This window comes from Impatiens glandulifera, chromosome 3 (assembly GCF_907164915.1).
Source record: "Impatiens glandulifera chromosome 3, dImpGla2.1, whole genome shotgun sequence".
Classification (NCBI taxonomy): Eukaryota; Viridiplantae; Streptophyta; class Magnoliopsida; order Ericales; family Balsaminaceae; genus Impatiens; species Impatiens glandulifera.
The window spans coordinates 16,051,646-16,122,251 of NC_061864.1; the positions used below are offsets into that span (position 1 = coordinate 16,051,646).

The following is a 70,606-nucleotide window of genomic DNA, read 5'->3' on the forward strand; positions in this document are numbered from 1 at the left end:
TTTATTTATATTTTATTGGTAATTATTTTATTATTGTTAATTTTTATAAGCTAAGATGACGCGGAAAAATAAATGCTAATTAGCCTTCGGCGGGAAATAAATAAAAAACGCAAAACGCAAAACGCAAATCGCAACAATATATATATAAAAGCAGCGTATCTCCACCAGATTAACGTAATTTCATTTCAATATCCATTCGTAATATACTTGTGCATTTATTTTGCCGATCATCAAAAGCAAAGGTAGACGAAGAAGACGAAGCAGACGAAGGAAATCACATACAATCATCTCTCTCTCTCTTGTTTCTCGCACTAACTATTCTTCCATTTCCATCAACAGTTTGTTTTTCGTAGAGAGAGATCACCGACTTCTTTGCGGAGACGCAAAGTCTGCATCAGATCTAACTTCGCTTCAAGAGATTTTCTATCAGGTTTGTGTTCATATCAATCTATCATGCTTTTCCTCTGTTACGTCACTTTACGGATTTTGCATTCTTCGATTGAAGCGAAATTGATGACTCTGTTCAGTTTATTGTTGAATTTGATGTTATCATGTTATCCTTCAATTAATGTTAACGAGATTCATATCATATTCCTGTTTGCATTAGCGAAATTCCTTGTACTCGGTGTATTATGCTTCTAGTTCTAACCTAGCCATGGCGATGACGATGATGCTTCATCATTTTCGATCTTATGTAACATGTATTGCATATTTATTAGTGCACTGATATTGTTGCAGAATCAGCATCCGTCTTATCTATGATCATCGTTACGAGTTCAGTTTCCAATTTAAGCTGACAAAATCTAGCAGCGTAATGATTTCCAGAAAAGGAAACAATCAGACTTGATAATCGAATTATTAATGTTTTAGATTCGAATTCGTAAAGTAGTAAAACGTGATATTAGTTATAGTTATATACGATCAAAAGTTTAGTCAATGACTGTAATGTATGAACCAAATCTCAGGTTTGAATACGTGTGTTCATCTTCAGTTAGGTGAATTAGTTATACTAATCTTTCGTCTCTACTTGAATTTTCTCGTCCAATTACGACTCTACGGAGCGTTTAAACGTGATATTATAATCATTAGTTTGAGATGTTGACAGGTATAATTTGGTCAAATCAGGACGAATAGGGCGAGAATTCGTTTCAGAAAGGTCAATAAAACAATTTAGTAATGGACAAAGATTCAACCATACTCCAATGATCGTCAGATTACGCAGTTGATCCCATACGTTTTCAGATTAGGTCAGTAAGAACGAACCCCGCTTCCTTTCTCCTTTTACATATTCTACATATAAATATTATCAATGATTATTAGTCTTCTGTCTGCTTTCACTATGGGCCTACTTTTCTTTTTTTATTGTTCTTTCAATTGAATGTGATCAAACTTTATTTGATAAATAAAATTGTATGTCCATTATCATCCCAAAATTTTGTGAGATTCATAAATTATTGTTTTGGTAAAAAAAACAGTAGATTTACAAATTGTACCCACAAACAGTTCAAAATCCATAGAATAGATAGGCTTAGCCAGAAAGAGAAATAAAAAGACTACTTTCTCAAAGTTTCAGATAACATATAATTATTGACTTATATAGGTAGTGAATATTCAGTTTAAAATCTCTGGATTTTGTTTCATTGAGAAAAAGATTACTAAGTTTGGTACTCTCATTGTTTCAGATTACACATAGATATTATTTCAATAACATTTAAACATATTAGACCTGTTCAAACAGTATAAGTTTAATTTTAAGTTAGTTTAGTATAATATCATAATCTACATTGAAAAAAATCCCTAAGCTGATAATAGTTTTCCCTACCATATAAACAGCTAAATTCATGAGTCAGATCCTTGCTTTAATTTCACTGTTATGTTTTAAATAGTTAACAGAAACTTAATATTCATGTTTACTAAGCTTCGTTATATTTTCCATTAGCTCCCTGTTTCAAAATCATTTATTCTTTTTAGGTAGTTAATATAAGTGGAAGTTGAAAATGGAGGAAGGAACGTTAGACCAAAGAACCGAACGATACTCCAAGATCATAAAGGGTTCTTGGTGCAGTCAATTTAGATATGGCTCTAATCCCTGGATGGCCAGATATGTCTATGGATTTTTGTTTCTGATTGCATCTTTGATGGCATGGGGAATTCGGGATTATGGCCAAATTGGTCTGACAGTATTTAAGAGTAAGACTTACTTTTCATTTCCCCAATTGTCAATTCTAATGCCATATTTTCAAACTTGCACGATTTATTCAAACTGGTTTTGTTGACTTATCAGTTTCTCTTTCTCACTAAGATATTTTGTCAACTCACAATTTCATTGTTATTTCTTTTCGTTTGGTATAAGAGTTTTTTCAATAGAGTGTGATTTATGTTGTTTATTTGGTATACAAATTATTTTATAGTATACTTTTTTGCTTCATTTAGTATAAATTATTTTGTATGTTTAATCTTATTATATCATATATAGTTTCATTTTGTCTATTGCAGGACTGAATGGTTGTGAAGGTGGAGTAAATTGTATGGGTACAGAAGGAGTACTGCGAGTGAGCCTAGGATGCTTTGTATCCTTAAGTATACAACAATATAAATTTCTTTTAACAAAAATAATAATAAATATATGATGGAAGTGATTTATTTATTTATTATTTTCTTATAGTTCAGAGTGATCCTTGACAAGTCTTCAGTTATTCTATTCTGCAATGTTCTTTTCTACGATAGGAACATCAAAGTTGTATGAAGCAAAAGAATCTTGGCATTCAGGATGGTGGTCTGTCAAGTTGCTCTTGATGATTGGATTTACTGTTATACCCTTTCTTGTTCCTTCAAAAGTCATACAAATCTATGGTTAGTACCAATAACTTATTTGTTAAATAATTGAAAATATGATATTCCAAATTTATAGTCCATGCTGATAAAATCCTTTCCTACCATGTTTCCAGGGCAGATCTCACACTTTGGTGCAGGGTATCATTCTTTTCTTCCTTTTATGTTTCATTATGATATTAATATGAGAATAAAAAATTAATTTTCTTTCATGTTTTACAGGGTATTTTTAGTAATTCAGCTCATCAGCATCATCAGTTTCATTACATGGCTCAACGATTGTTGTCAATCAGAGAAATATGCAGAAAGATGGTATGCAGTAATTTTCAAATAATCCAGTATTGGTTTTTAGCTTGATAAAAAATACCAAGCTTGCGATTAATTTTGAAAAATGAAATGCTGCAGCCATATCCAGGTGATGTTATTAGCAACTACTGCATATATCATATGCATATTCGGGATCATATTGATGTACATATGGTATGCACCAGATTCATCTTGCATGCTTAACATATTCTTTATTAGCTGGACATTTGTACTACTACAACTAATGACCAGTGTTTCTCTCCATCAAAAAGTAAGAATGAATGATATTAGAGCTTTCAATAATCAACTGTTATGGAATTTTTACAAAGTGTCCTAAATAATTATTCATCTCAAACAGGTCAATGCTGGCTTCTTGACTCCAGGGTTTATGGGTCTTTATGTTGTCTTCCTCTGTTGGTCTGCTATAAGAAGGTATATATATATATGTCTAACAATGCTTAAAACCTTTACATAGACTCCGTGTATATGTTGACTAATAATCTTAAATGTGGAATAATTTTGAACTTTAACTTACACATTGTTGGGTTCTTGTCTTCTCAGCGAACCTCCAGAAGAAAAATGCCTCATAAAGTCAGCCGCTGTAAAAAGAAAAGATTGGCTTACCATCATAGTAATATTCATACTTGTCAAATTAATTATATTTATTAGAGAACTGGGCACATCATAACATATAATATGGTCTTAACAGAGTTTTGTTGTTGGGGTGCTTGCAATGGTCATAGCAACATTTTCGACAGGCATTGATTCAAAATGTTTTCAGGTTCGATATTTAATGGTAGTATCAGTATGTAACTTTGCAGACATTAATTAATCTTTATTTTTAAACGACAACAACAAATTAATGCAGTTTAGGAAGAAGGATACCGAATCAGAAGACGATAAAGTGCCATATGGATTTGGGTTCTTTCATTTTGTTTTTGCTACAGGAGCCATGTACTTTGCAATGTTATTGATTGGTTGGAACGCTGAGCATCCAATGCAAAGGTACGTTCACTCTTCTCAAAGATTACACAACTTAAATTTTCAAGTTCATTTATTACCTAAATTTAGTTTGAGTTGGCTAACTAATTAACCTAAATAATAATATCAACACCAACTAATAGATAGATGAATAACCGCATGAACCAAACCTATATTAAATGAAAGTGACTACAAGTTTCACACAATTCATTCACCCCTAAAACCTAACCAATCGACAATTGCATGCTAAAGACAAAAGTAGCAATTCAACTGCCTAAGCTCACCTATTTTTCTTCCTAACTCTGAATGGTATTTCTTTTGATTATCAAAAGATCTTATGTTTCTTTCAATCCATTTAAAGGTCTAAACAAATCATGGATTGACTTGGACCTTTGTTTGCAGATGGACACTTGATATCGGCTGGACCAGTACTTGGGTCAGAATAATCAACGAGTGGTTAGCAGTCTGCCTCTACAGTAAGTTTCCAATGAAGACCTATAGCAGACTCTCATCATCACAAGTTTATTAAAGTTTCCAAATTTCTTTTTTTGACGACTTAAAAGTAAAGATAGCTTGTATTATCATCATCTAGAATGTTAACATGGGAAGAAATACAATTTTATTTTGCAGTATGGATGCTTTTGGCCCCATTTATATGGAAGAACAGACAACCTGATGATTTAGTATAGGAGAAGTTGTACAATCTCCAAATTATTTGTTTTGGGGCCAATTTTAACCCATTTTTTACTTTACTATATTTGTTTTACATCATAGGGGCCTCATCATTTCTTGTAAATACTCTTTACTCGTCAATTAAAGGAATTGTTAGTGATTTATCACATTAGTTACTGTGAGTTAAAAAATAAGATCAGACAAGACTGTAATTCTATAGTTACCTGACATGTCAGCAAGAACTTGGAAGGAAACTGTAAAGATAATTTGAATCTGTGAGCAATAAAATGAATACATTCTTTAAGAAATCAGAACAGACCAAAAATAAATAAATTAACCAAAGGAGCTAAGTTGCTTTAAGTTAGTTACCTGGATACCGGCCTGGTATGTATATATATTACTGTCAGAGGAATCATCTTCAATTGGTGTCATTTGGAAATCATAATCAAAGAGTGTACTGAACACTACATAATTGTCATCCTTTTAAACATCCTACAATGAATCATATGAACCAAAAAGGCAAATATTTAGCCACAGATTTCAAGTGCCAAAACCAAACCCAACAAACTTACAGAATCCATATCATCTGACTTGAGTTCTTGACTTTATAAAAACATATCCATTTCAATAGCGAAAATGAGCATTATGAAGGTGTTTTCCTAATTACTTTTTCAAGAGGCAATAACATGGAAGAGTGAAGATAAACACCAAAGAAAAGGGATGCAACTAGCAAGTATGTGTGGAGGATGCTGTGGAATTTACAGTTTTTGGTCTTCACTCACAAAAATGACATTTCTTGGTCACTTAATAAGATTCTAAGTATCATATCTATTACTATGGTCATACTTATTTTGGCTTCATCCATAGCATCAAGAAACCTCGCTTATTTCCTAATCGAATTTTAGCAACATGGGTATTAATGTTTCTTGTCTTAATGCTAAAATCTCAGACAGCTAGTTGGAATGGAAGATGATATGGTTTCCTGAGGGAATCAAAGGATGAAGATTTATGCTTAATGTTGTGCTCAATATGCCTAGGAAATTTGATTCTTGTGATTGGTTAACTGAAGTAAACAACTCGTTCTCTTCTGTTAAGGCGGAGATCTCATTAGAAGTAGAGGTTCCAAGTTTCTTTGGTGGACAAACGTGGTTTCTAAGCATTAATTCATTCCATGGTCGGTTTTTCACGAAAGGCTAATGATGAAAGATACCTGTTGAGAAGATGAATGATGAGGAAACTATTGATCATCTTCTATTTGAATGTCCTAAATCTCTTTCCATTTGGAAGAATGATGCACATTTTCGGTCAATCTATATGTTAAATTCTTGAAAAAGAAGAGAAACTGAAAAATGGATTATTATTCAAGTTGTTTTTATCAAACAATTACATCTCTAATTATCAAAACTAACTAACAACTATTTAATAGGGCGAAAGATTCATCAGTGCCATCTTGATCCGATTCAGGAGACCCTAGTTTTCACTCTCATTCTGAGAATGAGAAAAAGCCTCCATATTGGGCCTTTTTCATTCGCTTATCAATGAAGGTGGAGATGTCAAATAATCCTCACTTATTGCCCCATGACATGACGACGATGTAAGCTTTTCGCCGCAGAATAACAATAGGCCTTTTCCATGTCTTCATGCATTAAGAAGCGACAGCGAATCAACCTCGTGGACACCATTGAGGAGCAGGATCAGTCAAGTCTTTCCAAATGTTTCTAAGTTATCAGAAGGGAAAAGAAGGTCATAATTGCAATTCCTGTTATCATAAGAGTCCGGCGTGGAACCAACCCTTGAAAGCCATTTAAGGTGGTGAAACTCTGATTGGAGGAAGTACTTCTTGGCCTGATATCTCGTCCTCTCAAATCATCGTATAGCTATAAATCCAAATCCGACAAAATGACAAACATTTTTTCAAAGAAGCCAATTTAGCAATTTTCCATTTTCAGAGATTGATGTTGACCATGATCAACTGTCTTCACTCCAACTGTTAGTTTGCAACAGATTTCCAGTTAGTGCTTTCTGAGCATATGCACGATTCTAATAAAGAATGTTCATCCAGTTAGAAGTCCGTGGACCAAGCACATGTTATAGGATCACACAGCATTTTTCAAACTTCTCAGTACTAAAGTTGTATCTCCTAGTAAGAAGAACCCATAAACAGTTACCCATTCTTCTTCATCAATATTTCCAACAACGGCCTTAATCCCACTTTCTCCTTGGCAAGATTCACAAAAGAATCTTGAATGAAGCTCTGCTTCTTCTTCGGCGCGAGAGCCTAACCAACCGAGAATCTCTTCCTCACAGGGTCGGCCATTGATAATCTCCTTCTACCGAACGAACGAACAGCTCCAAAATCTTCTTGAATAAAGCCCTCCGCCAGTGGCTTCTCCGGCCACCAACGGAGGCAGTAAAAACTCTCAGAGATATCTAAACTTAAAGCTTTGATCCTATGTTAAATTCTTCTTGAAAAAGAAAGAGAAACTGAAAAATTGATTATTATTATTGAAGTTGTTTTTATCAAACAACTAATCTCTCCTTTATATAAGAGTTTAACAAACTGAAATTATTAAAACTAACTAACCACTATTAAAACTAATTAACAGTTTGAATAAACTGTGTAAATTATTTTTACACTGTAAAATCTGGAATAAGAGAAATTCAAATTCTTCAGCACAGTGAGAAGAAACAACAATCAAGCTTTGAAGATAGGTCTCTATTATTTGTTGTCAATTACAAAGTATGAATTTGGGTAAGTTTCCCAACATTTATCCTCATTGGTTATAAATAGAATTGAGAAACAACTAAAACCAAGATACTAAAGTTGAACCTATATTATTTGACTAAATAATTATTTTAACATCAAAGCGCCTGTAGCTCAGTGGATAGAGCGTCTGTTTCCTAAGCAGAAGGTCGTAGGTTCGACCCCTACCTGGCGCGATTTATTTTGTATTTCACTTTTTCAAACAAAATGTCACCTCTTACTCACTCTTATCTCATACATCATCCCCTTAATCTTATTTATACACACAAAAAAATTAAATGGCTACATTGTCAATGCTCAATAATTAGTTTTTTTTAGGTTTCAACCTATTTTACTGTTCTTGTTTTGGTTCATTATGATATTTGTTTATGTTATTTCATACTTTGATGTTTCCTCCAAGCATGAGAGTAGCCTTTTGTGCTCTCATTATCTTTGATGTAAATAAGAGATTTACATGACTGCCAAGAATTCCTTGATTAACTTAGATGTGATTTGTGCATAATCATTTTCATCCCCTTTCATCTTAATTCTTAAGCATATGACTACAAATGGATTTTCTCTCCATTACTGGATAATCACTAAATGCATGCATGGTTGAGCACTATATAAGGAAAGGAAGCCTGCCTAAAATCTTATTAAATGGAACAATATTGACTAAGCATTTGTCATACCTTTGAGACTTGCGTTGAAGACATCTGGAATCTGGATGACTGCAAAAAAGCACAGATGGGCTGTTAAATGGATCATATCAACTAATGAGAAACATATAACATATAGATGATAAGTTAATTCCAAATGCGCAAAATAAATAAATTTATTACACTATTGCTCTCTTTGAAGTTCAATACACAATTGCAGTAGTACATTGCTTGAGATATTTCATTTACCAAACTGGTGGCTGGTGATGCTTGCAATTGAAGTGGCTAGGTTACCCATAAACAAGATCTGCAATAAAGTTAAAAGAATTATTGAGATAAGCCTATGAAACAAAGAAGGAAATTTATTTTCTTAAAGCGAGTTTGACTTCTTAGCATACTAGACAAAGGTTACAAGACTTAACATATGAAGGAATGTTGAACTCTTATTACTTTCTTTATTCAGCTATAAGTTGTGCAAACAAATGTCCATAAGGCAGTACACGGAACCAATTCAATGCATCATGATGGCTGAATTGTTCATTGTTAGTTGCAAACTTGTATTATCTCTAATTAAGAAAGTACAGAATAAGGGATTTTCTTAATCATTTGGTTTTAAGCACCATTAACCACAGAGGCAATAAAAAGAAAAGAACAAAAGAATGAGGAGTTTACTCACAATCAAACTAAAATAAGAACAAATGATGAAAAAAATCCTTAAAGCAGATCAATAGACTTGTTGCAGCAAGACTCAACCATGCAGAGCTTACAAGTGGATGTATGCAAGCATAAATTTGATCATGAGTCTCACGAAAGAAGATAGATCTCTTGTAATTCAATGGGCATAGTTTTGTTTGGATCATAAAACGCCTATTTGTTATCAAATTTTATGATTTAGAAAATCATATGGAAAATTTACATTTGTTATACTTCCTTTCTTTCCAAAGATAGTAATTTGTTAGGGCCAAAAATCACAATCATCTAAAAAATAATATAATATGGATCATGATCCATAAAATAATTTGATCTACATCATGATTCAGAAAATAATCTTATACCAAATGAAAAATAAATCACTTTCAATTTAAACTTTGGAGGTTTTTCAATGGGATCGTGATTGTGCAAAAGATTACAACAAAATACTATTTCCCAAATAAGCTCTTTATATTCTCAAATGAAACTCAACTGTATTTCTAGTTCTGACAGAAAATTTATTGTCTCCTTTAAGGTTCAGCAAGAGAAAACAAAGACAACCCTAATAATTTGTATATTATTGGAAAATGGATGAGATGAAAATTACGAAAAGATCTGCAGATATACTCTTGTACTTTAGCTCTACAACCTTATCAGATCATGTTTGAATCAAGATACTTTGTGGCTTATAAGCTAACATAAGGTACTACTTGTGTATCCAAGTCAGAGTAAACAATGGAACATTTGCCTCAAGAAGAGAAAATTGTAGTTGCACGGCCTGTTTGCCTATAGCTAAGAATTCTGTTTAATACTGTCAATTAGGTTAAACTACAGCATTTCTTAGTAGTCGTGTCGTTGTGAAGATATATTCTAATTATTCCGAAGAACATAAGAAATTTGAACAGTCTCCCCAAACCTACACTAGTATCCTAGAACTTCTCATTCCTTGTAAACAATTATCCAAGTTCTTATAGCCAAAAACAACTGAACTGCAACTTTCAAATGTAAAGACATCGAGCTGTAACGTAAGTAGTACGATCTTGAAACATCAGACTGCAAGAGCAACAAATCGGTAAAGCTTACGAAGCAACGAACAACTAGCATCAAAAGAATATCAACCTGAATCAAACACGATTTACCATAAACCGTAACTAAATCGATCAAAACGATCAGTGAAGCTAGTTCAAAATAATCCTTATCGCAACAAATGAAGACCGCAATTGAACAAATTCCTAATTACTAAAACAACAAATCGGAAAAGCTTACTAAAGCAACGTCAACTAGCATCTAAAGAATATCAACCTACATTAAACATGATTTATCATAAACCGTAACGAAATCGATCAAAACGAGCAGTGAAGCTAGTTCAAAATAATCATTCTCATCACGACAATTGAAGACCGCAATTGAACAAACTCCTGATTACTAATATAATATAGATCAGACGCTCAAATCGATACATAATGCAAGCAAAATGCAACTATGCGTTCTGTTCTGGCTAGTAAATATTAGTGAATCTAGCAGTTAAGCTGACCTGATCTTTATCACTAAGTAGAATCGGAAGAACGGAAGATCGTTCTGACGTCGAAGCTTTGCTGAACTTCTCCGATAATGGAGGGAAAATTGAGAGTTTAGCTTTGCTGAACTTCTCGTCTTAACCGCTCCTCGGTCTAGCTCCAGCGTAGAATTAAGAACTAATTACTGATTTTAATTTCCTTTTTTTGACATTTTGACTACAGATTATTCATAATCACCCACAAACTTATATGGAATGTTTAAATTCATCCTTGAAATTATCATAATGGAATTCTAATTTAAACAATCTGTCAATTTAACCCTTGAAGTTGAAGATATTGGCTAATTTCAGATAATTTGGTAGAATATGTGAATTGGAAATCAAACTAATACTTGTATTTTTGATAGATTATTTAAAATTCTCTCATATAACCGTAAATAATTTTAAAATAAACTATTATCTCTGATAAAGAAAATAAATAAATTCATTTTTTGTTAACTAATATAGAATGAGGATCGGCAAAATTCAAATAGAAAATGTTTAATTTTTCAATCACTATTTTTAGCTTAAAAAATATAAAACCAAATTCACTAATTTTTTTTTATTTAAATGGAAATAAGAAGATAACTAGAGTGGCAATTTGAGTCAATTTCAGGTAGGTAATTCGGATTAACATGTTAACGGGTTGAATGATACTTACCTAAACCTGACATGTATATTTGTGATTGACCCGAACCTAACTCGTTTGACCTGGTTTACCTAACTCAACTCAAACCAAACTCGATGTATTAATTCATATCTCTGTTTCAAATTAAAATCACATTAACACAAAACAAAAATAAAGTTAAATCACAAATTCGCTTATAGAAAATTTTAAAAAATAAAATGAGTGGGTTAATAGAAAATAGTAAAACAAAACTCAACAAAAGAAACTTGTAAACGGGTTATCAGGTCTACTTTAGGTCATTTCAGGTCGACCCAATTTTGACATGTTTTTTAATCCGGTTAAACAAGTCGACCCGATTTTAACTCGAACAAAAAAATACATGACTCTAACCTAATTTTTTCATGTTCAATCCAAGTCGTAGTTTTCTTGTCGTGTCCAAAATTATTAACCCTAACGATAAGTTAGGTTAAACTCCTGGAAAAAAAAAAATATAGTAAAAGGTAATTATTTTGAAATTGATATATTGTATATAAGAGCCCATTTAAATGGAAAGAAAAAATGGGCTATGATGATGCATGTTACTGAAAAGGCTGTATTATTGGTCTAGTGGATAAAAGTCCGGAATCTAACTTCAGATTTTATTGACCATAATTTAAGAAATGTACAAAACTGGAATAGCTCATATTCCCTTCATAAATAATTTCAGGACTATCTGGCTTGTCATCTTTTCTTGTCATGTCAATTTCCTTGTCTTTTTCACTCCAAAGATAACATATTTGTGGATCATTTCCAACCAATATCCACTTCTTTTATTATATTTTGTATATTTCAACTTCTTCTTGTTAATTGAAAATTGGATGGTTGAAGGTTTGCTTTACATTAATATGGGTTAGAACTGTCTTTTTATGCATTGGCCATTAGTAAAAAGAATTATAATATTGAAAAGTGATAATTCTTTATTTGTGATATGTAGTTTATTTTGGAGCGGTTAGCATGACTCTTGCAATTATCATGTGATGAGTTGAAAATTTGTACTTTTAATAGAAAAGTGGTAGTTGATGTGGATTTTATTACAATACTAAAAGTAACTTTCAAACTAATAACAATCGACCGTGAACTATTATAGTTTAATAGTGAGTTATGAGTGCACATCTACTATCAATAAACTATTTTTAAAACAAAAGTGAATCTGTGTTATTCCATAAACCTCACTTAGTAAGTGACAAATAATTTATTATTTAATTTTCACTTATAACGTTTTAAATAAAAATAAAAGTCATGATTGCTTCATATATAAAAAGAAAATCAAAATTCTTATAAATAAATATTAGTTTGGGCCTTGTTCGATAGAGGTTATTTAAATAATCTAGAGATAAAAATAATGATCGATGATAATTTTGAAGAGATGAAGATATTTTTTTTTGTTAAAAAAATAATTTAAAGGTATTGATATATATAAATATATAAATAAATAATAATAATTTAAAATAGTGAATATTTTAGTATTTTAATTAATAAATTGAATAATACGTAATAATATTTATTGTTTTTGAATTATTTGAATAACCCAAAATTGAATAAGTTATTATTATTATTATTATTATTATTATTATAATTTTCATGTATATAACATACATCAATCAAAGAATTAAAAATAATTGAATAATCCACTACTCTCTAAAGTAGATATATTATATTATTAAATATTAAATAAAAAAAATTATTTTGTGGTTTAGAAAAATTATATCCTCCAAAAGATAATTATTTCAGCATTGATATTATTAATGCCGCCAACCATGGGACTTGCCGGCGGCATATTCCATTACTATAAAATAATAATAAATTAAAAAATATATATATATATAAAAACAAGGGGGCATTGCCTCCAAAGTGCATTTGTCTAGTAAGACACATAAAAGACGATTATGGCCCTTCACATCAATGGAACATACAGCCTAACTAAATATTGCGCCATCCCACATTTTTTTTTTTTTTTCTTTTTTTTTTTGATTTGACGCATGCCAGAAAATATATTTCATTACTTCTTAGTTTGAATATTTCGAATTTAGGTTTGGTTATTTAGAAAAATAGTGATTTGTGATGGTTTTAAAGTGGTGAAAATAATTTTTAATAAAAGATTGATTAAAAAATATTTGTGTATTTTAATTAATTAATTAAATAGAATAAAATATAAGTAAAATTCAAAACATAACAAAATAAATTCATTTCATTTGAAAATAATTGTTTAAATCAAATAATAGCAAAAAAATCATACAATTGAACGTGAATTATATAGGTGTGATTTAAAAAAATTAAATAAAACTATTAAAGAAAAAAATATGTCACACATCCCCAAAATAGATCGAAACAAAGTATACTGAGTTATAAATATTTGAGAGACTTATATATATATGATCGATTTTTTTTAAAAAAAATTGTAAATTTTTAATAAACAGTGAGAAAGCAATATATACAAATAAAAGAGTACAAATAACAATACAGAAACATATCAAAATGAAAAACATGTGCCAAGAGACATTAAAGAGACAACCAACCTGTAAAATTAATTATATGCATCTTCATAAGTCCTAAAATTCAAACATGACCCATGATGTGAGTTTTATTTTCATACTTTACATTTTACCCTAATATCTAATTTAAAAAAAGTCATAAAACTAATTTATTGGATAGTGTTGATCATTGTTGTTGTTGACACATAATCCACTGTATTCCCGTCAACTTTCAAATCAAAGTGACAATTTATTAGATAATTTCAAATAAAACCAATTCGTGCATATTACTTATGTTTCTTTCTTTTTTTTCCCTTAGAACCCATCACCACATGGTCCAACCTGTATAGGAATAGACCCACTATACCTCTTATCAAAATTAATTTACTTATTCAACCAATAATATAATTATGGAGAACCGCCTCTTCCAATTCATAGCTAACTAACGCTGTATACTCAATAATTGATCCAATCTTGTCCCCTCAATATGTTATATTTTATTAATGGAGCTGCTTGATCAAGACAAGGTTCTCAACATCTTTGACCCCTCACCCCAATTCCCCACTTTTTCTGCCTAAATTTTTAAATTTAATTTATTCTCTTTCCATCGCACTAGAATTTGGATTGTGAACTTCATCATCAATTTGTTTGACAAAATATTGAATTTGTTAAATGGGTCTTGGGCGGTGATGTCAAATGACTAATTAGTTTCTCCACCATAGATTTCTAATCTTTTGTATATACAATATAGGATGAGGGCAAAACTGTACATTCATGTGCGTTGAGTGACATTTATTGTACTTTTAATTGGCTCATTAACTAATTATAAATCTAATAAAAAAACACTGATGTCATGTCATGTTGTAATTAAAATTTAAAATACAAATTGTACATTATTTGAGGCCTATCCGTATATATGGATCTATAAATATATATTAAAGAAAAAAGTATTTTAAAATTTGAATTGATTAAAGAAATATCACAAATAAAGCAATTTTGAACAAATTTGTATTTGCATTTGTGATGGATTATGCGGGTTTTGCATTTATGTCGCCGTTTTATTTATAGGATTAGTATAAATTTGGACAAAGATGAACAAATGTATTTTTTATGCAAGTAATAATCGTTTTTCTTTTAGTATTGTCTTAGTATAATTAAATGATTTCACACTTAAAAATAATCCTCTCAATCTTATAACTTTGGTTACATAAGTTCTAAGTTTTTGGAGTTATTTTTTTTCCTATTTAATATATATATTCAATTTTCATATAAACCCATTTATTATAAGAAAAATGATAAATTAAACGAAAATTTGAGAGAAAGGAAGTTAATGAATTGACGTGACATGCCAGGTGGGTAGGAGTGAGAAAATTTTAAAAATATTCTAAAATGCACTGTGGGTAGTAGAGAGAAAATTAAAAATGTCCCGAAACGCTCATTTCGGGACCCGAAATGCATATGAGTAGAAGAGAGAAAATTAAAAATGTCCCGAAACGGTCATTTCAGGACAAAAAAAAATTATTCTGAAATGAGCATTTTTAGAACCCGAAATGTGCGTTTCAGGACGTGAGGGCAACATGGCAGGCCACAGCGAATTCGTGGACTTGCTTTCGGTGAATTTTTTTTTTTGTTAAGTTTATCATTTCTCTTATTAAAATAAAATCTTTTTTATTTTTTTATCAATAATATTATAAAGGAAAATTACTTTAAAAATAAATAAATAAAAATTAACTTAAAACAAGGCATAATCTTAATCATACTATTTTCTTAGAAAATAATAATAAATAAAGATAAAAAGGACATTGTAACTAACAAAAATACAGACACAAAAAAAGCATTGAGACTTGTGATAAAGAGAAAAGGATGTATAAATATAAGATCGATGCATCATCCAACCAGTGTCTTATCTTCATTTCACCACTTTTTTTTAGATCACATGATTCACTAAATTCGATCTATTGTCACACACAATCACATGAACCCAGATCGATCAACAGCTAGCATTTTCACATGAATTCTCTCTCTTCTCATCTATAAACCCCTTTTCCAGTACAGTATCTTGCCGTTACTTGTTCATGATAAACTTTTTATCTATCTAGTCTCTGTCACTCTCTTCCTCATTAATCATTCATCTTCTCCCGTTTCTGCTAAAAGTATTCTTATCATTATTTGCATATATACATATGAATATTCATGATCAACTTTAGCTAGCTAGCTAGAGATCGATCGATCGACCGAAGAGAGGATGGGAAAGCTTAGGTTTGGCAAGATTCTGGATTCAATCTGTATGTCTGCTGGTTCGGGTTCTTCATATTTCTGTGGTAATAATAATAGTGTTTTGGAAGGAGATGATCAAGATGAGTTTGAAGCCAAACCTCTTGTTGATAATGAAGAGTTTATAAGATTGAAGGATGAGTTTGATAAACCAAAGACACTTGCTTTTCAGTTGAAACCCAAGGTTAGAAATATTGTTGTTCATCATAGAGAACAAATCATTATAGATGTTGTTTGATTATTATTGTTTGATCATGATGATGATGATGTAGACTGTGGTGCTGAGAGTGTCGATGCATTGCTATGGGTGTGCAAAGAAAGTTGAGAAACATATTTCCAAGATAGAAGGTAAGATTCAAATATATTATTTTACTTTTTATAAGCTTTATGGAAAAAAAATAATCACAAATTTTATTTATTTGTACAATTTAAGAAGATATATAATACTATAATACAAAGAATCTTACATCTAAACATGTTACGTGATAAGGCAAAATCATTTCATAAAAATGAAATTAGAAGGGTTTAATTAGTAGGATATTGAATGTGCACAATCACTAACCATTGATTTAGGAGTGTTTGTTTGGGATGTTTTATTATTATAGATAGTCTTGGTGTATGCTTACAAAAATATTAGCTTTTTATCTATGCTCTCTTTTCATTAATATATAATATGTGGTTGAACTTACAAGTTTTTATTTTCTTAAAGTAATAATCAAATTATTATATCTTAAAAAAAATACATCTAGATGGTCATTCAAATTATCTCAAATCCCATATTTATGTGATTTTGTAATTTTGACATCATAAATATTTAAATAATTAAAATTATTGGTGTTAAATGGTGATTTAGATTTTAGAGTAATTAACCATTTCTTAGTGATATTTCAAAATAGCAAGTATAATAAATTGACTCCATTTTCAATCTTAGACTTATAAAAATAATAATTTTCAATTGAGTTGTTTTAAACTTTGTGGGCGGCTCCAATTTAGTTAGCCTCACAAGTAAAAAATAGTTTTGTTTTCGTCACCAAGTGGTTTCTATTCGTCGCCAAGTAGTTTCTAGTTAAACATTATTATTATTATATGTGTTGCGCTAAGTTTTTCCGTGACACATGCAGTCATGTTACATTTACATAATAAATTAAGAGAAAAAGTGACATGGGTGAAATTGAACAGGAGTGACCTCGTACCAAGTGGATTTGGAAACCAAGATGGTTGTAGTAATTGGGGACATCATGCCGTTTGAAGTATTGGAGAGCATTTCAAAAGTCAAGAATGCCCAGCTCTGGACACTCTCCCCAGTTGATCGAGCTTAATTAATTATTTAAATACTTCTATTGTTCTATTAATATTACTTAGCTAGCTAGTAATTAGTTAGTTAGATTTAAACTTAATTTCAATTGCAAAGATCAAGAAATTATTGTTTATTATATATTATAAGTCATCTTTTGTACATATTATTGCATGTTTGTTTGTCTTGTGCTTCATTTTCAATTAATTAGCCTTGCTTGATCTAGGATTATTTCAAAATTGAATCTTTCTAAACAAAAATGTACCAAATTTAATATAAAATTAAGTTATTTAGGCCAAACAACCATATAAAATGTACTCACTAGTTATGTTTTTCAAACTTTTTTAATTAAAATTTGTGTTTGTGCACGAAACTCAGCGATAATGTGTTACAATACTAAAACAAAACTTTTCGAGCAGATGACTGATTGAAAGTTTGAAACCGATTCTACCAAAATGTGGACCTACATTGCAAAATCATGACATAAATAATATGGGATGTCCCATTGGAAAAAGGGAAATAAATAAATAATGGTCCACAAACATTGTATTGGCCCCTGTTCTTGTTTTGGGATAATTGAAAAGGGGGACCAAGTAAAGGCAAGAGAGGTGTAGTGTTATTTCAGAACTCAACAAGCTAGTGATCCTTTAATGGGGAATGCTTCCAAGATAGGAGCCCTTAAGTGGTCGAGCTTGTCTGATTCATTCAGGATGGACCCAACCCGATGCATTTGTTTCTTAGTTTCTAAATCATTGAATCCCGATAATTATTATTAACCTATTAAGAAATCTTAATGTATTTAATTTAAAATGTATCTAATTAATCAACTATGTTTGAATACTCTTGAGAGGTGCAATAGGTTTTTAGAATAGAACAACTACATACAATGTAAAAACTAATTAAATTGGGGATTACTTTGACACGTAACATTTTTAAACCGATAATGATGATTTAAGAGTAAAAAAATGAACGAAGCAAACAAACAACAACAGAACAATACAAGATTTTTTAGTGGTTAAGCAAAAATGACTATATCTAGTTATCAATATAGTCAAAGATTATTCACTATAATCAAATGATAAATATACAAAAAGATACACAAAGATTTACAAGAAACACCGAAAGTTGAAATGTTCTCTATGTAACCTTACTTGAAAAAGGAATATCACTCGACTCACTTCGAATTTCAGCTCCGTCTTTTAAGGGTTTTTTCAACTTTAATTAAATAGCAATCAAATAAGAGATATATAATTGTTACATAAATTGAAATTAACTTCTTCTCTTTTTATATATTTTCTCCCAAAGTATTTTTTATGTCATTTATAGGACATGGATTACTATTTGGATCAAAACTACATTTTCATTCTCTAATTAAAATCAATATTTTGGATTAATTCTTTCATTTCTTAGTTTTCTTTTTCAACATTCATTATTTAACAAATAATTAATTTTTAATTCTTTTGTCTTCAATTTAATTAGGATTTCTTATCAACATATTTATCATCAATCACAACAAAATCATTATGATATATATATTTTGTGTAACAATCAGTTAAAGTAATTTTAATTAATCAAATTTATTTTTCTATATAATTTTAAATTTAATTAAAATAAAAATAAAGAATAGATAATTTTAACTTTATTTTATTTTTCATCAATTTTTTTATTTTTTTTTCATTTCTCTCTATTTTCTTTTTTATATAATTTATTTAATCATTAATTAATTATATATTTATTAAATGAATTATATAAAATTTTATTTTGCTATAAATATACATATATATATATATATATATATATATATATATATATATATATATATATATATATTTATAGTAATATATAGATGTATTTTTTATAAAATAATTAAATATTTACATTATATGAGATATTTTTACTAATGAAGGTTATAATTATCTATTCTTTATTTTTATTTTAATTAAAAATTAAAATTATATATTAATAAAAGTTTATAAAAAATAATTTATTCATATACTTTATTTTAAAATAAATTATTTTTTTTAATTTAAAATAAATTATTAATATTTAATATTAAGTTAATAACAAATTTAAATTATTTTAAGTAGAAATGTTTAAATTATAAATATATAATTGAATAGTGAATTATTTATTATTGATAATTTATAAAATATTATTAAAAAAATAAAGTAGTTAATATTTAAAAACAAATTATATATCTAAATATTTATAACATGATATATAATATTAATTATTAAATATAAAATAAGTTAAAGCAAATAAAAAAATAAAAGTGAATATTTAAATATTCTTGCTATAAGAAATTTTTATCATTTTGGTTACGAGGGATTTGTTTTAGGATAATAAATTAATATTATTCGAGAAATTTATTAATTTATAGATTAATTAATAATTATTAATTTAAAGAGTTTTTAATCGATTTATATATAAAGTATATAAAGGAAATATAATTATTGAATCATATTTTAATATAGTGTAATATATATGTTTTCAGTTTTAATAATTATTATTTTATGATTTTTTTGAGACAGAAAAATTATAAAGAGATCCCCGAAAAATATTATCTTATTATTTTATCGAGTTTTTCAATTTTTTACATTAGCCTTAGTCAAATTTATTATTTTAGAGAGTTTAATTTAACAAATATTATTTAAGGAGTTTTTTTTACTGTAGGTACAATTGATATTTATATATATTTAATTAAGTTTGAATTATCTCTAAATATTTTATTTTGTTTAAAATTGTTCATTCTACCTTTATTTTTGTTTTATTTTTGTTTAAAATGAATTTTTTTACATTTATTTTTGTTTGAAATTGCTTATTATATATTTGTTTTTTTTGTTTAAATTTATATCTTAAATATCTAAAATCATTTAAAATTATAAAATCATTAATTTGTGTTGAAACAGATACAAATTACTTTTATAAGTTATATATCAATTTTTTATATTTTCTAAGTCCTTAGTTCTTACAAAAGTTACTTTCTTCTTGAGATTTCTTCTTCAATGCATTTACTCCCTTCCATTTCCAAAGTCAACAGTGTTCTTGATTAAGGCGGCAATGAGATTATTACTTATTCGTCTCTTTCATTCATATTTAAATATTGTTTAGTTGTATTGTGCCAAAAATCATCTCTAAACAATAAAGAATATTGATATTGAAAAAAAAATTATTTTTTTTATAATTATATAGTTAAAATATAAATAACATTATAAAGATTATAAAAATAAAATATGATATTGTAATACAAAATTCATAATGATTGAATCATCCGGTTAGATTATAAGACTTACACCAAAATTATTAATATCCCTTAGTGAGAATAAATGTATATTAATTTGAAGATAAATGAGTTTATTAGTCAAAATAAGTTTTTAATCAAAATTTGAGAAATACAACATATAGAAAGAATCTTAAACAATTGATAATTTAAATTAATTACTAAGATGGTTCAAATTTCTATTATAGAATAATACTTGTTTATATTTGAAGTTAGGTTTTCATTTTAGACTATTTTAAATAAATGTATAAAGAATAATTTGAAACAAAATTATATATATATATATATATATATATTTAAAATTTAGTTAAATGTACAGAAAGTATTATATTTTTTATTCATTTGTTTAATATATCTCTGCTCTATTCAACTTCAAATAATATTGGACATTATTTGACATTATTTATGCTATATTTTCTAACTAAATAAAAAAATTATTAATGAATGATAAAATTATATAGAATAATATGTGTATGGTAATATATTAAAATTTTATATTCTTATATAGAATAAATAAATTTAAAATTTTATAAAATATTAAAATTATATATTTAATTGTATTAGACGAAGTCCAAGCCCAGCATACAAATACTATTCCCAGTAGGACTGTTTTAATATTGAGTGTTTCAATGGACAAAAGAGTGACACGTGGATATTATTGAACACGTGTATGATATATTGCCATACAATACACTATTTACGGCAATAAATAATTAACCCGACGACTTTGGACCGGGCTTTCTCCTTCGAGACCAAGTAAAACCGGACTCCCCCGGCTTTCTCCCCTCGAAAATCCACGCGCAGTACAACAATGGGCAAGCAGAATCTCCCTGCTGCTGCTTTCGTCGTCTCCTTGTTCCTCTGTCTCCTCCTCCTTCCTAAATCCTTCTCTTCTTCATCGCTTCCGATAACCGCTCATACAGAGCTGAACAATCATGGCTTTCCGATCGGTCTCCTTCCTTCTAACGTCCTTGATTACACCGTCAATAACACCACCGGCGACTTTTCCGTCAACCTCAGCTACACCTGTAAAGTTACTCTACCTCCGGACAACTACCTAGCAACCTACTCTAAGCGAATCACCGGAAAAATCATCGCCGGTAAGATCGCCGAGCTTGACGGTATTAGGGTTAGGGCTCTGTTAAGCTGGTGGACCATCACTGGAATCAAAATTAGCGGCGATGATCTCGTCTTTGAGGTTGGTATGGTCAGTGCTAAGTATCCGTCGAAGAATTTCAAAGAGAGCCTTGAATGTGAAGGCAATCGATCGTCTTCTTGAACAAATCTCATTGAACAACAGGTTCGATCCTAATTCACTACTTTCATCTTCTTTAGTTTGTTTAACCTTCAATCTAGGATTTCGTTTTAGTTGATATTTCTTACAAGGTTTGTTTGTTTGTTTGCAAATTTAAAAGACAAGACTTTGTGTCTTGAAACTAAACCTAGTTCATACATTTTTACTTATGTATTTGAATCCAGATTCAGAAACATATTTAATCAGATTTTCCAAATTGAGCCAATTGGTTCCATTTGAAAATTGTCAAGAATTTTAAAACCTTGTCTAAAGATTACCTATAAATTCGAATTTACAATCTCTTTAAGGAGTATAAGTTTGGTTTCAATTAGAATTGGACATGAATTCCAAATTTAGATATAACTATAATTCTATGCTTTTTTTATATAATTTAGGAAGTTAGCACGATCTTCATAGTTATGTCCACACTTCAATCTAAGCATTCTTAGTGTGAAGAAAATCTTAGACATTTTCGAATAGAACTGATACATTTAAAAGACATTTTATTTAAGAAACTAGCACGAAATTGAAATTGGAATAGGAATAGGAATAGATCGTAAAACATAATCTTTCCAAATATGTTGGTGCATCGACGTTTTTGCTTTTTTTTTTCTTTTTCTTTCTGTTGTTTCTTTTGGGTCAGGATTATTAAGTACCTATATACAATTTGATTGTTTGTTAATTTCTTGTTTGAATATGTATCTAAATTAGATTATGGATTCAGATAATTATTTGATTAATCAACTCGAATTTCAATTGATACTTTTATCTACTTCCTCCTTTTTTTCATTTTTCTTGCAGCGTGACTCTAGCTGGAGTATATGCTAATAAGAATACCTATTATATATGTTGAAGGGACTTGTTGGATTGTATTAAATATGCATTTTCTTGTTTTATGTTAAGTGTTAAGATTTCTCTAAACTATATTAATTAATGTTCCATGAAATCTTGTCTAAACATATCAATAATTGTTCCGTGAAATCTTGTCTAAACATATCATAATTGTTGTGTAAAGGGTTGCTTTGTAACTTCCACTACCTTATCTGGATCAAAATATTACAATTAAACTTGTTCTAAGGTTAAATGGTCATTTATGTGTGTAGCAGTAACAACTTTTTGACACTTAATTATTAGCCCCAACACCTACAAATCTTGTGTATTTTTGAAATGTATTTATGTGGGTTATTGTTTTCGTTAAAATAATTATGAGAGTTTAAAATGTCTTTAAAATTCTGTTATTTGGTTTGAGTGTTTTGCCTGAAAAATGAATGTAATTGTTGTGAGAGCATCTAGCTTGAAGTCTCTTCAAAATATGATGGTATAGTGGATGATGTCTGATTATGTTGGTAGTTATTGTATGGTTTATTGTTGAATAACTATGGTGGTTTGATTATGGTTGACTATTTAGCTAAAATTGAATCAATGAAAATCATTGATTGTATATTATTATGAGTCTATGACCTATTTTATAAAATCTTGAAAGTAAGTTTGGCTTGTTTTTTCTATTTATATTTTAGATATCTTAATTATATTTTTTTATATCATTTTTTTCATAATAATAGGATAATTAAAAATACTACTAATAATAAAAAATTGTTAGCACTGTCAAATAATGTGTTATTTGACTCGAAGATCTACAACAAGATTTTCACACGAATTTACAGGTTTTTTTTTTATTATCTAATTTTCGACAGTTTCCTTTTTATACATATGGCTTCCTTTTTATACATATGGCTGATGCCGTGTTGTCTTATCCAAACGAGCAACTTACTGATGGCAAAGACAACGAGCAACTTACTGATGGCAAAAATCAAGTCATTCGTGCTTTCTCTTCTCAGCAACTTAATGATATTGTGAATAATTTTTAAGGATCTACTTTCGTTGTTAAAAGTTCTTCGATTTTTTGATTTTATTTTAACTAAATAGTCCACCAAAAAATTATAGGAATAGAGAATTCCAGTCATATTTAAAAAAAAAAAATTATACTCTATCACATAAGTATCATTTTAATCATCAAATTACTTTTTTTAATTAATTAAAATACTAAAATATTTTTACTTTATTTTTATTAAAGTTAAATTTTAAATATAAATATAAATAATATTTTAGTAATTAAAAGTTCAGAGTTTGTAATTGAGTATTTTGGAATTTTTTTGAGTTTTATAAAGAAAATTATTTGATAAAAAAATTGAATTATTAAAAATAATATATTCAAAATTAAAATTAAATAAAATTATAATAATAAATCAATATTTTAATTTATAAATGAAATAATTAATGAAAAAAATCCCATACATCAAACTAGTTCTTACTATCAAATATCCATATTTTAGGTGTTTGCATTAGAAAGGGAAATAGCATTGAATTGATCCAAAATCACACGCATCTTTACTGATTCTGAATCTAGACTTCCAATCAATTAATTAATAATGCCAATTTAGGTTGATTACTAATTTTATTTTTCTGGATAAAAAAAAAAAAGTCTCCCTAATCCCCTATTGGTCCGTCGGTTATTTTAATTTCTATTTTGTCTGGACCAAACAGCCTCTTGATAGATAATATAAACAAATATTATAAATTCAATTTTTAAAAAACCACTAATGATGGAGGTATATTATATTACTATCACTTAGAGGTTTTAAGATTAATTCATTAATATAGACTAATTTAGAAAACAATCTTTGTTTTATTTAATTATACCAAGATTATTTTCTAAATTTGTCTATATTAATTAATAGATTATTGTAATCTTGACCCACAATACAATATAACTTTTGTTTCAGTTTTATAAAATATGATAATAAATATTTAAATAGTCTAATTAAGGCTTGTTTGATCTAAGATTATTTGAAAAAAATAAATAGTTTATTGTAAAAAATATTATCTGATGTAGTTTATTTATATTTTATTTTTGCCAAACTAATATATGTTTATCAATTTTAAAATGAAGTAAAACTATTTTTGTATTTTAATGGATGATAATTTGAATAATAAAATGTAGTGGTAAATGATAGAATTGTGATTTTTTTGGAAAAATAAAATAAAATGAGAAATATTGAGATATTTAGAAAAACACTAAATTTTAATTAAATCGTTAAAATTTTATAAAAAAAAAAGTCACAAAAACATATTTTGAAAATTTTAATTAATAAATTAAATAATATATATATATAATTAAATAATCAAATAAGTCAAGATCTTAACAAACTTTAAATCGCATCATAAAAAGCTCTGAATAAAGCATCAACCTTTTTATTATTTTTATTATTATTATTTTTTTTATCATAAAAGAAGAAATCTTTATAAACACTCATTAAACAAAAAAAGAAACCTTATATTCACGCTTTTGAATAGCCATGTTATTGAAATTTATAAAAATAAAATAAAATTGGTAGTTAGAATGTGCCATAATCACAGTTTTTTGGGACGGAATTAAGTTGCGACGGTTCCTAAAACATTTTAAGTCAGAATTAAACTCGTAAAATTTAACTCCAAATCACTCTTCCTTTTACCTACCTTATTAGAGTCATGTTATTAAATTTGTAATTTATACTATTAAAGCTTATTATGTAATTTTTTTAAAAACAAACTTTAGTTCCTTACAAAAATGTTATTGGGTAATAATATTAAAAAGGTGAATATTTTTTTTTATAGGAAGATTTTTAAAGATATTAATATATAATAATAAAATATATTTTTTAAATAAATGATATTTTAATATTTATATTAATGAATTAATTGATAAACGATGATTTATTTTTTAATAAATTTAAATAAAACAAAAAAAAAAATATGATTTTCACAACTTAAAAAATAAATAAATAAACTAAATTTGTTTTCTGTGCCCTGTTTGGAAACCCATATCATGAGAATCGTGATAACTCCCTAAAGAGGCAACCTCTATAATAAACTTTGTAAATGAGTTAGGTCTTCTTTGTTTTTTCTCATGATGTTTCTTTATAATTATTTATTTATTTATTTGATAAATTAATAAAACATGAACTTTATTTATTATTAACAAATAAAAAATGTCCGCGTTTATTGTGATTTAGTAGAATAGTAGTTGTTGTTTATCGAACGAGCGAATCACATACACACAACTACCATTGACGAAAGAAACTCATTGCTCCCGAACAAGGGATTTCTTTCCAGTTTTAGAAATCCAATAAAAACCCAACTCATAATTTCTCTTCAAAACCCTAATCTCTTATCCTCTCCCCCTTCCCCTCCCCTCTCTCTTGCATTTCCTCCCGTCTGGTACGCACTCCTCTTCGATTTCTTCATAAACATGTTTTTTTCACGTCTTCATTCATGGGAATCCTAGATCTGTATGTTTCAATTGTCTGCGAGACCCCCTTCTGTTTGCATCATGTTATCATTTGCGTAATTGCTTTCTGAAAATTCATGTCGATGCGTTTTACTATGTCCTGTCTCTTTCCCTATGTTTATGGCAGCTGATAAGTAGATTAGGAGCAGCTGGGTAATAATAGTATGAACAGATCCATTTTATTGATTATGTATTTGTAACGTTTAGGGTGCAGAGTGCACTTCTGTATGTTACTTAACAATGAAAAGAAGTCTCTTTCTTTTGTTATATAGGTGAATTCATTGTGCAATGCAGATTGTATCATGTACCCATCTTTCAATGTTTATGGCTTTTGCCTTTTTAGATGAGAACTCTTTATGGGAGATTTACAATCATGAAAGTATTTCTATCTATTCCAAAATGATATTGGAAGGTTGATGGATCATAAATCATGTAGTTTTAAAAGAAACAAAGGATATCTTGTTTTTCATTTGATGTCTGTCACATGGAGACTGGTCCTGTTGAGATGTTTCTCACTTGTTGTTGATATTTGTATCTGAATCTGTCTGTTCCTTCTAGCTGGATTTGAAAGGAAATTTGTTTTTAAGGTTAATTATGGTTACCGCTAGCTGAGTTTGATAAACTGCATACGACAACTTGATTGATCTAGGGTTATTGTTTCCAAATAGCGTTGATTGATTTAGGCTATTGAAAATCAGCTTATTTGGGTACAAAAGACGGTATAAATATATAATAAACAATAATAATTTTTAGGGTATAGGTATTTTCAATAATGTGGCCTAGTATTTATAGGGTTGATAAAAAAATTGTTCTTTTTTCGGGAACAACAGTAGATTGAAATTGAATTCTGTATTATGTATTGCTAGCGAAGATGCTAATTTTGAACTTGAACAGGAATGATGGAAAACCTGCGTTGTCCTGCAATGTGATAGGGACGAACATCAGAATTTTTGCTACAAATACTTTCGATTTGGTTGCACTGAATTTGGAATGTGCTCCAAATTTGAAATATTCTATAGCATATAAAGAAGTAACTATTTCAATTCTATTGGTGAACGAAAAAATGACAGAACTATCTCAAAAGGCAAGCAAGAAGACTAAGAAAAGTACAGAGTTAAGGAAGGTTTCTTCAAAGCCAAAGGATCAGCCTCTTTCTCGTAAACATCCAAGGAAGGCAGAAAACCCTCTTCGACTTCAAATTCCCAAAGATCAATCTCCAGACTTTGAACATCCAAATAAATGGGTGTGTAAAAATTCTTCATGTAAATCTACTTTATCCATATTTGATTCGTATTGCAAGAAGTGCTCTTGCTGCATCTGTCATTCATTTGACGATAACAAGGATTCTAGTCTTTGGTTGAAATGTTCATCTAAATATGATAAGAGGGAATCCTGCGGTTTGTCTTGTCACGTAGAATGTGCATTCATTTACAAAAAGGTTGGGGTGATTAATTTGGGACGACTGATGCAACTGGATGGGAACTATTGCTGTGCAAATTGTGGACTAGTTTCAGGAGTAATTGGGTAAGTGGGTCCCATCAAACAATAGGTCCATTTGAAACATTTTCTTATATATAAGTAAATTATGCATTTTCAAATCCTGACTCTTTGGTAATTCATGCAGATATTGGAAGGAGCAAATGAATTTAGCAAAAGATGCTCGTCGTGTGGATATTTTATGTTATAGATTATTCTTGAGTTACAGGCTACTGAAAGGGACGTCTAAGTATAAGGAGGTGCATGAAATTGTTAAAGAGGCTAAGGCCAAATTAGAAACAGAGGTCGGGCCAGTGGATGGAGTATCGACTATGATTATACGAGGGCATGTTAGCAGGCTTTCGGTTGGTGCTGAAGTGCAGAAACTTTGCTCTCTTGCGATTGAGAAAGCAGAAGAACTGTTGTCCACCACCTCATCTGAAATTGAATCCTATTATAGAGGTGAATTCACTAAAATTGCATTACTTTTAGGTCAAGCCAATTTTTTTTAAAAATAAATGCACAATTTTCTTTCTCAATTTGCAGCAAAAGATACATGAGGAAACAAAATGAATTTCTATTGAAAAAATAAATTAAAAACTATCCTTGAATGATAAATGTCTTATATTTTTCTGCAGATGGTTCACTTCCTGCAGCTTGCAAGTTCATATTTGAAGAGGTAACATCAACCTCAGTTGTGATTGTTTTGATAGAACTTCCAAAGAAAATAAGTGAAGAAATAAAAGGATACAAGCTCTGGTATTGCAAGAGCAGTGACGAGACTCAATCCGAAGAGCCCATTTCTGTTTTCTCAAGCTCCGAGAGAAAATTCTTGATATCGAATCTCCAACCATGCACCGAATATTCCTTCCGCATTATTTCCTATACCGATAAAGGCAACCTAGGCCATTCCGAAGCAAAATGTTTCACCAAGAGCATCGAAGTAATTAAAAAGAACACTAATTCCGATACCCAGAAAGAATTAAGCAAGATGACTTCATCCCAATTCAAGGTTCGTAAACTCGGAAAGATCCTAAACACTGTCGGCTTTGACGGGCTTTCCGGTATAGAACAGGAACCGTCAGTTTCACCCAAGCTTGATTTAAATGTCGCTTCGGTCCCAGATTTGAATGAAGAGGCTGTCCCTCCGCTTGATTCGTCTATGGATGAAGATGCTGTTAACTCTCGGTCCAAAAGGAAAAGGGAGAAAAATACAATCGAAGAATTGCAGGAGTGCAATAGCTCACTTGCAAATGCATCCTCGCTTGGTCTCAAAAATGGGTCAGGTTCGTTTGACGTGAATTTTGAGTATTGTGTGAAGATTATTAGGTGGTTAGAATGTGAAGGGCATATAGAGAAGGAATTTAGGATGAAATTACTGACTTGGTTTAGTTCAAGATCGACGGAGCAGGATCGTAGAGTTGTTAATTCGTATATTCAAACAATGATCGATGATCCAAGCAGTTTGGCTGCACAACTAGTTGATTCGTTTTCGGAAATTTTGTCGAACAAGCGACAGAGGAATGGATGGTTTCTGTAGTAAACATTTGCATTGACAATTGCTGCTGCTGATGAAGATGATGATTCTTTGCAGCAAATATTTATTATTCAACTGAAGGCTCTTCTTACATTGTATGGTTAGCCTTTTCTTCAATTGGTATTCTTTTTAATCCAATCTTTTTAATACTGACACCTGAAGCTTAGAAAGTCAATTTATGTGTTTTTATCTATTTATCTATACATTCTAGACATTTTTAATCATTGATTAGGAAGAATTATATTACTGGAATTATATTTTTAAGCTTACAAGTTTCTTTCAATAATAGACATCACTTCTTCTGTTTACAATATAGTCTTTCTTCTTTTGCCTTACTTCTATTGTTTATATTTATGTTCCTCTATCTATATGACATAGAAATGCTCAATCTTTATATTTGGAAATATCAATCAGTTATACGAAAAGGCATGGAAAAACTTGTTTCTAAATAGGTTTATTTATTGTCTTGCTTAATTAGTGAGTAAGAGTATTTAACATTGACTAGTTGAAGATTTTCTCATACTGTTATAGGGGAATTTGTTACAAGAGAATAGGATTAGTACTTGACAAAATATATTTTTAAATAATTTTATATAAAAAATTGTTCAAACTCATATCCAGTTCTGAATTTGGGGTTTAAAACAAAACTTGAAGTATTTGACAAAAAAAAAAATAGTTTGGATTTTCACTCTAAGAGATGACTATTGATTTTATTAGATAAAATTAGTACCCAACAATGCATAGATTTTAACTTAATAACTTATGTGATCCTTCTTCAAATTTACATACTTTCTAATAACTTAATAGCTGACAAAATATCCAGTAGTAGCTTTATTTGAAACTTGTAGATTTTTTTGCTAACAAAATATCATGATTTTTAATGTTTTTTTTTGGTGGAATAGTTTAATTAGTAGATTAGATTGGATTGGTATGAATCTTTAATAGAAATGAATAGGTGGGTTGTGCATTTAATGGTAGAAACGGCTAAAGAACCGGCCTTTAGATAGATCAGCTCAACTGTTTTACTGACATAATTATTAAGTATATGGCGACTGCAAATTGCATTGCAAAAAAGCAATATTATTGAAGAATGTCAACTTCTCCAACTACTGCTCTATCTATGTTAATACAACACGTTTGGCCCATTCCCATTTCACAAACCTTATCTTTCTCCTTTTTATGCATTCAATGCTCACTTAAAGGTCTAAAGCTAGCAAAAGTGACTCTCCACAATGACACTTTTTACTGTCCAACTCCAAATAGATATTTTTGGTTGTAATTTTCAAACCCGCCTGGAGCCAGTTTGAGCCAATAGTTTTTAAGCAATACCCACGTTGTCTCATGACATATACTTCAATTAAGACGTTCTCCGAGCAATACCTACGTAGTTATGTTACATACTCAAATTTAAGACGTTTTTGGTAGGAACGACTAAAAATGAATCTGAGTGAGCTAAATAGTTATTTGATGTATTTACAGAATGTTTGGTTGATTTTGAAAATAATAAAATATATAGCTTTTTAAGTTTGATAGTTTGAATGAATGTAGGTTTGGTCTAAGTTGTAGGCATGCAAAATAAGTGGATGTCATGTCCATTCTCCACCTATTTTGTTGTCTATATTTATTGCTAACTTATCCACTAACTACCATTTATTGGGCCTATTTTTATTATATTTTAATAATTGTATCCTTTAAAAAAATAACATAAATTCTTTGTTAAACAGAAATATTATTCATAACTATAATTCCATTTTATTTTTATTTTAAAAAATTATATTGTCACAATATCTAACTAATCTATTATATGTTTTTCCAAAATTAAAATTAGAATTAGAAGTAATTTTTTTTATTTGATATAAAAAAATTATAATGATTTTATGTATTCTCATATTAGTTTGAATTATGATGCAAATTAAGGTGAGAAAGGGTCAACTTATAAATAAAATCACATTTTGTCACAATGACATAATCATTGTTTTTTCAAAGGCTGTCAAACTTATAAGTTGAAAATCTTTTTTTCCATTTATTTGATGTTAAATTATTGATAAGACAAAACAAGGGAACGCTTCAAATTTGATTGATAAGAGTGAACTCTTAAAAATCTTAGATATATTGCATTATAAATAATCGATTTCAAAGAGATAATGATGTGAAACCATAATTTGTTAGGCCAACACCATCATGAAAAAAAAGGCGTTTCTAATCAAAATGTTTATATAAACTAATATAGTTTCCTAACCCTTAGCCTTAAAGTCACAAACATCATGTGTCTGATAATGACCACTTTTTTTTATATGATATTACTTTTCAATTAAAATGATATTTATTATTTTATGTTATATTTAAAAAAACATTTATACATAAATTGAAAGTTGTTCATAAGACAAATTTTATACTTTGAGATGTAAATGATTAAAGATTTTAAATTTGATAGTTTCATTAAAAAAAACATGAACTAAATGATAATGATGAGTTAACATGGAAAATGAAAATATCTCTACAAGATATTTATTCCATCGCCACTTTATTAGATGATGTGGTTCTCAAAAAAACTAAATAAAATCTAAGAATATATATATATATATATATATATTCAAGATGATATCACAATATTTTATATATTTATTTAATTTATTATATTAGCTATCTAAATAACTTCATGTTTGAAATAAATGGCAGTGCTCTAAAAAGTCTGTTATCATTACTACTTTTTTAAGTGAAAGAAATGACATATATATATAAAACACACACACACGCCGTAATTGACCAAAAAATCTATTTATTTATTTTATTAGAAATTTATTATTATATTTGTTTTATTTATTTATGAGATGAACGTGAATTTATATCTAAATTTGGGACCACCTTTCAATTTGTGGTTAAGCCTATAATTTTTTTTTTAAAAATGCATTATCTACATAATTCAAGAAGTACTTAGACTACAAAATGACCATTTTACCCTTGATAGAAACTGAAATATTTATAGAAAAAAAAACACAATTATTATAAAAAGTTTTGGTAAGAGTAATAGCTAGTAAAGTGCGGTTCAATTTTGTGACAAGAATTTCTATTTTATTTTTTGTGAGGTTTGTATTACTTCTAAATATAGATAATATAGAATATTCAAACAACCCAATAAATTAAAGAGTGATTGACATATTTTACCATGTTAAATAAATAATAATAACAATAACTTAAACTGCCTCCAAACATTAAATCAAACGAATTCATTGTTCCATCCGGATTAGGTTATTTGAATAACCTTGTTAATTTAAAAAATTATAATCTGTGACCATAGGAGATGTAGATTTTTTTAAAAAAAAAACATAATGATAAAAAATTCTTTAACAAAAAAACATAATATTTTTCATTCTTTCATCAATCACATCACTCAATTCATTAACCAAAATACTAAAATACTTTATATTTAAAAATATTATTTTTTATTTTATTATTATATATTAAAATTCTGAAATAATATTAAAAAAATTATTAATTTTCTTAAAATCATTACCAATTATTACTTTCATAAACAAAACAAAATTTTTGAAAAACCCCTAATTAAACAACATTAAACAGCTCTAAGCCTTAATATATTATTAGCCATGCATGATTATTGATATCCTTAATAAGTATGCACCGACGTTATTAAATCAAGATTAAGATTAAGAAATTAAAATAATAATAATAATAATAATAATAATAATAATAATAATGGGCAGGCTAGCTGTTGGTCAATTTCAATTGTCAAAAATGGTAGAAATCTAATTATTATCAAGCATTTGTTGGTTTGGCCCTCCAAATTGGTTGGAGCTCATTTGCTAGTAGACTGACTGCAAGCAAATAAATTAAAATTTACAACCAAAAACAATATTAATAATAATGACCCTATTTGAAAAGTAATATTTTGTACCATTTTATTCAACCACAATAATAATAGAAAATTATTTTATTTTAGATGTGAATTGTAGATAATGCTAAACAAACTGGGTACAAACTAAATTATGGGATATAATTTTAAAAAAAAATTATTTCAAAAAAAAGTAATTAATAAGTAAATCGACACAATATCCTGATATTTTTGTCTTGAAGATGATAAATTAAGTATGGATTCTGTAGCTGTTTGGCAGATGGGGAATTCCATCACATGATACAAACATATGGGACCTATTCACCATGTGCAATTATTATTATTATTAATTATCAAAACTCAAACTTATAATATATTAATATTACATATCTTTTTTAATTTTTGGATTATTACGAAACACATTCTTGCGGCAATTCTTAATGGGATTGTTCTTTAAAAATAATGAAATTCAATGTGTCATCAATTTGAGTAATTAATTCATATATTATAATTAACAATTTTTGGAGGGCATCGAGTTAATATTTTATATATAAAGAATGGAAATTGATAATCAATTTCTAAAGATGCCTTTGGTTGGATGATTGCAATTTTCTATATTGGCTGATATATACTTTGTTATTTTTTTTATATATAAATGTGGATGCTGCATATGTCATTTGTCATTAAATCGGCACTAAGTAAGGACTTATTTTGATATAATATTATTTTAGTCCAAAGTTTGATTGATTTGAGAATTTGTGTTTAAAAATAAAATAATAAATGGTGTTTAATATTTAAAAATGTTATAACCCAATAGGATAGATAGTATGACAAAAATTTGTTAAATATCTTAATATATTCATAGTACAAACGGATTAGACCATCTATTCAAACATAATATATCATTTTTTTTTTATCTTATCTTATCATAATCATATGTCAGAAAATTATATGTTTTTTAAAAAAAATTGGGTCGGTACAGGTTTAAATGCTCGTCCAAATTTCTGAAAGTCAATTGACCTTAATATTTTTTTTGGAATTTTTACCCAAAATTTATAAATCACATCTTACTTTTTTTTTTCATTCACTAAAATATTAAAATACTCTTTCTTAATTTATTTTTATAAAACTTAGATTTTAAATAAACCAAATAACCTATATATTTTCAAAAGAAAATCAATAAAACCTCCTAAATAAACAACATCAAACAAGCCCCAAGATATTGTTTCATATTGTAATCAATTGTAACTTGATTAATCTGATCTTTCAAACTATTCAATATAATATAAATATAATATATTGATTAATCTCCATTTACAGATTTTGGTGTTTTCTTGTACATAATTGACTAGACATAAGAAATGTACACTTTAAGGGTGCATGAATGTGCATATGAGGTAGGAATACAACTTATCCAGAACATAAAATAAAAGTCAAATTTTAGCTAATAATAAAGTTTTAAGATTTTTTTTTACAAATAAAATTAATTAAGGGTAGACACTCTAACAAAACTTTTTTTTTTTTAAATGAGATCAAGATTTTGTTCAATTGGGTTTATCAAACATTATTAATTAATTCTATTCTCATTTTATATCACTTAATTCATTAATTAAAATATTAAAATATTTTTTATTCAAATATATATTATTTTATCATTATATATTAATAACTTATAATTATTTAAAAAAAATATTCACCTTAAAATAATCATTCATCAACAATTTTTTTACACAAATCAAGATTTCTACAATATATTAATAAACTCATATTTAAACAAGAAAGTGTGTTTGTGGGGGTGTTTTTACTAGTTTTTCTTTAATTTCAAAAAAATACTAGTAAATTCATATCAAATGAAGATAATATTTAATTAGTTTTATAATTTTATAATAAACAAGACATATTGTGAGGCTGGCAGAAGGAGACAAAAAAGGCTTTTACAAAGGAAAGACAGCTCATTTTTAGTTTTTAGTAAAAAGTTGGTAAGTGGACGTCCCTTTTTATTGCCAGCACAACAAGACAAAAAGGTACTTTTACGTAATTAAATTAAATAATTCACATTTCACTCTCAATATATTATTCAAAATATCATAAATTATTTTTCACAATATAATTATTATTTATTTATTTATTTATTTATTTAAATATATATATATATATATATTGTGATAAAATATATTATTTTGTATTTATGTATGAATGGAATTGCGAGGAAGACAAAACCATCTCAAACACTTATTCTGGTGCGGCCCATGTATTGTCTGTAGCTATAATCTTGACCGTCCAATTGTGTGGTTGTGATTAAAAATATGTGAAGTCAACCATATTAACTGATCCCATCGCCCTTCTAAATAGATTTGGAATCTCAACTAACCAACAACCGCTCCATAAATTTCCTTATTTTCTTCTTCTTTTTTATTAATAATATTAAATTCTATAAGATATTTTTGTTCTTTTTAACACCTTAAATTATGATTTGGTAATAATAATAATAATTTTGATAATATTAATTAAAAATAAACTCCAATTAATGGCTTAGATTAATTGAACTCAACACAAAAACAATTTAAACAGAATTAAAATGACATCATAAAAATTTAAAATTAAATTCATAAAAACCAAAAAATAATTACAATGAGCTCTACAACCTATTTCACAAGAAAATAAATGTCACAAATATCTTTTATACAACTTTTTGAAATTCAAAATTATTAACATCGACTTATTATATATATAATATCTATTTATGCAAAATCTAGAATGTATACATATATATATATAAAAAAAAGAATATATATAAAAACGTATATATTATAATCCGAATAAAAAATACAAAATGTTATTTGTATTATTTAGCCGACATATTAGCCAATAGTAGCTACGTGGCAATTACGTAAAGAAAATGGACCATTTGTGCATGTATAAAGACAATGGTCTCATTATTACTTTTATTTTTATTTATATATATAAATGGTGTGAAACTAATCTTATTTTTTGAAAAAAAAAATATATATTAGTTTATTTCTATCAATCTTATTCCAAATCTATTATTTTGTTTGAAAGTTAGCACGATATCCTAATTCCTCATTTAAAATAATAATAATTAAAACTACAAATTTTGATTTATTAAATAGAACTCTTCAAATCTTATAGCTACATAAATATATTAACATTTTTGTGAAATATATTAAAATATGACAACATCATAACTCTTATTTGAAATGAATAATATTAGCCACCAAAATATAAAAATAAACATGCTTAAAATAAAAGAAAGAATAATATCCAATTATTATTGATTATTTTATGGGCTAATTATGCCACTTTATCCGTCTTATTCTCAAGTAAGTTTGATATATCTCAGTTTATTTAATTGTTAAGCTTGAGCATATTTGATACAGCTTATAATTAATATTATTTAATAATTAATATTATATATAGATATAATGTTATATATATATTTATTAATTTAATTTTAAATATTAATAAATGATTTAAATTAAAAGTAATATATATTTAAAAACAAATTATATTAATATATTATTTTTTATAATTTTATTGTTAATATATAATTTTAATTATTAATAAATGACTTAAATTAAAAAATAATATATTTTAAAATAAATGATATGAATATATTAGTTTTTATAAATATATAATTTTAAATATATTTAATATAAATATGATATAAAATATATATAAAAATATTTAATAATATTTAATAATAACTTTTTCATATTTTCACACCTCTTTTTAGATCTAATTTTTCAATTGTCAATTTATTTTTGTATTCTTTTACACTAAAACACATTAGTATTTTAGATAGTGAATTAAAGCTAATTTGATTTTTAATTATAATTATAAAAAAAAAATATCAAAATATCAAAATATATTTATATTTTATTTTGCTTAATTATTTTATATAAGATATATATTATAAATAATAAATAAATATATATTTAAATATATATTTTTTATTATAATAATTTTATATAAAAATATTATAAATATATGGAGTACATGAAAGAGAATGAATAAAATGATTAAAAAAAGATTAAATAGAGGAGAGAAAATGAATAAAATGATTAGAAATAAATGAAATATATGAAAGAAAATGAATAAAAAAATATTTAAAAATGATGATAGAGTAAAAAGTTGAGACTGAGATTATAATTTTAAACGATGAGGAGGGAGGTAGAGAGAAAATAGAGTTTAAACGCAAGAGTGTGTTTGATTGTAATTTTTTGCGTGAGCTTATTATGCAAAGTTACTGTAACAACTTATTACGCAGACGCTCATACGCAGCTTATTAAGCCCGAATCAAACAAGACCATATATGATCAGTACGGCTGTGATTATCTTATTAATTAAACCATATATATATAATTATCATTTATGAGTTTACATATTTCAACATAAATATTGATGTACTTATTTGTTGACAGCAGTTTAATATTAATCCTTTGATCTAGGAATCCCAGAATAATCTTGAGCAACCCTTTTAATTATTATTATTATTATTATAAAATAATACATATTTTATTAGTCTATATTTTGAATTACAACCAAACACTAAAACTTTTAAAAAGTAATATAATTTAAGTCGGGAATTTAAGTAATAAACTCATAAAAAAATTATAATCAAATACACTTTTTACGTTCAAACTCAATTTTCTTTCTATCTCCTTTTCAGTAATTAAGATTATAATGTCAGTGTTTTTCTCTTTTATAATTTTTAAATATTTTTTTATTTTTTTTTCTCTCATCTATTTCATTCATTTTTAATCATTTTTATTAATTCTCTTTCATTTATTTAATCTCTTTCTAATCATTTTATTCATTCTCTCATTTATTTCATAAATTTATAATATTTTTATATATTTATATAAAATTATTATACTAAAAAAAATATTCATTTAAATATATTTTATTTATTATTTATAATAAGTGTATCTTAAATATATAAAATAATTAAGAAAAATATGAAATATAAATACATTTTAAAAAAATTATAAAAATTAATATATTAATATATTAATATATTAAAAATATATATATATATATAATATTAATTATTAAATAATATTATAAATATAAAAAAATAAATAAGTTGGGTGTATAAGTTGAATCAAACATACTCAAGTTTAACGATTAAATAAGTTGAGATCATATTAAATCGTACCTGAGAATAAGCTGGATTAAAATTTCTAACTAACTTTTAAAATTTCACTATTTCGGTAAAATTTAAATCAATTAAACTTATATAATTTTAAATTTATAATCTTAAAATTTGATAAGTTTATATTATTAGATAAATCTTGTTTACCTAACTTAACTCGAACTAAATCCGATATAATTAATTTAAATTATAATAAAATCAACTGAAAATAAAAATAAAGCTAAATCATAAATACGTTTATAAAATTTTTAATAAAATAATATAAGTGAGTTAATAAAAAAAATAATACAAAACTCAAAAAAAAACTTATAAATATGTTATCAGGTCTACTTTAGGTCATTTTAGGTTGACCCGATTTTGACCTGTTTATTAATCATGTTAAACAGGTCTATCTGATTTTGATCCGAACAAAAAAATACACGACCGTAATCTCATTTTTTCGTGTTCAATTCGGGTCGTGTTTTGTGTCGGGTCAAAAATTATAACTCCTAAATATTGGGAGGAAATTAGAGAGTATTGAATCACCTTATTGATTTGAAAAAGGAAAAAAACTCGTGAGACGAGAAATAAAAGAGATAAATTAATTTACTTTTTAAGGTAATCAGATTGCACCACGTTATTCTTTTTCTCATTTTTTTTTTATATTTTCTCTCCTGCCTTATCATTTTATATATATATATATATAATTTTCACTTGATTTATTATTTTATATAATCAATATTTTTTTTAAAATATACTCTAAATTGAATGAGTTTATAAATGAAGAACAAACACTCTATTTTAAGTAGTTTAATCAGAAATATATTGAGACATCATAAATAAACAAAAGATAAACAACAGCTCAAACCCATTCTAAAAGTCTAGGCTACATTTTGTAAAAACAGATTGTTTAAGTCTAATCTTGGATATCTCTTAATACTTTATGCAATTTGTTGTTGTTGTTACTAACATCTTGAAGTTCATCTTTACTTGACCACCGTTGGATCAAAATATTGAAATGTCATTGTCACTAATTAATGCAGCGTTAAAAGTGAACTTTTGGACCTTTCTCCCATCAATTAATTAATGTAATCATAATAAACCAACCACTAATTAATTTAATGCTAAAAATAGCTGTAATTATTCCTAATCTACCCTTCTTAAAATGCCTATATAATAATCCCACTAATTCTCGTCCGCACTCCACTTCACACTTTTACCCTTCTCTCTCACACACACTAAAATGGTGGTGCTCGGAAAGGAATCACTTTCAGCCGCCATGAACGCCAAAATAATCGGGCCGAGCTCCGGCGAAGCCGTGGTGTTGTCTCATGGCTTCGGAGCCGACCAGTCAATATGGGATAAGATTCTGCCTTGTTTGGCTCTGAGCCACCGTGTCGTCCTATTCGACTGGAGCTTTTCCGGCGCCGTCAAAGACAAAAACATCTTCGACCCAGTTAAGTACTCGTCTTATGACGCCTTCGCCGACGATCTTATCGTCATCCTCGAAGAACTGAACGTAAAGACGGCGACTTTTGTCGGACACTCTATGTCCGGTATGATCGGATGCATTGCCGCCGTTAAATGTCCTGATCTATTCAAGAAACTTATCCTAGTTGGAGCTTCACCTAGGTCAGTTTGTTATATAACTCCAAACGGGACCTTAATTAGTCACTTATAGCCTTTCTTGTCCTTTTTTTTCCTCCTCAAATTAGGGGTTTGTTTGTTTTATATTGTTTTGTTTTGTTTGATGAATGATTAATCCCATCATCAATTAAATTATTTTATTTTAAAATATTTTAATACAACTAATATATACAAATATCAGGGAAACTCTTTGAATGAAAACGGAGTTACATGACGATGACCTCACGTTAATTCAAAAAAAAATATTATTTGAAAATGATCAATCGGGTTATTCAAATAATCCTAAATCAAACTAGGCCTAAAGAATTTGGGGAAAATATGTGGAACAAGACTAGGACCAACACTGATTTGTTTTGCAACCACACTAAGCTTTCTAAAAATAGGACATCCAAGATTCAACCTAAATTAATAGGGGTTGTTTGGTCTGGTTTACTTGAAGTAATTTTAGAGTAATACTTATGTGCTTCATTTTTTTTATCTAGGTATACATGATAAATTGTTATTTTGTCAATAATAAATTTAATTATAGTTTATTAAGGAAAATTATATAATATTTAAAATATTTAATATAAATAAATTTTATATTTCATTTAATATCATATAAATTCCTTGCATATGTTAATGATTCAATAAAAGCATAAGGGTGTTCTTGTAAAGTAATGAACCAAGATTTATTAAATCATAATATGTTCAAGATTTTTTTATTTTAATCTCAAATAACTCATTATCGTCATTCATTTATCTTGCGATCATGAATCTAAAAATATCAAAATACCCTTAATCAACCTAATTCTTTTGATAATCTACACAATTTGAACAAATTAATCCTTGTTATTTAATCACACAAATACAGGTACATTAATACCGAGGAAGAGGAATTTGGATTCAAGAGAACCGATGTGGATCAACTCATATCAAGCATTGAGACCAACCTCCAAACTTGGGCTTCAAACTTTGCTCCACTAGTAATTGACCACAATGACCCTCTCTCGATAGAAAAATTCGAGAAATTACTCAACTTAATGAGTCCCGAGGCTGCCCTATCGACTGCCAAAGTTGTTTTCTATAGCGATAATAGTCACATCCTCGAAAAGATCGTCACACCATGTGTCATAGTACAGACGGTAAATGACGTTGTCGTCCCTATATCGTCCGTCAATTACATGAAGAAGAAGATCAAGAATGCTTCCACGGTTGTTGAAATGATAGAAACCGATGGCCATTTCCCTCAACTCACCGCTCATGACCAGCTTATGGAAGTGCTAAATAGATATATCACTTCTTAATTAAATTTCATCCTTTTATTTTTCTATATTTTTGTGATGAATAATTACAGCTTCTAGACCTTGTCATGTATCAAAATAGTGCTCTTTTGTGTTTGATGGCTTGGTGTATAGGATCTGTTTGGTTGTAGAAATATGATTTCCAATGTATAATAGTGGATTGTTTGTTATATGATATATCTACTGGTTTGTTAAATCTTATTTTGTCAAATTTTATTTGAGGTAACTATGCATTTTATATTAATCTATTTCCTTTACTCAAGTTAATGGGAGGTTAGTTTGATTCAGTTTATTCGTTAAACACCCATATACATTTAATATGATTCAACTTATTCGATTCATTAACGTTGTGTTTGATACGTTTAATCGCTACAACTTATTCACTAAGCATTCAATTATGTTTGATTTTTATTTATAAAAGGTAATTTATTGGCCTTTATAATCAAATAGATCCTTATAGCTAAAAGGATAAATTTGGACATAATTATAGAATAATACATACAGCATGATCCATGGATATCCTAATATTTGATGTGACAAACTCTTTTAATAGTACAATTAGGAATTGTGTCACATAAAATGGAATTTGGAGGTCAAGATTCCTTCACTAATAAGCACAAGAAAATTAAAGCATTGTTTGATGACTCACTATCAATTATATTATGATTTTTTTTTAATTGAAATATTCAAACTCATAAACTTGTAAAATTGAGTTCTTGTGCACTATATTAATATTTTTTTCTATAGTATTTTACAATAGTATATAATAAGGATGGATCATTTTAATCAAACAACTCACTTCTTACTGGTTATTCATATAACCCCATATCAAACAAGGCCTAAAGACAACATTATTCTTTTTGCAGGCCGATGTGTAATGAACATTAAGAATTAACATTTCAATCTCTTTCCCCTTTTGAAATTGATATGTTATTCTATAATGGGTACACTTAAAACTGTTAGCTTTTTATTTTATAAATTGTATTATTATAATCCAAATCTAAATGATCATCACTCACCAGTATGAAATCATATGAATCTGTATTCATACAATAAAAATAAAAATTCACGTTTTCAAATAAGATCAGGATCGGATGAGCTGGTTTCAATAATCTAGGAGGAGTCGGCGGTTCTCAAACTTTGAAGAAGCTTCAGATATCCAGTTTCTTCAGGCATGATGTACCTAAAAATCGATATTAAAAGAGTTTCTCAACTTGATTAAGAAAACATGAAAACAGCATACCCATGGCGAAAAAGGAAGTCAATGATGACAAGATTGCAATTTGCTTTGAAAAACTGTGTTTTGTTTATGACATTGCCCACACCAGACACTTCCATCAATTTAAAGCTCCCCACTTCTCCATCTGAAATTGAGAGATTACACTATGTTATAAGGAAATGTTAGCTTGATATATCATTCGTTAGGCTAATTTGAAAATACTTTCTGGAGCTAGATTTGGTTCGATTTGAAGATAGTTATAACAAATTTATGAATATATGTCTAATTAAGTTATGTTTTATAATATTGTCTCATCTAAATCAACGTAGAGATAAGATACCTCACACAAAAAAAGTATTTCCAAGAAAATTTATCTACTTTTTCTCGTCCAAACTCAACTCTGATCTAGATTCACTCCAGAAAGTTGTTTCCAATTGTCTCTATAATATGTAATACTGTATATATGTTAATATCCCCCTAACTTCAAGATATGATAGCATAACTTGAGGTTGAAGACTAAGACCTTACAAACACCAACCAAGGACATGTTCTTCTCACACACAAAAATAAGAAGACTCCTTGAGTCCTGTTTGGTTTCTCAAACGGAGATGAAATCAGCTGGGAAAAAAAGTTATCATAGATTTTAATTTTCAGACCTTTTATATCATGCTTAGTTTTGTAGTGGTTGAATGACTCTCATTTTTCATAATACATGGACCATTTTAAAAAATAAGATATCGGAGTCTTTCATGTTGCTAGGAAGTTTTGGGGAGATTACCTTGATTATTAGGAACAAAATCTTGTGGAAGTTTAAGGTCATAACAGAATAGAACATCTCTTTTGTATCTAAATCCATCTATATCATTGTAGGAGACTGCACCAACAGGTATAGCCCTGTGTAACAAAAAAGGATTAATAACAAATAATATTTTTTTTGGGTGGCAATTCACAAGAAGAGACATTTCTAGTCATTATAAAGATGAAAAGAAAGAAAAGAAAAGAAAATACAAACTTGTTGGAAATTGACCGAGGTATCCCTGCTTCCTCATCACATTCCTTGATAAGGTTTTCCCCGCATGGAATTCCATGAGGCTACAACAAAGTAGGATGTCAGTTTCAATCCAGCAAACCAAACTGGAACTTACTAGATTCGACTAGTTCTATAGGTGGTTTCGAAGAAAAAACTTAAGAAATAATCATATAATTGTTGCAACAAACAACAAATTTAGTTGAAATACTTTTGTGAACAGAGATGAAAAAATTGACTTATAGAAAGGATAAGTTTAGAAGTAAAACCAAAAGCTAACCACTGACCAGCCCTCCAGCAACAAGATGATCGAGCATTCCAGGAAAGGTTGGTTTTGCTTCGCTCCTCTTCCCTATCCAAAGGTATTTCTCACCATCTTTTTCAACATAACCATTCATGTGAACTCCATAGGCCTAGTCTAACAACTGAAATCAATAAGTGGGAAGTGTGCAGCAATTGATACTAATAAGCATATGAAATTAGAGGCTTGTTTGATGTGGCCTAGTTTATATGAATTTAATCCAAATCAACCACCATCCCATCAATTATCAAACTCTTCAATCAAAATATACCAAAATGCCCGGCGTTTTGGTTAAAGAACCCAAATAAATTGTTTTTTTGAAAAGTAAAATCAAACAAGAATTTTACCCATAACCCAAAATATCAAACAAGCTCATGTATAAATATGGTGAATGATTAGAAAACAAAGGAAGAAGAGAGCCCACTCACCTTTATCCCAAAGTAAGGTGCAGCTGCTCTTTCTAGCGAGAAAAAGACAGGCATTCCAAAGGATGAGGCAACGGGGTAAAGCTGATGAAGAGTAATTTTGTATTTAAAATAACTTAAATGCTAGAATGCAGAAACCAAATCAATGGGGCTTTCCGATTGAGTACCTCGTTCCTTATACCTGGTATGAGCTTTTCTCCTAGGATTTTAACTACATCCCCAACAGCCTTGGTTCTTTCCTCTGGACTTTTCAGCTTTTCATTTAGAGTCATTCCAGCATCTAACGGACTGCCAAAGTATTTGTCATTGAAGAAAGTAAACACATCTTGGAACCTCCTCAAATGATCAGCAAACCTTCATAAATCATAAGCAAAAAAAGACACATTATAGACTTAGTGCTAGAAATTAGAGGTTTTTCTTTCAACTCCCATAGTATTGGATGTGTAATTCCAAAACATAGTGTATGCCTATTTGCAAACAATCAAGTTCATTATCATGAACATTTTACATGAAAGGAATGAAATTTACCCAGTGTGAACATAGCCGACGATCTGGTCCTCCATAACAAAAGGAATGAAATCGTGGCGTTGTTCGTCCTGCAGGCAATCGGATGCATTACTAATCATATATTTGGGCATTGAATTTAAGAGAAAGATAGTGATTACTAACGTATCCGCGATTGCAGGTTTTGACTTTGTCGATGAAGCCTTGGAGATCGGAAGAATGGGAGTCTGTTTGGGCGATTCTGAAAACATCGTTCCAGGTGAAGCTACTAGATGTTGTTGATAAAGAACTTGAACTGGTGCATCTCAAATTGGCGCGCGGCGCCAATGGAAAATGTAGATTCTTGAGATGCCGATAGAAAGGAATAGATGATACTGAAAAGAGGTTGGAAGATGAAAGAGATGTTTTGAACTTGTGAGGAACGAGAGAATAACGAATATGACACGCCATGGTTATCGCTCCTCTTTCCCCGACGAGCTCCGAACCCAATCCGGGTCAAAAATGAAAGAGTTGGAGCTTCTTTAATGTTTGGTTATCATAAATGTCAAAAACATAAATAACTAATTTTAAAAATATTTAATCTTCATTAAAAAAAAAGTATAAATTTAAAATTGTATATATTAAAAAATGATAAGTTAAAAAAGAAAAAGTTACTAATTTATTAATTAAATTAATTAAAAGTAACTATGGTTATTTTTATTATTATTTTATTTTAATATTTGAATAACTTAATATTTATTTAACTTAAAACGTTTTAAATAAAAAGTGAACCGACTCTTTTGAGTTTGAACAAGTCAAATAAGCTCAATGTCATGACTAGGAGGGTGCACCCGAATGTATATGTATAGTTGTTTGATATGCTCAAGAAGAGTCAGAGTGTCATGCGATTTCAAAAGTTAAAGCCACCACACAGTACATAATGAAGATAAGTCAGCGTCCACAACCGAAAACGACATCCCTGTACGAGACATTTTGCCTTGATACAGTATCTCGAAGATGGCACATATGACATGATCACACTATTTGGGTTCAAGACAATAATATTATACTACACTTAGTCACTTTTTAGGTAATTTGTTCAAGATAAGATGACTCCTTTTACAGCATTTGAGGGAATGTCGTGGTGGTCACTAATAAGAAATTTGACTACAAAGATGTATGTTACATATTTTAAGAAAAATAATGATATATACAACACTCTTATACAGCACTTTCGAATAACACATACCTCATTTGGAAAGAAAAAAAAATTATTTTTCTCTCTCTTGTATTTTTTAAAGATATATATTTTTTTTTCAAATGAGGTATGTACTATGCGAAGGTGCTGTACATATCATTACTCTTTTAAGAAATAAAGTAATGTGAAGCTGGTGAAACATCTATTAAGAACCGAATAATATTTGATTTCTTATGAACTAATTTTACCATTTGTTTGCTTAAAGAGTTAAACAAAAATTTTAAAATATAAAAAATAATTTTAAAATATATAAAAATAACTTTTTTAATAAATATATATATATATATATATTAAAAATTAGTTAAAAAGTTAAAAATATATATATTTATATCTTGAATGGACTCAACATCCTTAGTTTGACTTGAACAATAAATATTTCCAAACATAATTAAGTTTGGATTCATACTAGACTACTTCATACTTTTGTGCCACCATGTTAACTATACTCAACATCTACTTGAGAAAGTGAAGAACTAAAAGCAAAGTAATCTAGGTCATTTAATTTGTCTAGGACCTCTAGATGAAGTGTATTTCCTAAGTTGGTGAAATAGTTATTATTATTATTATTATTGAGTTTTTAGAATGTTAGTCATTTTATTTTACTATTAGGGTATGTTTGACGAGGAGGAATTGGAATTCTAATTTCAATTCCATGAGAATTGACATTGAATTATAATTCAATTCCTATATTTGGGAAAATTATGGAATTGTAATTCAATTTCAATTCCTATGTTTCGAAAAATGATAGAATTGTAATTCAATTCCAATTTTTAAGTTTGTAAAATAAAATATCGGTTCAAAATGTTAACTTCTTAAATATGTTTTCACGTTTTTAACATGTTTAACACATTTAACACGTTTTTGACATATTTAACACGTTTAACACGTTATTTGCACGTTTAAACACATTTTTGACATGTTTAACACGTTTTCACACATAAAACACATTTTCACACATTTAACATATTTTTCACATTTTTGGTATGTTTAACACGTTTTTGACATTTTTAATACGTTTAACATGTTTTTCACATATTTTGATAAGTTTAACACGTTTTTTTACATGTTTAACATGTTTTTCACACGTTTAACATTTTTTCACATTTTTGGCATATTAAATACGTTATTGGCATGTTTAACACGTTTTTCACACGTTTTACACATTTGACACGTTTTTCTCACGTTTTGCCATGTTTAACACGTTTTTCATATTTAACATGTTTTTCACATGTTTAACACGTTTTTCACGTTTTGGCATGTTTAACACGTTTTTCACATTTTTCACGTTCAACACGTTTTTCACATTTTCATACATTTTTCACACGTTTAACACGTTTTTCACGTTTTTAGAACATTTAACACATTTTCACGTTTTGGCATGTTTAACATGTGTTTAACACGTTTTTCACACGTTTTTCACACGTTTTTAACACATTTTTGACATTTTTAATACGTTGAAGATGTTTTTCACATGTCTTGATAAGTTTAACATGTTTTTCACGTTTTTGACACGTTTAACATATTTTTGACATTTTAACATGTTTAACACGTTTAACATGTTTTTCACACGTTTGACACGTTTAACACATTTTTTTTACACGTTTTACACATTTTGGGCACGTTTAACACGTTTTTAACATGTTTTTAACATGTTTAACACGTTTTATGTACATTTAACATATTTTGACAAGTTTAACACATTTTTTACACGTTAAACATATTTTTCACGTTTTTGGCATGTTTAACACATTTTTGACATATTTAACATGTTTTAAACATGTCACAAGTGTGTTAAACAGGCCAAAACATATTAAACATGTCAAAATGTGGTAAATGTGTCAAAAAAATTTAAATGTGTTAAACGTGCCAAAAATGTGTTAAACATACCAAAACGTGTTAAACGTGCCAAAAACGTGAAAACGTGTTAAACGTGTTTAACGTGCCAAAAACATGATAAACGTGTTTAACATGCCAAAAACATGATAAACATGTTTAATGTGTTAAAAACGTGTTAAACGTGTCAAAAATGTGAAAGCGTGTTAAACGTATCAAAATGTGTTAAACGTGCCAAATAAGTGAAAAACTTGTTAAATGTGCCAAAACGTGAAAAACGTATGAAACGTGTGAAAAACGTGTTAAATGTGTTAAAAATGTGTTAAACGTATCAAAAACGTAAAAAAACATGTGAAATGTGTCAACAACGTGTTAAACGTGCCAAAAACATGATAAATATGTTTAATGTGTTAAAAACGTTTCAAACGTGTTAAAATATGAAAACGTGTCAAAAACGTGTTAAACGTGTCAAATATGTGAAAACTTGTTAAACGTGCCAAAACGTGTTAAACGTGTCAAAAATGTGATAAACGTATCAAAAATGTAAAAAACGTGTTAAATGTGTCAAAAACGTGTTAAACGTGCCAAATTAGTGAAAAACTTGTTAAACGTGTCAAAACGTGAAAAACATATTAAACGTGTGAAAAACGTGTTAAATGTGTTAAAAATGTGTTAAACGTGTCAAAAACGTAAAAAAACATTTGAAATGTGTCAATAACGTGTTAAACGTGCCAAAAAAATGATAAAAATGTTTAATGTGTTAAAAACGTTTTAAACGTGTTAAAATATGAAAACGTGTCAAAAACGTGTTAAACGTGTCAAATATGTGAAAACTTGTTAAACGTGCCAAAACGTGTTAAACGTGTCAAAAATGTGATAAACGTATCAAAAATGTAAAAAACGTGTTAAATGTGTCAAAAACGTGTTAAACGTGCCAAATTAGTGAAAAACTTGTTAAATGTGTCAAAACGTGAAAAACATATTAAACGTGTGAAAAACGTGTTAAATGTGTTAAAAATGTGTTAAACGTGTCAAAAACGTAAAAAAATATGTGAAATGTGTCAACGTGTTAAACGTGCCAAAAACATGATAAATATGTTTAATGTGTTAAAAACGTTTTAAACGTGTTAAAATATGAAAACGTGTCAAAAACGTGTTAAACGTGTCAAATATGTGAAAACTTGTTAAACGTGCCAAAACGTGTTAAACGTGTCAAAAATGTGATAAACGTATCAAAAATGTAAAAAACGTGTTAAATGTGTCAAAAACGTGTTAAACGTGCCAAATAAGTGAAAAACTTGTTAAACGTGTCAAAACGTGAAAAACATATTCATCGTGTGAAAAACGTGTTAAATGTGTTAAAAATGTGTTAAACGTGTCAAAAACGTAAAAAAACATGTGAAATGTGTCAACAACGTGTTAAACGTGCCAAAAACATGATAAACGTGTTTAATGTGTTAAAAACGTTTTAAACGTGTTAAAATATGAAAACGTGTCAAAAACATGTTAAACGTGTCAAATATGTGAAAAACTTGTTAAACGTGCCGAAACGTGTTAAACGTGTCAAAAATGTGGTAAACGTATCAAAAATGTAAAAAAAAACGTGTTAAATGTGTCAAAAACGTGTTAAACGTGCCAAATAAGTGAAAAACTTGTTAAACGTGTCAAAACGTGAAAAACATATTCATCGTGTGAAAAACGTGTTAAATGTGTTAAAAATGTGTTAAACGTGTCAAAAACGTAAAAAAACATGTGAAATGTGTCAACAACGTGTTAAACGTGCCAAAAACATGATAAACGTGTTTAATGTGTTAAAAACGTTTTAAACGTGTTAAAATATGAAAACGTGTCAAAAACATGTTAAACGTGTCAAATATGTGAAAAACTTGTTAAACGTGCCGAAACGTGTTAAACGTGTCAAAAATGTGGTAAACGTATCAAAAATGTAAAAAAAAACGTGTTAAATGTGTCAAAAACGTGTTAAACGTGCCAAAAATATGATAAACGTGTTTAATGTATTAAGTATGTCAAAAACGTGAAACTTGTTAAACGTGTCAAAAACGTGTCAAATATGTGAAAAACTTGTTAAATGTGTCAAAACGTGCAAAATGTGCCAAAATGTGAAAACGTGTCAAAAAAATGTTAAAAATATGTTACGTGACATAAACGTGATAAACGTGTTTAATGTGTGAAAAACGTGTTAAAAATGTCAAAAACGTGTTAATTTGGAATTACAATTCCGACCTAAAAAGATTAGAATTGAGAACTATCAAATTACACTCTATTGAATTTCATTGGAATTCTAATTCTAATTCCAATTTTAATTCTTAATATTAAAGTGTCTAACAAACATAAGATTTCAATTCCAATTTCTATTCTAATTTAAATTCCAATTTCAATTCCAAATTATGAAACACACCCTTGTAATTGTGAATCATCTCTGTTTTTAACTCATTATTTGTTAAGGGAACTCAATTGTATGCATTTGAAATTATTTAAAATTTGACTTAAAATATTTACAATTCCAAGATTCAAGGAAAAGCTAACTAATCAAATTTTAACTTACTAAAGAGAGGTGATTCAGTTGGAATCACTTTCTAAATATGGATTGCCAGGATAAATTTAAAAACTTTAATAAATTTAACGACTAATTTATATTTTGAAATGTAATTTAAACTTTCCTTGAAACTTGTGTTGAGGGCTGATTTTATTATTTTCATTTATAGTTTATTGTAATTCGTGATATACATATTAGGTTATTTTTTAATATTATTTTAAGATGTAATCTATAAACTTATAATAAATCTTGTTATAATTTTAACTTATAGTATAGTTATTTTCACATGTGAATCAACGAAAAAATGACATGTTTTTTAAAAATATTTAATTGATAAAAGATTGTTTCCTACAAAATTATATTGGTTTCTTGACCATCTATATATTTATTGTGTAGATTAAAATTAAATAAATATTTTCAAATGGTCTTATAGTATTTTGTGGGTAGAATTGTCAATTTTAAAGATATTGATATTAGCTTTATGTGTGTCGAAAGAAATATCTTTGTGTTTTTGTGGATTGTCATATTGAAAAAGTCACATTACTTTATGTATTTCTTTCTAGTTTCTTAGACGCCACATTTAAAATACTATTGAATAAATAAACGATTCTAATTCTATATAACTTTCCATATAGGTAAACTAATTAAATATTGACATTATGATATATGTATATAATAAAAAAATACAAAACCATTTATCTTACCGGAGATGATCAGGATTTCTGTGTGTTTGGCATTTGTGTTGTGTGGATAATCATATTTACAATATTATTTTATAGAAAACCTTCATATCTAATATTCCAATAACTAACCAAAGAAATTATAAATAAATAAAAAATAGAAGAGATGTCTAGTTGATTGATGTTATTTAAATAATTCAACTTAATTAAATATTATTTAATTTATTAAATAAAATATTAAAATACTTTTTATTTTAAATTATTATTTTTTATTTTAATATTATATATTAATATCCTTTAAATACTTTTATCAAAACTTTCTTTATTTTTTTAATATCATTACTAATCATTGATTTTAAAATAATTCATATTATTTATAAATATGCATTAAAGTTTGGCTCATTTTAATAATATATATATATATATATATAAAATTTAAGAATTTTTTATTACTTTATTAAATAGATTATTATTTATAATAATTAAATTTTAAAATATTAAAATAGTTGAAATGATAAAAATCTAAAGGTTAGATGATTCCATACAAAAATTAATTATTAAAAAAAATATATAAAAAGAAGCGATAAAGAGAGTTAATTTGGAAGTGAGAAGAGAGAATGAAGTGTGAACTGGAAAATGTATAAAGGGTAAAGAGAGACGAGAACTGCCACTATAATTGGGAAGAATGTCAATTTTATTTATAAAGTTGAAACATGGTGTCAAATTTATTTATAAAGTTGTAAAATTCTATTGTTGTATATGAAGTTGTCGAAAAGTGTCAAAAACATATAAGATAACGGAAATCATCTAACAGTGTTAATTTTTATCTACATGGCATCCACGTAATTATGCACATATTTTATATATATATTTTTAATTATTATTCTTTTTCTATTTCAAACAAACCCTTTGTCTTTTTTACAGAGTAACATAACATCCCTCCACCAGCAGCCGCCGTGACCCACCTCTTCACCAGCAACCACCCTCTTCACCAGCAGTCGCAGTCGCGGTCGGCGTCCCGCCCTCTTCTCCTTCTTCACCAGCAGCCGCGGTCGTAGCAGAACAGAGTATATGAATATGGTACTTACGGGAATTTAACGCCCCGATCTTCCAATAGAGATGACCGTCAAGCTTAATTGTAAGATTAATAAAGGTAAATTGCTCCGTTAATAAACAAATACCAAACATTAGTCTCCTTAGGGCCCTGATATACACCTCTAGGAAGTGTGTATTCTGCGTAGAAGTGTGTATTCTGCGTAGATACTCAGATCCTCGTATTACGTATAGATACCCGAATACTCGTTTGGAATTTTGGAGGCGATGGTGATTTATTGAGTGGAGGATAGAAGATTGAACGGGGCGGCGACGACACTAGATAGATCCATTGAGTGAGAAAAAAGGATATTTTTTTCTATATTGATAGGGATCCTCGTTCATGGAGTCATTCCCGTAGACAAGAGGTTGAAGGTGAAGACATTGGCGTCTTGAATGATGAACTGTAATTTTTGGGGATGGACGAAACGTATGATGAGTAAGAGAGATGATGATTAGATTGAAGATGATTAGAACGATAAGTTGTTTGGATTTGCGTATTGGATTCAGTATTGCTGCTAACGATTGCATCATCTGGATATTTTTCCAAGTGAAATGGAATGTGTTTGCAGTATTGGGCGGAGAGGGGACCGGCGATTGCTTGTGAACTGAGGAGGAGGTCAGGTCTGTACAAAAAACAAAAGGATTGTTTGAAATGAAAAAAAAAAATAGTTTAAAAAATATATAAATAATAGGTGGATTATACGTGGATGTCAAGTGGATACAAATTTAACCCCGTTAGATGATTTCCGTTATCTTAAATATTTTTGACACTTTTTGACAACTTCATATACAAAAATAAAATTTTACAACTTTATAAATAAATTTAACACCTCGCTCCAACTTTATAAATAAAATTAGCATTCTTCCCCACTATAATTTTATCCTTCAAATTTCTCTTTTCAATCATTTATCAAAAAAATAATAATAATAGTAAAATATACATTTTAATAAGAATGAAAAATATTGTGCTTCATCAAATAATTATATGTAATTTTTGTATTATTCTTATTACTATTTATATAAAAATAAATTTGAGATAAAATACTTGTATTATTTAATATTGTATTTTATCAAACAAATAAAACCTTTTTCAGACTGAACCGCTCAAACTTCTTGGGCCCAATAATATATTTATTTTTTCCGTAAGAAGTTGACAGTTAGAGATTGAGAAAGTATAAAGTATTAATTTTTGGAAAGAGTAATAAAATAAAATAAAATTAGGAAAAAGGAAGGAAAGGCGTCTCTTTCTTAAACGCGTGTCTTCTTCCTTCTTGTAAATAATAACCGCTGGCCACCCCTTCTTGTATTCAACAAGTTTCCTCCTTTCCTTTCCTTTCCTTTATAATACTTTTACAAACTCTTCTCTCTCTCACACACACAGACATCTCGCCGCCGCCACCACCGCCGCCGTCATCGCCGCCGCAAATGATGAGAAACACAGGGATGGGAAGATCGAGGCGGCGGGGGAGAGGTGGAATTGGAAAGAGATGCTGGTATTTCATTAGACAGAGGATGGCCATTATATACATCATCATCCGATGCTTTTCAATGCTCATTTGGTGGCATATTCAAGATATTATATCCGATTGATTGATTGATTCATATCATTTCCTTACCACCAAAAACAACAAACAAGGCTGCTGTTAGATCTTTCACTTTGGATTTGTATATGTTGTAATATCCAATGAATGTTGTTAATTTGTATATATATAATTGGATTATCTAAATTCTCAAAATGACTAATTAATTAATGCCCAATGGCTTCTATTCTATGTCAACTGTCATTCAAGTGCATGTTCTTCGTTTCAACTATTTTTTGTAATTTGTTTGGTGTGATCAGCTGCCCCTGTTTAGCCACATCATATCCCCTTTCCATTGATGGCCCGAGATGGTCAACATTATCTAAATTATTGTTTTACCTTTTCTTTTTTACTTTTTATTTCCTTCCTTAGAGAAAAATAATAAGGAACTTAATTATATACTTTTAAATTGTAATTAAAATAATTGTATGACACAAGGTTAAGTGTGTTTTAAATTCTCTATCTCTATATATTATTCAAATTCTTGTGCTCATTCTCTTATAGATTCAAGCTTTATTATATATATAAGAGCGAATCCAAGAATGAAGTTCCCAAAAACTTTGAGATAAACTTGAAAATATAAATGAGTAATTATGGATTAAACAAACAGATGAACATGAATTTTACATTTTTTTTAGAATGGTAAATAGTGAATTAAATTGAAAAAAGAAAAGAAAATGAGGGTTATGTCACATTATTAATTTTTTTTTTGAAGAATGTGTTTTACCTCGCCTTAACTTTAGCATAAATTCGTCTCTCTTTGTCATTTATGAAAAATGAATTTTTGAATTTCCTACCAAAATAATAATAATAACAATTGGATAAATTTGTGCTAACTCAAATTTGTATCATTTTAACAACCGGAAATATTGGATGATATATATATATATATATATATATTATATATATATATATATATTATATATATATATATATATTATATATATATATATATATTATATATATATATATATATATATATATATATATATATATATATATATATATTATATATATATATATATATATATATATATATATATATATATAATATATATATATAATATATATATATATATATATATATATATATATATATATATATATATATATAATTGAATTTGGTTAATTACATCCCAAAATTCAAGAGATGTGTGAGAATTGAAGTAATATACTATTATTATTTGTAAGTCGATCGTGACATATACATGCTTAGTATTTAATAATTTTATTTTACACATGATTTTATTAACATATTACTTTATGAACTCTTTAAATTTAAGTTCGACTCATTAATTAATATGGGTTGACTTTTGAAATTTAAAGATTTTTTTAAGTATTACAATATGTGTTTAATTTATTTCGGTATATAACTTTCTTAAAACACTTAAATTATATTTGTTTTCCCCACATTTATGAAATATTTAACAAATTTGACTAAATCTCTTATTTTTATTTTATAACAACTTGATAATTAATTTATCAAGACAGTTCGAATGACATGAATGATTTTTAAAAATCAAATGTCACCAAATAAAAATGTTATGTTTGTCAAAATGGTGAAGTAAATTTGCAATGAACCAAATAATTTTTGAAGTTCAATAATCAGATATAAGTATGGTAATAATTAGTCTGACTAGTTCACCAAAATGTTAATTATCTAGCGGTGTGTATCATTTGGAGATGAATTTATTCTGTAATATTGAAGAAAATTTTTGAGCAGTCTAGATTCATTGTGGAAATGGTTCTTCGACTAAATTTTAGGACGATATTTGGTGTAGTGTCAAAAGTTTAGCTACGACGTATTATGAGCTTGCTTCCATTGTTATATGATGTCACAGTTAAGAACATTTTTTATCATCGGTCTAGTGGTTTCGCTAGCCAAATTAAATATAGAAGGAGATGAAATATTATGGAGACTTTGTCCCATAATAGAATTTTACTTTTGGTAGGATGCAAGTAAGTGTCACCGTCTGAACAAAACGTTATGCGTTGACAATATATTGATAGTTTCAATGTGGGGGCATTGCTTCAAGTTATTCGTTAAGATGATTCCATATATATATTTTTTTGGAAACACTTTGAGAGTCAAATATTTCATCAAAAATATTTTTCTTTGGATGAAGCGTTATTGATGGTGGAATTCTAATTTATGACGAATGATATTTGCATGAAAAAATGTTGTATTATGGATAGTCGTATGTGTTACGAAGAGGTTGAATCGACAACTCACTTACTTTTGTATTATCAAAGAGTGACTAGTATCAAAATGTTTTTTGTGGAGTATTACTAAGATTTATTAGGTGGTGCCCGGATCTTTGGATAGTTACTGAAAAGTTTGAATCGATGCGATTGATATGACAGACCTAGATATTTGAGTTACCTTCCCAATTATTTTTTGGTGGACTATCTGATTGGAGAGAAATTGTCGAACTTTCAATGATCGTAGTCGTCTGATATAATTTTTTTTTAAATAATAATAATAATATTAATAATAATAATAATAAAACTCATTCTTAAAATTGACAAAGTATAAATTATATTATTTAACAAATTGACTAAAAATACTTGTGGGGCAAGTTTGATTATTATATGTTATTTGGAACAAAAATTGGTTGATGGAATTAAAGATGACTAGAGTACTAGCTAGTGAAATAAAATTATAATAATTTAGAGTAATAAAAAGAAATATTTATAAATAATGTGGTTGGAAGGAGTCGATCCCTTTGATAAACGCGTCACTTTCTTAGCCGCGTCAGTTTCTTAACCGCCATGCCGCCGTGTGCCCGTGTCCTTATTTAAAACAAACTACCGCCCGCCCGACCGACCGACTCACTTTGTTAACTCTCTCTCTCTCACACACACAAACACACAGAGACGCCGCCGCCACCGGAAAATCCAGTCAAAAGTTGCAATGGGATCATCATCGAGATCTAATTACAGGCGGCGGAAATGTAGAGTTTTGAAGAGATGCTGGAATTGCATTAGACAGAAGATGGCAATCATATATATCATCATCCGATGTTTATCCATGCTCATGTGCTGGCATTTTCACAATATCCTTTCCGATTGACTATTCTATTTCGATTTCATAATTCCCAAAATGTCAATTGTCTGATCATCCAGCTTTCTCTACCGTCGGACTGTTTATTGTTTTGATGTTTTTGTTCTCTCCACGACCACCAGATTTATCATGGGTAGTTCATACTTCATAGACATTGGATTTGGTGGATCGTTTGCTACCAATTTCATCTCATTATTGTGTAGTAGGCGATGATGATGATGATCTACCTCCAATTCCTGATCTGGAGTTAGTTTTTACTTTACTAGTGAATAACTTATGGATTTAATTAATCATCTTTCATTTATACAAATTGTTGTTTTTACCCTTTTTAATGGAAATAATTAAGATATGTTGTATGTACTTTAAATGGTGAATAAAATAGCTTTGTGACATAGTTGATGGTATTTAAAATTATTTGAATATTTCTATATAATCTGAAAATGTGCAATTAAGGTACAAATTACATAGTCATTGAAGAAAATTATAAGATTAAGAAAGGATGCTTACAAATGATGAAGTACACAATAAAAAATGGAATGGAATTATTGGGCATGATCCTTGGTTAGAAAGTCGTAATTCTATAATATTCAAAGATTAATTTCAAGAATGCAGAATAAAAAAAATTGTCTAAGATTCTTAGTTAGAGAAGCTTATGAAGGAAAATGTAAATCAATTCCGAGACAAATTTCAGAAGGAGACAAAATTTTGAATTTGATTAATAATTTTCACTTCAATGAAAAAAGTAACAATTTATCCTAAGAAATCGAAAGAAATGGAAAGTTTGTTGTTGGTTTGCATGAGAAAGCATTAGAACAAAAGAACAAGTTATCAACTGACATAAAGTGTTATGGTTACAAAGATAATCCATTGACACCAAATCATCATTTGACTGATTTACAAGAAGAGACTGACAACGCGAGATAGATTCGGAAATACATGAATATACCTGATGCTAATTGTCTAGTCTATGAAGGGAACAAGGAAAGCATAAACCATTTATTTGGGAAATACTCATTCGTATCTATATTTTGGTATGATATTTTGCAAGAAATGTGAACATCTCTAACTTCTCAAGAGCATGAAATGAAATCAAAGAAATGATAATAATGAAAGGGAAGAGAGACAACTTCTACGCTAATTTGTTGAAATTCTTCTATGGAGCACTGGTCTACAATGTATGGAGGGAAATAAATGCAAAAATTTATAATACAATGCGCAGATAAACATAAAAATTCCGGAAAGATGTAGTTGCAAACGACAATGTACTAATTATATTTGGAGAGAAATTAAAAATAATGAAGAAAACAGGAGCTTAAGCCAATGATGAAATATCTCCTATGAAATAGTCACTAGCAAAATCAGATTTAAAACGGTTTAGACCATATTTGTTTGTTGTAATTCTCTTTGTTGTCTTTGTTGTTTGTAATTTTGGTTTGTTGCTTGTTTGTTTCTCAAAGATAGAATTTGTCTAGATTTGATCATAACTCTCAAACTTAATAAAATGACACAAGTTATTTAAAAAAAATATATATTTAAGAGATCAAAATTATATTGGATACTCATGATTTAGCCATATAAAAAAAAGAAAAAGTATATTAACGTTCCAAAAATTAAATGTATTTAAGATTTTGATTCAAAAGGTAGAGCCTAGTTTAAAAGTTAAAAAAAAAATAAAAAAAATTACTGATTAGATTTATTTTAATTTTTATCAAATCTCTTATTATGTGATATAAAAGTCTCGTCTTGATTAATTTGCTAAAAATTGTGGAAAAGTGGAGAATAATTTCAGATCAACAAAATTGAACTGTCTCAATAAAGAATCTTCTTCCCCCCATCGCTTAAACAAAAGCTACTCATAACAAAATCGTGACTATAAAACCCATATCAGATCAAAAACCCTTCTTTCTTCTTCGTCTTCTTCAACTTTCTTGACTGAGAAAGTCTCTAGAGATCATCAATCAAAGACAAGAAAATGCCAGAATTTGCAGAACACCGTAACTGTAACCATTTCTTGACAGTACAGTCCTTGATTTTGTTCTTCTTGATTACAATGTTCATGAATGGAGGTGAAGGAATGGGAGTAAACTGGGGAACAATGGCGACCCGTCCCCTGCCTCCAAAAAAACTAGCAAAGCTGTTGAAGAACAATGGGTTTAAGAAAGTGAAACTGTTTGAAGCCGACGAAACCATTTTGGAGGCATTAACTGGTACAGATATTGAAGTAATGGTCGCCATTCCCAATTACATGCTTCACAAAGTCAGCTCTGATCCTCAATTCGCCGCCGCTTGGGTTGAAGCCAATGTCACCACTTATTGCTATTCCGGCGGCGTCAATATCAAGTCAGTTCTGCTTTTCTTCTTCTTCTTGTTTTTCTGATCCAGATTCTGATTTTTACCCATTTTTACAGGCATGTTGCTGTAGGAAACGAACCATTTCTGAAAACCTACAATGGAACCTACCAACATCTAACGCTTCCAGCACTAAGGAACATTCAGGAAGCTCTAAACCAAGCTGGGTTATCTTCAAAAGTTAAGGCAACCGTCCCATTCAACGCCGACATCTATTTCTCGCCGGAATCCAACCAAGTACCATCAGCCGGCGATTTCCGGCCGGAGATAAAAGACATCACTATAGAAATCATACAATACCTATATTCAAACAAAGCCCCATTCACAGTAAACATATACCCATTTCTCAGTTTATACGGAAATTCATACTTCCCTTTCGATTACGCATTCTTCGACGGCTCAAACAAACCAGTTAAAGACGGCGACAAGATCTACACAAACGTATTCGATGCAAATTTCGATACCTTAGTTTGGTCATTAACGAAAGCAGGGTATCCCGATATGAAAATCATTGTTGGAGAAGTTGGATGGCCTACAGATGGAGATGAAAATGCAAATATTGAGAATGCTAAAAGGTTTAACCAAGGGTTTCTCCATCACGCTCTTACCGGAAACGGTACTCCGGCGAGAAAAGGGGTGATTGATTTTTACCTATTTAGTCTTATAGATGAGAATGCTAAGAGTATTGCTCCGGGTTGCTTTGAAAGACATTGGGGATTGTTTGAATTCGATGGAAAACCTAAATATGAAATGGGTAAAGGGTTTGTTTCTGTTGAAGATGTTGATTATATGGATAGAAGATGGTGTGTTCTTAATCCGGGTGTTCATCATTTGAATCAGTTGTTGGAAAGCGTTGATTATGCTTGTAGTATGTCTGATTGTACAGCTTTAGGATATGGATCTTCTTGTAATCATCTATCTTTGAGAGGGAATGCTTCGTATGCTTTTAATATGTATTATCAGATGAAAGATCAGAATGATTGGGACTGTGATTTTTCTGGGTTGGCTACGGTGACGGAGCATGATCCTTCTGTTAATGCTTGCCGGTTTCCGGTCATGATTGCCCGTGGCTCGCCGCCGGAGAAGAAGACCTTTTTTGGTATTCTATTTGTCATTCTTGGGACCTCTTTTTTAGTCTTTTATAAGGAGGAATTTATCTAGTTTTTACATTTTTTAGCTATTGATCTTTAGAGAGTTTATCAATTAGAACACTTAGCTTCTACTTGGTTGATGTATTTCAAATTACATTTTGTAACAATTTGTTACGATATCTCGGATTTTGGTATCAATAAAAGAGAAAAATAAATATTGTAGGCTAAAGAAAAAAAAATATTAATGTTTACGAAAGTCTTTAAGAAGGGCGATGAACTTCCCAATCGACTTTATAGACTTTTCGGAACGAATCTCAGATAATGTTGTCATAATGTTATTATGAATAATACAAACTATTTTTCGCTCTCTTCTTCTCACGAAAAAAATAAAAAGCTTGCTTTTTCAAGTGTAAGTAACGGGATAACAATACTTGAAGTAACCGAAGTCAATTTACAAAGATCACTCCACTAAACTACATCTTTTTTTAAACTTAGATTAGGTTTCCTAGTTTATCAATTTCATACTGTAGTTGGAAATTTGGAAGGCCATATCAATTTAATTGGAAAACAATAAAAATAGATTCGTCGAATGTCATACAATAACTTCTTTTCAGCTAAATAAATCATTAAAAGATAGATTATATAGGTTATCTCAATCCAAACATCTTAACAACTACAGACAGACTATGACATCACTCATTAAATTATAGACATTAAATAAAAAAGACTAAAAAAATATAATTTAATGTAATTTTGTGAAGATATTAAAGAAAACTTTGTTGACAATATAATTTTTTAAAACATGATAAAAATGTTTCTGAAAATCATAAAAAAAAAAACAATTAATATTCAACCCATAGTAAAGGGAAATTTGATGAAATGACCATAATAATTGACTCAATCAGAGAAATGAACCGCGTCTAATAAAAATTGCACAAATGTCCACTTCATAATTTTTTTACGAAAATACTCATGTTGCGTCACACGATGAAACCCTAATTCGTCGAGTATGCCGTTGCGAGACGCGACAGTCATCGTGAGACTCCAACGAATTAGAGTTTCGTCTCGCTTTACGCGACAAGATATTTTCGTCAAAGTAATTATATTCGCAAATTTTATTGGGTGCGGCTCATTTTCTCAAATAAAGGCTTTGGTCATCTTATCAAATTTTCCCCAAATAAACTTTACATTTATGAACTAACTAATAAAGTAGAAAAATATATTTGAAAACCCTACAAATACAAACCGAACTCTCCCGCGAGAAACTCAACCCTAACCATTTCTGCTCCTCTAAATCAATCGATTCGTGGAAACTGTGATCGGGTTCTTGGTTCTCAATCCACCATCGGCCAACTTTTTCCTTCAATTCTATTATACTGCTATCGTATTATTATATCGTCACAGTAAGGTTAACGGTTGAGTTTAGAATGGTTGGTAATGGAATCAGAATGCGTGATTCATTCACGTTGAACAACACTAATGTTTTTGCCGCGCTCACAACTTTGAGGAAGAAGAAGAAGAACAAGCCTATCAAACTTATCAAAGATCAAGGTTCGTTGAAGAAGCAACAGGAGGAGGAGAAGAATAATCCGGAGCCGCAGGTTCTTTGGACCCTGACTCCATTGATCGCCGAGTCCTGGGCGGATGTTGAAGATGATGACGATTTTGATTACTTTGCATCTACAGCTCCTCCGCAAGTAGTCTGGGGTACTGCACCTGATCTACAATCCGACGAGAAGGAGATCCCAGGGCTCTTAGAGGTATGCAATTTATGTATGATCAGAAATTTGAAGAGAATTAGAGAAATTTGCATACTTTTTGAGACAATACAAAATTGTGAGACGTCAAGAACTGTCAAGAACTATTTTCAAATGGAATCAGATGCTATTTGCAAGCTATATTAACATCTTTCCACAGTGGAAGGCTCAAGACAATGTTGTGATGTTCACATCTAGCCATTGTTTTAAACTTGATTTCTGTCTATCCTATTCGTTTAGATGTTGATTATGTTTGTCTGATTGAATCTTAGTTGATTTGGTTGATTCCCAGGAAAGTGAAAGTGGGGAAGAAGAGGAAAAAGATGTTGTTGATGAAAATGAAGAACATAAACCTACTAAAGTAGTATCCAGTGAGAAAGAACCAACCATTACTGCAGTTCTTTTGCCAACAAAGGATCCAAATAGGCAGCTATCCAAAAAGGAACTGAAGAAAAAAGGGCTTGCAGAACTAGATGCTGTTCTTGCTGAATTAGGGTACTACTCTAAGTCTGAAGCTAGTTGCCAAGATGACCCAAATGGTAATATTATCAAATGAAATGTTTAGATCAATTGAAATCTCCACAAGTTGTCTGCAAATTGATTTCTTTCATTAAATGCAAGATAAGAAGATAGACAAAACCTCGAAACAACATAAAAAGAAGGATAAAGCAATGAAAGAGGCAAAAGGTACATCATCGATGAAGAAAGTTGCATCAATGAAGAAGAAGAAGAAATCAAGCAAGGAAATGGATGTTGCTGCTAAAGCTGCAGCTAATGAGGTCGCGGTTAGGAATGCAAAGCTGGCAGCTGCGAAGAAAAAGAAGAAGATTCACTACAACCAGCAGCCATTGCGGTAATTGTTGATTTGTTTGTAATTTGATTGCAAATAGAACATTAGAATTTGATCAATTGTGAATTTGTGATGGCATATGAAAACATGGAGTATTATATAACAATATCATATTGAAAAATATTACTAAAGAACAAATTATTTGTTAAACAAATGGACAAATTCAAAGGAAATTCCCCTTCTTTTCCACTACAGGCCATTTATTTATGTGCATTATTAAAGTTATAATATTTGGATTTCTTTTACTAGTTACAAATTCGATTTGTCTTATTCAAAATTTTTTAATATATGATTTAGTTTTGAATAAATAATTATAATCATTTACTTTAAGTCACAACAATATAAAGATCTCTCATGGATTAATAAATGTCAGAAAGTAAAAATAAAAAGCCTAAAATACGAACTAACCTAAAAAGGAAAACTAATAATTAGTTTAAAACCAAAATATATGATCAAATCAAAAGAAGTCAAATATTTATTAAAAATATTAAAAATATTAGTATAGAAAAGGTAAAGCAAAATGAAGGTAATGAACTTATGCATAATTAGCAATTTTGAGTTTTGACACTTGCAATTGCATAATATCAATATATATTTTTAACCCAACTAATATTTGAGGCTCGAATTTCTGTCAATTTCACGAAAGGAGACGTCTCAAATTATTACAATTTTAACTTTAGAGTAAAAAATTGAAATAAATTTTTGAGGTGACACCTTATAGTAATTTATAAAATACGAAGTTCTTATTTTAACGTAGATTTAAAAAAAGTATCACAACCAAGAATACTTCTTTTTTAACGTAGTTTTTTTATAAAAATTTATCACACCAAAAGAATTCCAATTTAAGGCACACATTACTAAGGCAATCAAACCGTATTTAATAGTTTAAATTAAGTAAATTTGCAATCAAACCGTATTTAATAGTTTAAATTACGTAAATTTAAAAGTAAACTCAATTTTGAAGAAAAACGTCTAAAACGGTAGATTATACATCAATTTATATCGTTACAAAGAAAATACTGAATTTTAAGAAAAATGTCTAAATAGATATAAATAAATTAAAAAACATAAAAAAAGATGGAAGTTTTGATTCATTTAAAACAAAACTGAAATAATTAAAATGGTGATATTTTATAACTTTCTAACACAATTAAAGTTCTAATTACAAGATATAAAAATAAAGATATAAAGTTATAAACCCTATTAAAAAAAGACAAAAAAAAAAAAAAAAATAGACATTAATAGGAAAAATCATATTAAATAAGTTCAAAGTACTTTTATTTGTCCGGAACCTGGGTAAAGAGAAAGCTCCTAGCCTAGATCATCATCATCATAATCTTCATCATCCCAATTCATCTTCTTTACATTTTCTTGAGAGAATCAGCTCTTTATTCATTTATTGCTTCAATTCCTTTCCATTTTCACGAACATCATCTCCCAATTTCACAGCTAACACTACACATATATACATGCATATATATATATGACTATCATGAGCACACATATACACTAGCTAGGCAAAATCTTGGCCGATTCTTCATCTTCGATTTGATCTATTCCTTTATTTCCACATCAAAGATTGTCTTCAATTAGGTACAGTTTTCTGTCATCAGTCGGAAGCGCTGGGGGCGAAACACTCCAGAGAAAGCCCCGCAGCGGCGTCCGGTGCGGGACTATGGTCTTTTCTTCGTCCTAGACCGCCTCGATCGCACACTCTCGCTTATCTCCCTCAAATGGAATACATTAGCCGTCATCCCGCATCAGACAACCCCCGCCCTACCCCGGATGCTTCTTCTGCTGTTCCGCCTCCGCATTCTGTTGAAGAACAAGAGTATATTGCTAGGTATGTGGTTGTCAAGCATTCTTGGCGAGGACGGTATAAGAGAATTCTATGCATATCAAACTATTCAATCATTACTTTGGAACCTTCCACCCTTGCTGTTACGAATTCGTATGATGTTGGAAGTGACTTTGAAGGAGCGTCTCCGATTCTAGGAAGGGATGATAATTTACAGGAATTTAATATCAGTGTAAGGACTGATGGTCGTGGCAAGTTTAAAGGAATGAAGTTCTCGTCTAATTACAGGGCTAGTATTTTGACTGAGCTTCATAGAATAAGATGGAATAGGATCAGTGCAGTTGCTGAGTTTCCTGTACTTCATCTCCGGAGGAGGACTTCAGAATGGGTTCCTTTCGTAAGCACTATCCTTTCAAGTTTCAATATTTGAGTGAAATTCTTTTACTTAGAGACAATTATTGTTTAGGAGAATTCACATAAAACTACAACTAGTGAACACGGGGCAAGGAATGTCTTTGTTGTCATGCACAGAGAAGACATTTAATTGCTACCATATGTGGAAGCACTCACATGATATTGGAGATTTTGTTTTAGATGCAGTTGTACAACAATTAATTAGGATCTTCTGTTGCTGTTCTTTTAGCTAAGCTCCTTAATGGAACATGAATGTATTGGCAAGAAATGGGTTTTAGTGACAACTTAACTTGTGACATAATACTTGGTATAAGATCCATTGCCTTTTATTTTCAGGTGGAACCTTTGATTGTTTTCAATCTCATTCCTGGTAATTTAGTTGTGGAAATAGCACATTGCCTTCTATACTTAAGACATTATGCACTCCACATATCCATTCAGCTGATAGAAAATTATGGGTAGAAGCTATTAGTGATTAAAGTACCATATTCTCTAGCTTTGTAATTAGTAGCAGGCTAGCAGTTGATGGATATACCTTATTCCATTATAGTAATCATGGGTCCAATTTGGCTGAGGCTTTTATAACTGTTACAGAGATATACTACATTTTTTTCTAGTCAACTTTGATCATTCATTGGTGATATATATTCTTCCCTCATTGCTGTATATATTTTCCTTTCCATGCTACAACACCTTTGGTGATAACAACTGTTGAATGTTTTTGATACAGAAATTGAAGGTTACTTATGTTGGAGTTGAACTTCTTGATTTGAGATCTGGAGATCTTCGCTGGTGTTTGGATTTTAGAGACATGAATTCCCCAGCAATTGTACTACTCTCAGATGCTTATGGAAAGAAAAACAACGAGCCTGGAGGTTTTGTTCTGTGTCCATTATATGGAAGAAAATCAAAAGCTTTCCAAGCCGCATCTGGGACTTCAAATACTGCTATTATTTCAAATTTGGTAAGGGAAATGTTGTTTATATCAGTTCATTATTGTTGTGGAACTCCTTTGCCTACTTCTTTTCTGTTGGATATTTTGCATAAATGTTCATTCCTTCACAGGACTTATTCTTGTTAACTATATTTTGCTATATTCATCCATCCTTAACTATTCATCCTTCCTTTGATAGACAAAAACTGCCAAGTCTATTGTTGGATTATCTCTGGCTGTGGACAGTTCTCACTCTCTTACGCCCTCCGAATATCTTAAGACAAGAGGTAACCCACTATTCTAGTGCAATTTAAGTTTTCTATCAACTTAGTTTCTTTCTCTTGGAATTTAATGTTCACAATTTCGCATATTAATTGTCTGCAACATGTAAAATTGAAGCCAAGGAAGCTATTAGAGCGGAAGAAACTCCATCTGGGGGTTGGTCAGTTACAAGGTTGAGGTCTGCTGCTCATGGAACTTTAAATGTTCCTGGAAGTAATTTGGGAATCGGGCCAAAAGGAGGACTTGGAGAGCAGGGCGATTCGGTATCCCGAAAACTCATTCTCACTAAGGTTTCACTTGTTGAAAGACGGCATGATAATTATGAGGTGAATCAAGATCAGTCCATTCCTTGTGGCTTTATTAATGATGCAACATGTCTTTTCATTTATGGTGATAAATTTTGTTGTTATTTATGTCATCCAGGTGGTTATTGTCCGTCCGTTATCTTCAGTGAGTGCCCTTGTGCGATTTGCTGAGGAACCTCAGATGTTTGCATTTGAATTTAATGATGGTTGCCCTATCCACGTAAGTAGTTATTACTAATTATTTTGACCTGTTAAATTAACTATTGATTTTCACATTTATCTAGTAACTTATCCATAAAAGAACAAGATTTGGCCATAAAATCTGGTCTGATTTTCAGATATATGCTAGCACATCAAGGGATAGCTTGCTTGCTGCAGTTCGGGATGTATTACAATCAGAAGTAGGTATATGTGATTTCTCTTGGGTATATGATTGAGCATTCGACTTTTGGATTGACTATGAACAGATTGTCACCAAGATTATTGGTTTATTTACCTTACAAGCTCTTGTATGTTGGCTAGGTAATTATAGTGCTTGGATTTAAAATCATGATTTGATTTATGCAGGGTGAGTGCCCAGTACCTGTACTGCCAAGGATAACACTACCTGGTCATAGAATTGATCCACCATGTGGCAGAGTCTATTTACAACTTGGGAAAATAACTAGTGGACAACAACGTACTGTTGCTGACATGGAAAGCACAAACATGCATTTAAAACACCTGGCAGCTGCTGCTAAGGATGCTGTGACCGATGGTGGCTCTATTGTCGGATCTAGAGCTAAGTTGTGGCGTAGAATAAGGGAATTTAATGCATGTGTTAGTTATGGCGGCATGCCTGCTAACATTGAAATACCAGAAGTCACATTGATGGCCTTGATCACAATGCTTCCTGCTGCTCCAAACCTTCCTCCAGATTCCCCTCCCTTGCCTCCCCCTTCACCTAAAGCAGCTGCAACAGTTATAGGCTTCATAGCATGTTTGCGAAGATTACTAACATCTAGAAGTGCTGCCTCACATGTCATGTCTTATCCTGCTGCTGTTGGGAGGATAATGGGTTTGCTTAGAAATGGTTCTGAGGGAGTTGCTGCTGAAGCTGGAGGGCTTATTGCTGTACTTATTGGTGGTGGACCTGGAAATATGAATCTAGTAACGGACACTAAAGGAGAATGGCATGCTACAATTATGCACACTAAATCTGTTTTATTTGCTAATAATAACAATGTTGTTGTCCTTGTAAACAGACTAAAGCCTATATCTGTATCACCACTATTATCTATGTCTGTTGTTGAAGTTCTAGAGGCAATGATTTGTGAACCACATGGGGAGACTACCCAATATATAGTTTTTGTTGAGTTGTTGCGACAAGTAGCTGGTTTACGTCGTCGCTTATTTGCATTATTTGGACATCCCTCTGATAGTGTAAGAGAGACTGTTGCTGTGATTATGCGGACAATTGCAGAAGAAGATGCAATTGCAGCAGAATTCATGCGTGATGCTGCTTTGCGTGATGGTGCTTTGCTCCGTCATTTGTTGCATGCTTTTTTCCTTCCTTCTGGTGAACGCCGTGATATCAGTCGCCAACTTGTGGCTCTGTGGGCAGATTCTTATCAACCTGCTCTCAATTTATTGTCCAGAGTGCTTCCTCCAGGCTTGGTAGCTTATTTACATACCCGTTCTGATGGGATTGCATTTGATGATACACAAAATGTGTCAGGTCGAGAAGGATCTTCACTAACTAGAAGACAAAGGCGATTACTCCAACAGAGGAAGGGTCATGTAGCACATCTGACATCATCTGTTAACACCGTTGAAGCTGATCTGGCAAGGCAGACCAATGCTGGAGCCTTGAGATGGCCAGATGGTCAGCAGACACCTGCAACAGATCCAAGTTCAGTAGTGATTCCAGGGACTATATCTCATACTGCTAATACCAACAATGATTTGGCTGCTTCAGGAACACCACAAACGGGTAACTTCATGAATGCTTCCTCCACGATTTTGCAGGAATCCAGTGAAGCAAATGCTCTAAATCCTGTTGATTTTGTTGATCAAAATATGACTGGTGCACTAAACACAGGGATACCTGGTCCTGCTCAGGTTGTTGTAGAGAGCACACCTGTCGGTTCTGGTAGACTACTGTGTAATTGGCCTGAATTTTGGCGGGCATTTACCCTAGATCATAATCGTGCAGACTTGATCTGGAATGAGCGGACCAGGCAGGAGTTGAGGCAGGCATTGCAGGCAGAGGTTCATAATTTAGATGTTGAGAAGGAGAGAACCGAACATATTGTTCCTGGAGGGACAATTATGCACACTGTGACAGGGGAAGATTGTGTGCCTCAAATATCTTGGAATTACTCAGAATTCTTTGTTAACTACCCCAGTCTATCCAAGGAAGTTTGTGTTGGTCAATATTATCTGCGTTTGCTCCTTGAGAGTGGCAGCAGTGGTAGTAGGGTGCAGGATTTTCCACTGCGTGACCCCGTTGCATTCTTTAGAGCCTTGTATCACCGTTTTCTATGTGATGCAGATACCGGATTGACAGTAGATGGTGCAGTTCCTGATGAAATGGGAGCATCTGATGATTGGTGTGATATGGGAAGGTTAGATGGTTTTGGTGGAGGAGGAGGTTCTTCAGTTAGAGAGCTCTGTGCGAGGGCAATGGCTATAGTGTATGAGCAGCACTTTATAACAATTGGTCCATTTGAAGGCACTGCACATATTACAGTCTTGTTGGATAGGACAGATGATAGGGCCTTAAGGCACCGAATTCTTCTTCTATTGAAGGTAAATAAATTGTGATATCATCTTTGTCAAATGTGGCTTGCATGACAATTATTTATTTTGTTTCTTTGATGAATAAAGGATTCTGTGGAAAGATTTATACTAATTCTAGGAAAAAAAAATACTAATTCTAGGAGATATATGTTTGGTTGAGGACCAGCAAAAACAAATCTAGAGAATAGTTGTAAGTGTTTCAGTACATATTAAGCTGAGCAACATGGACTATTCTCTTTTGAGGCTGTGTAGGTTAATAAGCTAGTGTTTGAACTCTATGAGGCAGCTTGGTAAGTGCTTGTGAATTCATAAATGAAACAGGGTACACCATCATGTTTGAGGTCAACTTGGAAATGGAGGCGGCCATGATCATAATTGAGCTGCCCATAATATTTCTGGAAGCCTATATGAACCTAGTACACATTGCATTCATCTGAGATGTTTCTTGTTACAGTACATATTATCAGAACCTGACCTGTGCATCACTGCTATGAATATATCTGAAATTTTCTGAACTACTTAATCCGTTTGCAGGTTTTAATGAAAGATTTATCAAATATAGAAGCTTCGGTCTTAGTTGGAGGATGTGTCCTGGCTGTTGACCTTCTGACATCAGCTCATGAAGCTTCAGAAAGAACCTCTATTCCATTGCAATCTAATTTGATTGCGGCAACTGCTTTCATGGAGCCCCTCAAGGAATGGATGTTTGTAGACAAAGAAGGTACGCAAGTTGGGCCAGTGGAAAAGGATGCTATAAGGAGATCATGGTCGAAGAACGCTATTGACTGGACAACAAGGTGTTGGGCATCTGGAATGTCTGACTGGAAGAAATTAAGAGATATACGTGAACTTCGTTGGGCACTAGCACTTAGGGTTCCTGTTCTCACTCATACTCAGGTGCTGTTAGTTTGGTTGTCTGCATACTTGATTCTAGCTGGGTCCATTAACATAGAATCACAATTGAATTCAAGTAGGCATGATTTCTTTACTCTCCGTGAAAAATGACTCGATATGGAAACTTCTTAGCATTCTACCACATATCTAACAAGCCATGATTTACTTGTTTGATGAATATGACGTTAGGTTGTATGGCAGTCACAAGACTAGTCAATAGATACATAGTCTACATGTAATGATGTTTTTGTCTTATGAAAGTGTTTATTCAATCAAATAGTGAATCTAGTTTTTAGTGTTAGAAAGTAATTTATTCCTTCGTTTGATGTAAACAATTTGCTTCTTTTTTTTATGAAAAATTGAACTTTCCAAAGTTCTTTTACTGAATGGTTAATAAACATTCCTTAGAGATACATAGATGCTGCATTTGAATTCTGTAATAATTTCATGTTAAGATTTACTGGTTGTGGAAATAGTTTTCTTATTAATGCAGTCATTGCTAGAATAAGGAACTGCCTAGTGGATTTGACATGATTAGTTTTCTTAGTGCTATTTATCTTGTTTGTAGACTCAGAGTGTATTTGGATGACTTGTCCTCTAGGATTGTATGTCAGTAATTTCTACTAATCCTTTAAA

The 70,606-nt window shown here is 29.7% G+C and overlaps 9 protein-coding genes, 2 long non-coding RNA genes and 1 other non-coding gene across 14 annotated transcripts in view; 9 read left to right on the forward strand and 3 right to left on the reverse strand.

The window, feature by feature from the left end:
* Positions 1-198: 198 nt before the first annotated feature.
* On the forward strand, positions 199-4,955 carry LOC124931059 (probable serine incorporator). Of its 2 annotated transcripts, XM_047471448.1 has the most exons (14): positions 199-430; positions 1,106-1,247; positions 1,972-2,190; positions 2,497-2,570; positions 2,694-2,853; positions 2,949-2,973; positions 3,055-3,144; positions 3,238-3,409; positions 3,497-3,570; positions 3,700-3,769; positions 3,848-3,919; positions 4,007-4,143; positions 4,522-4,595; positions 4,750-4,955. In XM_047471448.1, the coding sequence occupies exons 3-14, from the start codon at positions 1,998-2,000 to the stop codon at positions 4,806-4,808; spliced, it is 1,200 nt and encodes a 399-aa protein (XP_047327404.1). In that variant the 5' UTR covers positions 199-430; positions 1,106-1,247; positions 1,972-1,997; the 3' UTR covers positions 4,809-4,955. The 2 variants fall into 2 exon arrangements, with proteins under 2 accessions (XP_047327404.1, XP_047327405.1); XM_047471449.1 differs by lacking the exons at positions 199-430; positions 1,106-1,247 and having other exon boundaries at positions 2,064-2,190; positions 2,477-2,570.
* LOC124931060 lies at positions 3,331-3,746 on the reverse strand. Its single transcript, XR_007098691.1, has 2 exons — positions 3,674-3,746; positions 3,331-3,557 (listed from the first exon to the last, which is right to left on the reverse strand). It is a non-coding gene; the product is annotated as an uncharacterized LOC124931060 (long non-coding RNA).
* A 206-nt stretch (positions 4,956-5,161) lies between the features above and the next one.
* On the reverse strand, positions 5,162-10,549 carry LOC124932979. Its single transcript, XR_007098802.1, has 4 exons — positions 10,418-10,549; positions 8,377-8,500; positions 8,227-8,265; positions 5,162-5,283 (listed from the first exon to the last, which is right to left on the reverse strand). It is a non-coding gene; the product is annotated as an uncharacterized LOC124932979 (long non-coding RNA).
* On the forward strand, positions 7,659-7,731 carry TRNAR-CCU. The gene has a single exon. It is a non-coding gene; the product is annotated as a tRNA-Arg (tRNA).
* A 4,933-nt stretch (positions 10,550-15,482) lies between the features above and the next one.
* On the forward strand, positions 15,483-17,329 carry LOC124932375 (protein SODIUM POTASSIUM ROOT DEFECTIVE 2). Its single transcript, XM_047472994.1, has 3 exons — positions 15,483-16,034; positions 16,123-16,198; positions 17,030-17,329. The coding sequence occupies exons 1-3, from the start codon at positions 15,822-15,824 to the stop codon at positions 17,167-17,169; spliced, it is 429 nt and encodes a 142-aa protein (XP_047328950.1). The 5' UTR covers positions 15,483-15,821; the 3' UTR covers positions 17,170-17,329.
* Positions 17,330-21,154: 3,825 nt separating this feature from the next.
* Positions 21,155-22,677, forward strand: LOC124931396. The gene is made up of 2 exons (XM_047471849.1): positions 21,155-21,724; positions 22,520-22,677. Exon 1 carries the CDS (start codon positions 21,236-21,238, stop codon positions 21,701-21,703), a length of 468 nt encoding a protein of 155 aa, XP_047327805.1. The 5' UTR covers positions 21,155-21,235; the 3' UTR covers positions 21,704-21,724; positions 22,520-22,677.
* Positions 22,678-25,788: 3,111 nt separating this feature from the next.
* On the forward strand, positions 25,789-29,360 carry LOC124928589 (VIN3-like protein 1). Its single transcript, XM_047468827.1, has 4 exons — positions 25,789-25,975; positions 26,940-27,569; positions 27,670-27,983; positions 28,160-29,360. The coding sequence occupies exons 2-4, from the start codon at positions 27,109-27,111 to the stop codon at positions 29,059-29,061; spliced, it is 1,677 nt and encodes a 558-aa protein (XP_047324783.1). The 5' UTR covers positions 25,789-25,975; positions 26,940-27,108; the 3' UTR covers positions 29,062-29,360.
* A 9,916-nt stretch (positions 29,361-39,276) lies between these two features.
* Positions 39,277-41,226, forward strand: LOC124930998 (strigolactone esterase D14-like). Its single transcript, XM_047471378.1, has 2 exons — positions 39,277-39,695; positions 40,564-41,226. Exons 1-2 carry the CDS (start codon positions 39,307-39,309, stop codon positions 40,994-40,996), a joined length of 822 nt encoding a protein of 273 aa, XP_047327334.1. The 5' UTR covers positions 39,277-39,306; the 3' UTR covers positions 40,997-41,226.
* Positions 41,227-41,938: 712 nt separating this feature from the next.
* Positions 41,939-44,965, reverse strand: LOC124931120 (nudix hydrolase 20, chloroplastic-like). Its single transcript, XM_047471512.1, has 9 exons — positions 44,635-44,965; positions 44,494-44,561; positions 44,133-44,319; positions 43,969-44,049; positions 43,527-43,652; positions 43,225-43,304; positions 42,991-43,106; positions 42,237-42,357; positions 41,939-42,176 (listed from the first exon to the last, which is right to left on the reverse strand). The coding sequence occupies exons 1-9, from the start codon at positions 44,917-44,919 to the stop codon at positions 42,107-42,109; spliced, it is 1,134 nt and encodes a 377-aa protein (XP_047327468.1). The 5' UTR covers positions 44,920-44,965; the 3' UTR covers positions 41,939-42,106.
* Positions 44,966-58,463: 13,498 nt separating this feature from the next.
* Positions 58,464-60,025, forward strand: LOC124929841 (glucan endo-1,3-beta-glucosidase 5). Its single transcript, XM_047470228.1, has 2 exons — positions 58,464-58,855; positions 58,924-60,025. The coding sequence occupies exons 1-2, from the start codon at positions 58,488-58,490 to the stop codon at positions 60,023-60,025; spliced, it is 1,470 nt and encodes a 489-aa protein (XP_047326184.1). The 5' UTR covers positions 58,464-58,487.
* A 1,251-nt stretch (positions 60,026-61,276) lies between these two features.
* LOC124930758 lies at positions 61,277-62,744 on the forward strand. The gene is made up of 3 exons (XM_047471111.1): positions 61,277-61,715; positions 62,005-62,251; positions 62,334-62,744. Exons 1-3 carry the CDS (start codon positions 61,383-61,385, stop codon positions 62,567-62,569), a joined length of 816 nt encoding a protein of 271 aa, XP_047327067.1. The 5' UTR covers positions 61,277-61,382; the 3' UTR covers positions 62,570-62,744.
* A 1,126-nt stretch (positions 62,745-63,870) lies between these two features.
* The window catches only part of LOC124930757 (dnaJ homolog subfamily C GRV2-like), a 16,488-nt gene continuing 9,752 nt past the window's right edge, over positions 63,871-70,606 (forward strand). Inside the window, exons 1-8 of one of the 2 annotated variants that reach the window (XM_047471109.1) lie at positions 63,871-64,757; positions 65,505-65,738; positions 65,908-65,995; positions 66,108-66,316; positions 66,414-66,515; positions 66,634-66,696; positions 66,863-69,085; positions 69,611-69,973. In XM_047471109.1, the coding sequence (XP_047327065.1) occupies positions 64,296-64,757; positions 65,505-65,738; positions 65,908-65,995; positions 66,108-66,316; positions 66,414-66,515; positions 66,634-66,696; positions 66,863-69,085; positions 69,611-69,973 (3,744 nt within the window). In that variant the 5' untranslated portion in view covers positions 63,871-64,295. Of the gene's footprint in view, positions 64,758-65,504; positions 65,739-65,907; positions 65,996-66,107; positions 66,317-66,413; positions 66,516-66,633; positions 66,701-66,862; positions 69,086-69,610; positions 69,974-70,606 lie in introns of those variants that run through there. The other variant, XM_047471110.1, reaches the window with a different exon arrangement.

Bases quoted from the DNA above. Each gene is read 5' to 3' on its own strand.
- LOC124931059 (XM_047471448.1), top strand. From the start codon at position 1,998: ATGGAGGAAGGAACGTTAGACCAAAGAACCGAACGATACTCCAAGATC. The intron at 2,854-2,948 runs GTTAGTACCAAT...CCATGTTTCCAG, and splicing joins AAAAGTCATACAAATCTATG to GGCAGATCTCACACTTTGGT. The intron at 3,571-3,699 runs GTATATATATAT...TTGTCTTCTCAG, and splicing joins TGTTGGTCTGCTATAAGAAG to CGAACCTCCAGAAGAAAAAT.
- LOC124932375 (XM_047472994.1), top strand. From the start codon at position 15,822: ATGGGAAAGCTTAGGTTTGGCAAGATTCTGGATTCAATCTGTATGTCT. The intron at 16,035-16,122 runs GTTAGAAATATT...ATGATGATGTAG, and splicing joins CTTTTCAGTTGAAACCCAAG to ACTGTGGTGCTGAGAGTGTC. The intron at 16,199-17,029 runs GTAAGATTCAAA...GAAATTGAACAG, and splicing joins ACATATTTCCAAGATAGAAG to GAGTGACCTCGTACCAAGTG.
- LOC124931396 (XM_047471849.1), top strand. From the start codon at position 21,236: ATGGGCAAGCAGAATCTCCCTGCTGCTGCTTTCGTCGTCTCCTTGTTC.
- LOC124928589 (XM_047468827.1), top strand. From the start codon at position 27,109: ATGACAGAACTATCTCAAAAGGCAAGCAAGAAGACTAAGAAAAGTACA. The intron at 27,570-27,669 runs GTAAGTGGGTCC...TAATTCATGCAG, and splicing joins CTAGTTTCAGGAGTAATTGG to ATATTGGAAGGAGCAAATGA. The intron at 27,984-28,159 runs GTGAATTCACTA...ATTTTTCTGCAG, and splicing joins AATTGAATCCTATTATAGAG to ATGGTTCACTTCCTGCAGCT.
- LOC124930998 (XM_047471378.1), top strand. From the start codon at position 39,307: ATGGTGGTGCTCGGAAAGGAATCACTTTCAGCCGCCATGAACGCCAAA. The intron at 39,696-40,563 runs GTCAGTTTGTTA...ACACAAATACAG, and splicing joins CTAGTTGGAGCTTCACCTAG to GTACATTAATACCGAGGAAG.
- LOC124931120 (XM_047471512.1), bottom strand. From the start codon at position 44,919: ATGGCGTGTCATATTCGTTATTCTCTCGTTCCTCACAAGTTCAAAACA. The intron at 44,320-44,493 runs GTAAATTTCATT...TGATTTATGAAG, and splicing joins GTCGGCTATGTTCACACTGG to GTTTGCTGATCATTTGAGGA. The intron at 43,107-43,224 runs GTTTGTATTTTC...TTTGTTACACAG, and splicing joins CCTCGGTCAATTTCCAACAA to GGCTATACCTGTTGGTGCAG.
- LOC124929841 (XM_047470228.1), top strand. From the start codon at position 58,488: ATGCCAGAATTTGCAGAACACCGTAACTGTAACCATTTCTTGACAGTA. The intron at 58,856-58,923 runs GTCAGTTCTGCT...CCATTTTTACAG, and splicing joins TCCGGCGGCGTCAATATCAA to GCATGTTGCTGTAGGAAACG.
- LOC124930758 (XM_047471111.1), top strand. From the start codon at position 61,383: ATGGTTGGTAATGGAATCAGAATGCGTGATTCATTCACGTTGAACAAC. The intron at 61,716-62,004 runs GTATGCAATTTA...GTTGATTCCCAG, and splicing joins AGATCCCAGGGCTCTTAGAG to GAAAGTGAAAGTGGGGAAGA. The intron at 62,252-62,333 runs GTAATATTATCA...ATTAAATGCAAG, and splicing joins TTGCCAAGATGACCCAAATG to ATAAGAAGATAGACAAAACC.